Source organism: Ceratotherium simum, chromosome X (assembly GCF_057802395.1).
Source record: "Ceratotherium simum simum isolate JZ-2026a chromosome X, ASM5780239v1, whole genome shotgun sequence".
NCBI classification, from domain to species: domain Eukaryota; kingdom Metazoa; phylum Chordata; class Mammalia; order Perissodactyla; family Rhinocerotidae; genus Ceratotherium; species Ceratotherium simum.
In genome coordinates, this window is record NC_141940.1 from 64,660,287 (window position 1) to 64,732,375 (window position 72,089).

The window sequence follows — 72,089 nt, forward strand, 5'->3', positions numbered from 1 at the left end:
CCATCCCACTTTTTAATTCATATATTGAGTTGAGCTTTTATCGTAAATAAACTTTTTAAACTATTAAAGGGCCGGCCCTGTGGCTTGGTGGTTAAGTGTGTGCGCTGCGATGCTGGCGGCCCGGGTTCGGATCCCGGATGCGCATCGAGGCACCACTTCTCTGTCCATCCTGAGGCCGAGTTCCGCATACAGCAACTAGAAGGGTGTGCAGCTATGGCATACAACTATCTACTGGGGCTTTGGGGGCAAAAAATAAAATAAATAAAATCTTTAAACTATTAAAAAACTGATAGAGTTTCACGGGTGAGTTAAATAGTAACCAAGAGAGCAAAATTATCCTAGAATCTTTACTTACCACCTGTTTGAATTCTCTCTTTGGCTCAGATCACCATTGATTCATCCTATCACCCAAGACTTTCTGTGTAGCATTTCTCTTGGACTCTCCACAACCTAAAGTGTAAGACATGACCATCATATTATGAAACCCATAGCTCCAGAAGCCTTATACATATGGACATAGATGAGGTGGCAGCAATCCTGCAGTCCTTTCATTATTTTTTTGGAAGAAAACAATTACAGAACTATTGGCTCTGTAATCAAAGGTCTTACTCCTACATAGCAGGGCACCACATCTGCATAATTGTCCAAGCATTTCATACCTTTTAAGAACAGTTTCCTTTATCTGGGCCAGGTTATGAAATTCTTTACATAACTCCATGGACACTCAGGCCTCACACTTCTGAGCAAGGTAGAACAGTTTAGATATCCTGCTGATGGAGGAGATATAGAAATGAGTCATTCTGTATGTTCAAAAAAGTCACTCCCTATGCCAGACTTATGTTGGATTAGTATTAGCATTCTGGATGGTATGTGACTTCCTCCTCATGAGGTGATGCCAATACTTCCAGAGCAGGAGGTTGACACTGTGCAAGAATTTCAGTTGCTGGAAAGGATGTGCTATGGAATGATGTTGTCCTAAACATGACATTCCAGGAAAGGCTTTCCACACTTTTATGTGAACAACTGATTTAGATAGCCAAGGCTGGCAGCCTGGACCTATGCGTATCATTGAAAGGCTACCTGGACATTTAGACCCATCTCCTAGCCATCCTGGTTCACTTTAGCACCATCCATGACTGAGTAAATGCACCAGCATGAAATACCTTATTGCAGAAAAGTCAGCCACTTTATGTATGCGTGCCAGGTCCACCAGCAAGAAATGCTGGAACTATCCAATAATGATAAAAATCAGCCAAGTTCTATTCCTCTAGCTGTATCTTAAGTCTAGGGAATCTTGGCTGCCCAAATAACCTGCCTATAGACCCATATAATGACATATTTCAGAGCATTGGGGAACTCATTCATGGTCCAGGTGCCCAGACTCACTCCAAGCCTCCACCACAATTAGTGGGAACATGTAATGAGCATCTGCTACTGGGAGAGACCTATCATCCATTAGAACTTAATAGGTAGGGAATTACATGGGGCTACTCATACTGATGTTGGTACTTGAGCTCAATTGGTCTAGGCCCATAACTGAATTGTCATCTGGAGCATCCTGGACTATTAGCTTCATCTTTGCCTAGTGACAGTATCAGTGATCACTGGTTTTTCAGGTGTGCCTGCTTTATCAATCACACTGACAGCCAGAGTGCCCAACAAGAAATCGATCTGCTAAGTCATCTTTGAACAAAATGCAGGGGAGATACCCTGTTTATTCACTTACTGAATAAGTAGTTATTGAGGACTTGCTATGAGATAGGCACTTGGGATACAGTGGTGAGCAAAACAGACAAAAATCTTTGCTCTATGAGACTTATGTTCTAGAGTGGAAGACAAAATAATAATAAAAAAAAGTAAATTAAATTAAATAGAAGATTAGAAAGTAATAAGTGCTATGGAGATAAATAAAGCAAGGAGGGCCAGCCCCGTGGCTTAGCGGTTAAGTGCACATGCTCCGCTACTGGCGGCCCGGGGTTCAGATCCTGGGCGTGCACTGACGCATTGCTTCTCCGGCCATGCTGAGGCCATGTCCCACATACAGCAACTAGAAAGATGTGCAACTATGACATACAACTATCTACTGGGGCTTTGGGGGGGGGGAAAGGAGGAGGATTGGCAATAGATGTTAGCTCAGAGCCGGTCCTCCTCAGCAAAAAAAAGAGGAGGATTAGCACGTATGTTAGCTCAGGGCTGATCTTCCTCACAAAAAAATAAAAAATAAAAAAATAAAGCAAGGAAAGGGAATAGGGAGATTAGTGTTAAATGTGATCATCAGAGAAGGTCTCCCTGAGAAAGTAATATTTAACCAAATACTGGAAGAAGCTGAAAGAGCAAACAATGTAGCTATCTGGGAGGAAGAGCTCCAGACAGAGGGACCCAGAACTGGAAATTTTAACTCTGCTTTAAATTTTGAGCTGAGGCCTCAGTCATTGTGATTAAATAACAAGTGAATCAGCATGATGCTAGTTGTTGCTGAGATGTGTTTGTCCTGCTTTACTTCCTGCCATACTCTGGCCTACCTCAATATAGATCACATTCACATAGTACAAATATCCGCTTCCAACACTACATTGGAGGCGAACTTATTGCAGGAGGATACCAGCCATTTAACAACTACCATGATCATTTAATTCCTGAAAAAAGAATGGCATTGTATACTCTTTAGAAGAAGGGTCAACAAATTACAGTCCACAAGTCAAATCTGGTCCGCTCTCTGTTTTTTTAAATGAAAAATTTTTTGAGATAATTATAGATTCCCATGGAGTTGTAAGAAATAATACAGAGAGATCTCATGTGCTCTTTACTCAGTTTCCCCCAGTGACAACATCATTCCAAACTATGTTACAATAACACAACCAAGATAGACATGATACAATCCACTGATCTTATTCATGTGTCCCCATATTTTTGCACACTCATTTGTGTGTATGGATTTGCATGTTTATTAAGTTCTATGCAGTTTTATCACATGTGTAGGTTTATGTAGCCCTGACCAAGTCTAGACACAGAACAGTTCTGTCACCACAAGGATCCTTTGTATTGTGTTTTCATAACCACCCTCTATCTCCTTCCCACCCCTTACTCTGTCCCTAATCTCTAGCAATCACTAATCAGTTCTTTATTTCTAAGATTTTATCTTTTCAAGAATGTTATATAAAAGGATTCATAAAGTATGTAACCTTTTGGGGTTGGCTTCTTTCACTCATATTAATTCCCTGGAGATTCATTCAGGTCGTTGCATATATCAATAGTTCATTCCTTTACATTGCTGTGTAGTATTCCATGGTATGTTGTTCCACAGTTTGTTTAACTATTAATATGTTGAAGGACATCTGAGTTTTCACAGTTTTGACCAGTAGGAATAAAGCTGCTATGAGCATTCCTGTGCAGGTTTATGTGTTAACGTGTTTTAAATTTGGGGGGGGAAATGTCCTAGAGAGCAACTGCTGAGTTGTAGCTTAATTGCATATTTACTTTTATAATAAATAGCCAAATTGTATTCCAGAGGGGCTGCACCATTTTACATTCCCACCAGCAATGTATAAGCAATCCAGTTTCTCCACATTCTCACCAAAATTTGCTGGTGTCACTACTATTTTTTATTGATGTTTTAATAGTTTATAACATTGTGAAATTTTGGGTTGCACATTTTTGTTTGTCCATCACCATATATATGTCTCCCTTCACCCTTCGTGCCCACCCCCTACCCCCATTGCCCCTGGTAACCACAATACAGTTTTCTCTGTCCATGTGTTGGTTTATATTCCACATATGAGTGAGATCATACAGTGTTTGTCTTGCTCTTTCTGGCTTATTTCGCTTAACATAATACCCTCCAGGACCATCCATGTTGTTGCAAACGGGATAATTTTGTCTTTGTTTATGGCTGAGTAGTATTCCATTGCATATATATACCACATCTTCTTGATCCAATCATCAGTCGAGGGACACTTAGGTTGCTTCCACTTCTTGGCTATAGTGAATAATGCTGCAATGAACATAGGCGTGCATAAGCCTCTTTGGATTGTTGATTTCAGGTTCGTTGGGTAGATTCCCAGTAAAGAGACAGCTGGATCATAGGGTATTTCTATTTTTAATTCTTTGAGGAATCTCCATACTGTTTTCCATAAAGGCTGGTGTCACTATTTTTTATTTTAGCTTTTCTTATAGGTGTGTAGTGATGTCTCCTTGTGGTTTAATTTGCATTTATCTGATGTCTAATAATATTAAAAATCTTTTGTTGTGCTTATTTGCCATCTGGATATCCTCTTTGATGAAATGACTGTTCATGTCTTTGCCCACTTTCTAATTGTTCTTAATTGTCAAATGGGTTATGGTTTTATTTTTTTGTTAAGTTTTGAGGGTTATTTATATATACCAGATCTTCGTCAGACATGTGATTTGCAAATGTATTTTCCCTGTTTGTAGCAGGTCTTTTCATCCTCCTCACAACATCTTTCACAGAAAAAAATTTTGTAATTTTGATGAGGCATAATTTATAAAATTTTTGTTATGGATCATGCTTTTGGTGTCAAATATAAGAATTTTTTGTCTAATCCTAGATCTTGAAGATATTCTTCTATTTTTTTTCCTAATAATTTTATAGTTTTATATTTTACATTTAAATCCATGATCCATTGCAAGTTAAGTTTTTAAATAAGGTGTGAGACTAAGATCAAGGTTCATTTTATAGCCTATGGATATTCAGTTGTTCCAGTACCATTTGTAAAAAGACTATCCTTCCTTTATTGACTTGCTTTTGCACCTTTGTCAAAAATCACTTGTCTGTATCCATTGATCTTTATGTCTATTCCTCTGCCAATACCACATTGTTTTTATTACTGTGACTATATAGTAAGCCTTAAAATTGCAGGAATGACTCTTCTTTTCCAAAATGGTTTTAGCTCCTCTAGGGCCTGTGCATTTCCATTTCAATTTTAGAATAAGCTTGTCTATGTCTACAAAAACCTTGGAATTTTAATAGGAATTGCATTAAATATATAGATCAATTTGGAGAGAATTGACATCTTTACTATAGTGAGTTTTCCATTCCATGAGCATGGTATGTCTCTCCATTTATTTAGGTCATTTTTGATTTCTTTCATCAGCATTTTGTAATTTTAAGTATACAAAACCTGTGCATATTCTGTTAAGTATACACCTAAATATTTCATTTCTTTGCAGTAATTATTAATGGTGTTGTGTTTTTAATTTTGGTTTCCACATGTTCACTGTTAGTATATAGAAATGCAACTGATTTTTGCGTGTTGATCTTGTATCTTCCAATATTGCTGAACTCACCTTTTAGTTTTAGAGATTTTTTGTAGACATCAGTGGATTTTCTATGTAGACAATTATGTCATCTACAAATAGGGTCAGTTTTATTCCTTCCTTTCCGATCTGTGTGCCTTTCATTTCCTTTTCTTGCCTTATTGTGCTGGCCAGAATGTCCTGTAAAATATTGAGAAAGAGTGGTAAAAGCAGACACCCTTCCCAATCTTAGGGAAAAAGCATTCAGTCTTTCACAATTAAAAACAATGTTAGAGCAACTAGAAGGATGTGCAGCTATGACATACAACTATCTACTGGGGCTTTCGGGGGAAAAAATAAATAATAAAACAAAACAAAACAAAACAAAACAATGTTAGTGCAAGGACTTTTATAGATGTTCCTTATTAAGTTGACATAATTTCCCTCTACTGCTAACTGGCTGGGAGTTTTTATCAACAATAAGTGCTGAATTTTGACAAATGGGCCTTCTGGGTATATCGATATGACCATATGATTTTTCTTTTTTAGCCTGTTGATATGGTGGATCACTTGGATTTTCAAATGTTGAACTAGCCTTGCATACATGGAATAAAGCACACTTGGTCATGGTATGTAATTCCTTTTATACCTTATTGGATTCAGTTTGTTGATATCTTATTAAGAATTTTTACACTTAAGTTCATGAGAGATATTTGTCTGTAGTTTTCTTATTTTATACTGTCTTTATCTGTTTGGGGTAGCAACATAATACTGGCCTCAGAAGTTAGCTGGGAAGTGATCCTTCGAATTTTTGGAAGAAATTGCATAGAATTGATGTTAATTATTTTTTAAATGCTTGGTAGAAAAGACTGTTTCATCTTGGTTGAGGCTTTGTAGTTTGTGGTTTTTAAGGAACTGGTCCATTTTTTCTAACTTGTGCAATTTATGAAAATAAAGTTGTTAATTGTCTTCCCTTACTATTCTTTCAATAGCTGAAGGATTTGTAGTGATATCCCCTGTTTTATTCCTGATATTGTTGATTTGTGTCCTTTCCATTACTATTTTTGACAGTCTTGCTAGAGCTTTGTCAATTTTATTGATTTTTTTAGAGAATCAGTTTTTTATTTCATTGATTTTTCTCTAATGCTTTCATATTTTAAATTTAATTGTTTTATCACATTATCTTTATTATTTCCTTCCTTTTACATGCTTTGGATTTATCTTGCTCTTTCTAGTTTCTTGAAGAACTTAGATTATTGATTTGAGACCTCTTGTCTTGTTTATTATAAGCATTTAGTGCTATGAATTCCTCTCAGTACTTCTTTAACTGCATGCTCTATGTTTTGATATGTTTATTTTTATTTTCACCTAGTTCTATGTATTTTTTCCTATTTCCCTAGAGAGTTTCTCTTTGACTAATAGATTATGTAGAAATGTGTTTTTTAACTTTCAGGTAGTTGAAAATATCCCTGTTGTCTTTCTGTTATTGACTTCTAATTTGATTTCATTATGGTCAGAGAACATATCTGCATCATTTCAATTTTTTTACATTCGTTGAGGTTTGTCTTATGGCCCTGGATACAGTCTATCTTGGTGAATGTTCAATGGTGCTTGGAAAAGTGTGTTTTCTACTGCTGTTGGGCATAGTGTTCAATATATATTACATCCTGTTGATTGTATTGTTCAGATCTACATCCTTGATGATTTTCTGTCTAGCAGTTCTATCAGCAGCTAAGAGGGGCATGTTGAAATCCCCAACTATACTTGTGGGTTTGCCTCTTTCTCCCTTCAACTCTATCAGTTTTTGCTTCATGTATTTGTTTTGAGGCTCTATTGTTTGATGCATAGATATTTAAGATCATTATGTCTTCCTTGTGGATTGATCCTTTTATCATTATGTAACATCCCTCTGTCTCTAGTAATTTTCTTTGTTCTGAGGTCTAGTTTATGGGATATTAATGTAGTAACTCTTGCTTTTTAAAATTAATATTTGCATAGTATATCTTTTCTTACCCTCTTACTTTCAACCAACTCATGTCATTGAATTTGAAGTGAGTCTCTTATTCACAGCGTATAGTTGGGTTATGTTTTGTTTTTGCTTTTTACCCACTCTGCCAATATTTGTCTTTTGATAGATATATTTATACCATTTATATTTAATGTTATTGTGGATATGTTAGAGCTTAACTCTGCCGTTTTCCTATTTGTTTTCTGTTTGTTACCTCTGGTTGTCATTCCTCTGTTTCTCTTTTCTTGCCTTCCTGTTTATTACTTGAACATTTTTCAGGATTCTACCTTGAATTATTTACAGTGTTTTTGAGTGTATATCTTTGCATAGTTTTCATAGAGGTTGCTCTAGGTATTGCAATATACATATGTAACTTATTACAGTCTACTGGTTTCAGTATTTTACCACTTTGAAGTGTGCAAACCATACTTCCATGGAGGCCCCTTTACCTTCCCCATTTTTAAAATGTCATTGTCTTGAATATTTGATGGTGTTATAATTTTTGTTCCAATCATAAAATATGATTTATAAAACTCATGAGGATAAGGATAATCTATTGTATATACCCATATTTTTAACAGCTTTATTAAGATATCATTCAGATACCACATAATTCACTCATTCAAAGTGTAAAATTCAATATTTTTTAGTATAACTGGATTGTGCAATAATCATCACAATCAATTTTAGAATAGTTTTGTCCCTCTAGAAAAAAACTCTCTACCCATTAGCAGTCAATCTCCATTCCCCAAAACTCCCCACCCCGGCAAGCCCCCAGACAACCAGCAGTATATTCATTTTCTGTCACTATAGATTTGCCTTTTCTGGACATGTCACATAAATAGAATCATATCATAGATGGTCTTTTTGTTACTGGCTTCTTTCACTTAATATAATGTTTGCAAGTCTCTTCCATGTTGTAGCATGTTTCGCTACTTTTCCTTTCTATTTCTGAGCAATATTCCATTGTATGAATTTATCCATTTATCAGCTGGTGGACATTGGGTTCTACTTCTTGGCTTTAATGAATAATGCTATTATGAACATTAGTGTACAAATTTTTGTGTGGATGTATGTTTTATTTCCCTTAGATATATATCTAGGAGTGGAATTACCAAGTCACATCAAATCTTTTACCCACTTTTAGGGCCGGCCCCGTGGCTTAGCGGTTAAGTGCGCGCGCTCTGATGCTGGCGGCCCGGGTTCGGATCCCGGGAGCGCCCCGAGGCACCACTTCTCCGTCCAACGCGAGGCCGAGTCCCACGTACAGCAACTAGAAGGATGTGAACCTATGACGTACAACTATCTACTGGGGCTTTGGGGGGAAAAAACTGAATAAATAAAATCTTTAAAAAAAAAAAAAAAAATCTTTTACCCACTTTTAAATTGGTTTATTTATCTTTTTATTATTGATTTGTAAGAGTCTTTTACATATTCTGAATAAAAGTCTTTTATTAGATATATCATTTGCAAATATTTTCTCTCATTGTGTGGGTTGTCTATTCACTTTTTTGATGATATTATTTGCAGCACAAAATATTTTAATTTTTATTAAGTCTAATTTATCTGTTTTTCTTTTGTGCTTGTTCTTTTGGTGTCATATCTAAGAAACATTGCTTAACCCAAGGTCACGAATATTTACTCCTACGTTTTCTTTTAAGAGTATTATTGTTTTATCACTTACTTTTATATATTTGATCCATTTTGAGTTAATTTTTGTGTATGGTGTGAAGAAGGAGTTCAGTTTCACTTGTTTGCATGTTAGTATCCACTCTTCCCAGTGCCATTTTTTGAAAAGACTTTTTTTCCTATTGAATCTTTTTTGCACCCTTGTCAAAAATCAGTTAATTACATATGTAATGATTACTTTCTGTATTCTCAATTTGAGTCCATTGATCTATTTATCCTTATGCCACTGTCTTAATTAATGTTGTCTTGTAATAAGTTTTGAAATTGGGAACTGTGAGTCCTTCAACTTTAGTCTTCTTTTCTAAGATTACTTTGGCTATTCTGGGTCCCTTTAATTTTCACATGAATTTACGGATTGTGTTAAATGTGCAGATCAATTGAGGTGGAGTTAGGGGAGAGTGGAGTGTCACTGATAATGGGTACAGGTGTTCTTTGTGGGGTGACTTAAATATTCTAAAATTGTGGTGATGGTTTTACAACTCTGTGAATATACAAAATACATTGAATTGTACACTTTAAATGAGTGAATTTTATAGTATGGGAATTATATCTTAAGGCTGCTTACTGAAAGGAAAAATAAATCTAATGACAAAATTTGGAGTCTGGTCATAACAAATTTAAAATATTAAAGAAGCCAAATATTAAATCCAAATTCATTGCAATATTCAAGTTCAATATGAAATCAAATGATAGTGTTCAAACTCATTGTGAAGGTCCTAAACTGGTTATAATCGGTGCTTGTAACCAAAGAGCACAATAACACAATTGAGAAATGGCATTACAGCACATAGCATCATTTCTAACAGGCTAAAGTTCAATATTTAGTCAGCTGCTATGTTTATATTAGACAAGTTTTGTAATATGCATAAACACTGTGTATTTTTAGTGTCACTCTTGTTTGCCAGATGTAAATCTACTCATAGATTCATAATCAATAGATTCATTCATTTTTTGGTACTCATTGAAAACAAACTTAGGTATTTTCATGCACATTATAAGAAAACCATTTTAATAGAAATCGAATTTACTAAAATCACAACCATTTGTATATTTAAAATTCTAATTAAAATATTGAAGTAAATTGGTAACCAAAAAACACAGGATTATTAAGTTAAAAAGATAATGGCTTTAATTGTTCATATGTCAGTGACATTATATGGTATACATGTAATGGTATACATGCCACGTGTTTGTCTGTCTTATCTAGTCTACATATTATACAAAGAGCCTGAATTATTCCACAAATCAGCTGGCTGATCCACACCTGCCCCTGCTTGCCTAAAATAGTAGCTGGTCAAGACCATATTTTCTATTTTGACCGGACACTTATATAGTCCTCTCCTCCTCAATTCCAGCACAGTTCATTTGAATGGGTTTACCTGGTTGTACTCAAGGCACGGTCCCACTTCTCTCTAATCAAGCCAGAAAAAAGAAATGTTACCCATTCAGCACTGCTTGAGAAATACATAACCCAAATGGTCATCGAATTATCCAGTTATATAAAAAAACCCAGGCAGCTGCACTGAGCCCTGGGAACAATGCCAATGCCTCTGACGAATGCTTTTCAAAGTGTGGACACACTACCATAAGTGTTCCACAAGATAATTTGGGGGGATACATTAGCAAGTATTCTAATAGTTATGTATTTATTTTTATATATATTATGAAAAATAAATAATTAACATGACTCTGTATTTTAACAAATTTTACCTCGTTAGGATGAGTAAAAAATATAGAATTATTAGTAATTCTTTACTTGGAATGCCCATCTCTCTTCTTTTGTCTTTACCTTCTCAGTAAAGCCTTCCCTGACCTCCCCACTTTCAGACAGTGTTAGTTGCTTCTTACTCTGATTCTCATACTATTTGCACATATCTCAATTATATCACATTTCAGATTACATTATAATTTTTGTAGGCACAGCTATCTCTGTACTAGATTGTCAGTTCCTCAAGAGTCAGAGTCAAATCTTTGTAACCTCAGTGCCTAATGCAGTGGCTAGGCCCTGGGAAGTACTCAATGAATATTTGTGGAATGAATGAATGTGAATTACAGCTGTGGTCAGAATAATTGCATGCTACAAGCATTGATATAGTAGCCATTTCACAGTTGGAGGCAAGATGGTACTGTGTCCAAGAGGGAACTGAAAATTTAAAACTGCAAGACAGGAAACCAAACATAATTAATTCTCTAACTAATTACATTATCAAAATTTTTTATGATGAGTTTTTTTTATAATGATGGATTTCCGAACTAAGATTCAAAAGCAGAACTACTGGATAAAATAAATGTTGAAAGAACTGAAATATAATTAAAAGAACAGTCTCTAGAGTCAAACTCATCTGAGTTTGAATTCTACCTCAGCAATCACTAGCTGTATCATCTGTAAATTGAGGACTAGAGATAATTCATGTGAAGTCTTTTAAATAGTACCTGACACATAGTAGGCTTTTAATAAATGGTAGCTGTTATTATTAATTTAATCTGGAGAAAATCATGAAATATCTTACTAATAATCTCCAAGTAGTGACTTTGTGAAGGTCTAATCAAAGAGAAAAATATAAAGAAGTCTAGTTCCCCCTCTTATCTCACTCCCATTCCCACCCGAATCCCTCTCATGATGGCATTGTGATCATTACCTTCCCAATTTATGCCAAAAACTAATCTAAAGCACAGCTGATCTCTCTCCCTGAAGTTCCTGGTATAGATCTTCTCAATACAAGGAAATAAATCATTTTCTAATTCACACTTTCCTGGTGGCAAGCTGATAATTGTTTATAATTAAAAAGTTTTTTCATCCAATTTCTACTGGGTTAGACTAAATCACAATACTGTCAACCCAGGAAAGTACTTAATTAAGCAGAGGAGGTGACAGTGAGTCAGTGTATTTTTCTGGAAAAATTACAGGCCAAGAGTTGAAGTAGGAGACCTGATTTCTATTCTTAACTTTGCTAATAACTTAGAAATCTTAGGTGAGTTACTATTGCTTTAGGCCTCAACTTCCTCAGTTATAGATGATAAGTTCTATACTAAAACAACTGACTCATATTTTGGAAGAAAATAAAGCTGTATCCCCCTTCATTCCTTAAAAAAAATAAAGTCCAGAGGGCTGAACAAATATTTAATTATAAAAAGTGAAGCTATATAATTTCTAGAGAGAAGTGTGAATGGATGTGTTTATAATGTGAGAATGGGGAAGTTCTTCTAAAAGAAAACACAACCAAGAAGTCATAAAGAAAAAGTGGTAAGACTACATAAAAACTTAAATCTTCTGTCTGGAAAAACATACCAGTATAAAAAGCTCAAAAGATGAAAGAGAAAAATTAAATAGAAAAATAAAGGATATGGTCAAATAATTCACAGAAAAAAATACAAATGGCCATCAAACATATAAAAAGATGTTCAACTTCACTCATAATTAAAGACATGCAAATCAAAAGGAGATATTTTAACCTATCCAATTGGTAAAAATTAATATGTTTTAAGATACTAAATACTGGCTAAGGTAAGGGAAGTGGGCACGCTTCTGTTTTGGTGAGAGTGTAAACTGGTGCCGCTCTCCAGAGCTGATTCTTGCTGCCTGTCTCTGAGGCACTTCTGTTCCAATCATTCTTAGAGATACTTCTCTTACAGTATTCCTGCTATCTAATTTGGCATCCTACAGCCATGTTTTAATCTGGGAAACTATGTGCAAATAGGTACACTGGTCCCACTATCTCATCTCCCATCACCTCCTCTACCTTGAGGAAAGGTCAAAGTCTCCTTCAGTATGGCTCTTTTCCTCTCTTCTACTCTTTGGGACTCCTTTCTCTCTTTGATAAACAAGTTCCACAAATTCCAAGAACCTAGCCAGTTTAATTTTCATAGCATAGCCATCAGCAACTGGCTGAGGGGAAGAAACACAAAGATTCGGCTAAGTTCTTGAAATGGAAACAAAATACAAATTAATACTTAAAGAAATTATCCTGCCACAGTTATTTTAAAGATGAAATTAAGATGACTAAATATAGTAAGATACTACTTTTTATGGGCAAAAGTTAGCATAAACTCACAAAATAATGTTTCTGTTTTCAAGAGCTAAACAAATAATATTTTTCACTGAACAAAACACACCTCATGAACGAAAATAGCATGTATTTTATGACTTTTTAAAAATCTCCAGTGTGGGCCTTATCCAGAGGAAATTAAGTGCTGAATGGCAATTAATATCGCAAATTTAGAAGTGAACTAGAGCATAAAAACAAAAGGAAACTGAAGGAGTGATTCTATTTTCTCTTCAATTTGAATCAGCAATAAGTCCATACATGAAATAGACTAAACAACATATAATCCAACAAATAAACTATTTAGTGGGCATATTTTTAAAAGATATTGTCTTATTTGCATTTAGACAACGTAACCCTGAAACCAAAGGAAGAAGTTTCAAAGATATGTTTAGCTTACTGGAAATAATGAAAATATGTAAATGTAGATTCATACTATTGTCATTCAAATGTGTAAGAATTAAGCATGTCCATTTGTTTGAATTGTTACTCACTTCAATATAAAATATAATTTCCCAAGTTTTAATTAAGTGGGAAAGGAACGAAGCATGTCAGCTATTGTTTAACAAATGAATTGAACATAGACTGACTTAATAAAAAGAGGATAGGAACAAACAAACAAAAAGAATGATTCCTTGAAAAAGGAGTAATGGAGGGAACCCTGCAGTAAATGTCTTTCACTACATTCTTAGAATTTAAGAACACAGAGATGTGTATAAGTGATCCCCCAAAAATGACTCTTAAGAGATAATTTCTTAATAATTCTTCTTCAGTGGATCTTTTCTCTCTTCCTCCCTGCACTCTTCCTTTGCTGTACACTCTGAAGCATTTTCAGACTTAACACTTTTGTTGTACAGTTATTTGTTCATTTATCTTTTTGAAGGAATATATAGTTAGTAATAACAATAGCATAGATTGCCAATTTCCCAAAAGAAAATCTACTTGAGTTCTACTACTTCATCAGAACGTTTATATGTACAGTTTGAAGATTGAAGAAAACTAGTTTTAACTGTATGTTATCACACTTTAGATATGGCTAAATTTAAACAAACTTCAGTTGATGGCCCATGTGTTTCAAGTAATTTACAATAAAATAAAACAATTTGGAGGGTTATATGGTGCTTATTATAAAACAATTTAATATGTAAGTCTGAGTGGATGAAGGCCAAAAACAGAAAAAGGAGGAAAAAAAAAAAACCTAGCATGATGAAAAGTTAAGAGAATCATTTTTCTATGGGCATCTTAAAAATCCAGCATTTAACCTTAGCCTCTGGTTAAAATGGTATCAGTTTATTAAATTGAATTTTTTTTTTATTAGTGAGGACATTGGTTTCTGACACACAACCTATTTGATAGGTTGCCACTATTTTCTCAGTGAAGGGTGATTGTTTCTAATAAACCTTCATTGATGGCAGTTGGACTATATTAAATTGATCTGTCTTTTCTTGAAAATAGGCTCAAGTCTTATATGGGCAGCATGGGGCATTTATCAACTTTTTTATTAATTCTTTTTCTATAAATTCTTTTTATAAGAGTAACCAGAATTAGTGAGCTTTCTAAGGAGGTAGAAGAAGCCTGGAGCATTAAGGCAAATTAAAATATAAAAAACTAAAATATAATTGCTTTAAACTGAAGACGCCATTGTCTTAGAGTACCATAACATTCACACAACTTGTAGAAGTGTCCCAATCTACATCTTAGTAGTTTATAAGCTATGGGCTAATATTTATGCTTCTATAAGGTAAGGCTGATGGTAAAATATTAGAAAAAATTTAAGATTTTAAAAGGCTTATAGTTCCTGGAAAAACATGAATATTAACCAAAAACACAAATTTAGCTCAATGGATAGAATTTAGTAAATTTAAGGGAACCAGAAATCTTTATAGCTAAAGTGAGAAACTTTGAAACTCTTTCAAGTAAGTGAGGACACCTACTGGAAGTTGGAAATCTTCAAATAACTTTTAGCCAATGAGAAAGCTCATCTGCAATTTTATTTGAAAACTTCTCGGCTGGCAAAAGAAAGAGGAAAACATGGGCAAGTATTTGTCAAATTCTAGGTTGAAAACCCATATTCACTGGAATTACCTTAGACCAAAAAGAAGAAAAAAACAAAAGGAAAAGGTGAAAGAATATCTCTCCTATGAGTTTTCTGCTTTCTTTAGGTAGTTGAAACCTGACTAGAGAATTCAAGTTTAAGATCATAGATGAATGGAGGATCCAGTGAATAAGCATAAAAAATATCTGAAGCAGGCTGATGGCCACAGTTTCTTCTTGAGTTTTGAAGTCCCTGGAATTGAATAGAGTCTGTATTTACCAAATATGCCATGTAGTCACTAACATTTTTGCATAAGTGGTATAATTGCTAATATCACAGCCATAGGTAAACATTTTAGTACAAAAATGAAAAAAAAAACTGCTCCACATTTAATAGATGATCTTGTGCAAGTCATTTAAACTCTCTGGGCTTGAGTTATTCATCTGTATTTCAAGGGTACTGAACTAGAAAATCTCTAATAGTCTCCTCAAAGCTTTAACGTCTGACAGCCTAAAAATAGGATTGTTTCAAATTATTAACTTTAAAAGTAGGTAGAAACTTTGCAACTAAAAACATAAAATTGTATTATGTTCCTTTTTCCCCTAGAAAGCAGCTCCATTTATTTTTACCATTGGAAACATACTTTCCAGATCCTTCATATCAGAGATCACTTATTAATTCAGCATTTTATTAGTCTCAGGCCTGCTGTGAATAAACATAGGATATGGGAAGCTTCAGGGCCTCAGGATTATAGACTTTCCAGAGTCTCAGCTAAGTGCTGGCATCAATCTAAGCAAATTCCTCGGATCAATCTTAAACAAGGGTCAAAAATAAATGCATTGGTGTATTTTATTCACTGTAGACTTACTATTTATTTTGCCCTCTGAAAATACCAACCAACAATATATTTAAAACACAGTATTTTAATTATATACTAGAAGTCTTGCAGCATTAATTGATAAGAATAGTAGGTAGTTTTCTGATGTTTTTCATTGTTTTGAAATATAATGGGAATAATAATGGTAATGGAAGAAATCACAATTAAAGACAATTTAATAGGGAAAAGAAAGTATATACTACTAATCAATCAATATTTTTGAGATGCCATTGAGATACATGCAAAGCAGTATATACAGAAATACTTTTAATTATGTATCATCTATATCATTTTAAACTATGAATATACAGAACATTTGAAGACTTCTTTTTTTTTTTTATGATTTTATTTATTTATTTTTTCCCCCAAAGCCCCAGTAGATAGTTGTATGTCATAGCTGCACATCCTTCTATTTGCTGTATGTGGGACACGGCCTCAGTATAGCCAGAGAAGCGGTGCGTCAGTGCGCGCCCGGGATCCGAACTCAGGCCGCCAGCAGCAGAGTGCGCACACTTAACCGCTAAGCCACGGGGCCGGCCCTGAAGACTTCTTTTATCCTAACTGCCTAGCATCCCTTTTCTCATAAAGGCATAATCTTAATATTTTCTTTTCGATTCTCTGTCTCAAACATTTAATGTTGGTGTTTTTCCTCTATAATTTTTCATATCTTCCTGTGTCATTTCCCAATGGTTACTAAATGGACATGCTACAGCTCCTGTAAGTTTTGAAAGTGGTAGTAGGTATACTTAATACCCAGGAAAAATTAGAGAGTCCTGTGGAGAATTGTCTGGCAATCAACCTTCATAGTCATTAATAAATAATTTAAAAAGAGAAATAAGCCAATGTAATTTTAGAGAAAAATGTGCCAATAAAAAGCCTCACTTTGACAATTATACAAAAATAAAAACTTTACTTAAGGAATAATTTATAAATTTTAGAAAAATAGTTTTTAAAATTAGTGAATTCTATGGGAGGTATGTAGAGTGTGATATGCTGAGAAAATATTTAGGCAAGGAGAAATAAGTATATAAAATTTTAAATCAGTGTGAAATTGTAGGGCTGAGTGGTTGGGGAGAAAGTGGAAAATATCAGGCTTGCTTGTGTCATATGGGTGGTACAATCTAAATTCTATAGTATAACAAGAAGGTAGGATCTTTTAGGGCTGAAATGATTGGAGAAGGCTTTTGATATTTGACTTGGGTCTCGACAGTTTGTTAGACATTTGATAGGCAAAGAAATAAGAGAATGGGGCTGCAGTCAGAAGTAATACTATAGCAAAGGCAAAGAGCCTAGGGCAGTTTGCTTTGTACAAAAGACCACCCTGGTTAATGGCTGGAAAGAAGAACATGGAGGGGTGGGGGTCACGAACTAGACAAATGTTTCACACTTACAAAAATTTTTATGCATGCACAACTATTTTTCCAATCTAATAAGACATAAATAACAATTGCAATAGGTCAGACTGCAAAGAAGAAAAACTGACCGAAAAAGAATATTGCTGACAAACTTAAGAGGATTCTTAGAGCCCACTGACCTGCATGTTTTTGCTTTGCCTCCAAACTAAGCCTCACCTGCCAAAGCTCCTCATGATCATTTGTATCAATCCACTTGGACTAGGCATTCTGTTCCCTGAAATAGTACAAACTTTTCCTGCCTCTGCATTTGCTATAATATAACAGTTTACCCAACAGCTCAGAGCCAAGTCAAATACTACCTCCTCAACAAAAGCCTTCTCCAACGATCTCAGTCGTAAACAACAGTTCCCTTCTGTTTTATTATTGAACTTAAATTGCACCACTCATATGATATAAGCAACCTTGATTTACAAATATGTATGCATCTGTTTGCTCTATCCTACAAAATTATAAAAATCCTTAAGGGCAGAAACAGTGTAATGCAACTTTGCATGTCACAGGATTTTGCATTTTCATAGGCTAGTTTACAGAAACAAAATCCAACTCACACACACACAAAAACGTTAAATACGAATTTGTTTAATGAATGTGTTCCAGTGCTGATAGAGTTTTCATTCCCTTCATGTGTTTCCTTATCTTTATGAGGCAGTCCTTATATTGAACTCAATTTTTATACAAGTCTTGGAAAATAAAATGATTGAAACATATCTAGGTTCACTCAATAATGCTCTCATCATATGGGTAAAAAGAGGCATCTAGAGCATCTAGGGATGATCCCAATAACTGTGGGCAAAGAAAGGAATTTAAATGTCTTTCTGATTTACCTACTTGAATCAGAATGCAATATGAGGTTGGAGGAGGGAAACTGAGTTGCAGTAAAACAGTCTTATACCACCTGATCTGTTTAATTCCACACTGTAGGTGCTGGGAAAGAATGGGCAAAAATAAAAATAATGAGTTCTTCTGTTAGGCTGTATTTTAGTTTGAAGGGATGGTTTGGTATTCTATAGCAGCTATGAATATTTATTTTTTAAACTGACAATTCCAATTTTTTAATTCACATAAACACAAACGCAATTCTTCCTTTAAGTAACTGTTCAAAAGGTTCATTTTCTTTTTGATTAACCTTTCAGAATAGGGATTTGGGCTGTTGGAGCACTTTTAAACCCAATTAACTGTTAAAACAACCAAAGCAAGGCACTCAGAAAAAGGGTTTTGGGGACCTGGATCCTCTGTTTTACCCATAATTATCCTCAAGTACCTTATTTGCTAATACTCACCCCTACTCCCACAACCTTTATGTCTCAGGAACTAACTTTGGAAAGCAGATAGAAGCCTCTTTTAGAGTAGAAAGCCACCTAAAGATGGCTAGGACTAGGGTGAGGCTAGGGAGGCACTCTCCTTAGGCACAAAATATAAGGGGGCACCCTAAAACTCAGTAATGAACATAAATATTTAATGCACTATTTTAAAGAGCTAAATTAATGCAAAAAAGTCCACGATGGACAAAATATCAAAATTTTAAATAAAGACAGGATCTTACCTTGCACTTGTGTGACTCGCCTCAATCGCCTCACCCTAATCTCCTGAGGTTTTGGCATATCCTTAAATTTTGCGCCAGAGCTGAGTGCCTTAATCGCTTTATCCTAGTCCAGGCTTTGAGTCCCAAACATTTTCACGTATGCCACCTTTCCGAGTCCCTTCACTAAAGGCCACTTTTGGATTCAAACTCCATTGTACCAGCACTTTTCCTCTGGATAGACCTCCGTTATTACAAACTTCACGCGGGGTCGCATTGAATTCTTGCTGGACTCCCACCAAGTGGGATAACGGTATTTATCTAGTGTCCCTGCCTTCAGGCGCCTCCGGCACTTCCAGCTTCCCAGTTTTGTTGCTACTCTCCACTTGCGGGAGACACGCCATTTTGGCACCCTCGTGCTAAAACCACAATTCTGCTTTGGTGTGAAGTTCCCATAACCAGAGAAAAAGCTCCATTCTTTCCTACTCTCTGAATGAGTGCTCCCCTCAGTTCATTTCCATCCTCCTGTCAAAGGCAGAATGGAAAGGCTGGAGCCTAGACTCAACCCGGTCTCAAAAACACTTTTCCCCCTGGGAAGAAGTAAAAGTGGGGCCTTTGGAGACTGTAGAGAAAGCAACTGCAGTGACTTTCGCCTGTCATTACAACATAAAAGGAAAAAAACGATTAAGACAACTCCGGCTTTCCCGCCGGTTTTATGCTTGAGCACTTTGCGTCTACTAAATCCGCGTGCTCCTCCACTCCACCAGCGGTCGGAGCGCGCGGCATACGAGGGTTTCGGGCAAGTCCACGGGCCACGCCCCCTGGGCCGGTCACCTCCCCTTATTGGCCTGACAGCCTGTCATTCCAATCTGGCTCCCACTCCTGCTAACCATTCGCGTAGTTTGGTTGCGTCTTGGCGTGTTTAATGTTGCCAATAACGAGGGATTTTTTTTTTTTTGGAAGCGAGTACAGGTCGTACTGGAATTAGTTCATTGAAAACTCAGTTGCTCTCCGAGCAGTCGGGCAGAGACTGCTTTCGGCTTTTTTTTCTGCTGACTGTTAAGATCTCCTATCGAGAGCTGCAACAATGCCCAAAAGAAAGGTAAGTGAAATGGGAAGATAGAAGGGGGATTCGCGACTGAAATACATATTTCCTAATCAGCAGAGATTTTTTAAAAAGCACTTTGGCTTCTAGTTCGATTTTGTGATGTACTGAATGGAAGGGGAGGTAAAGGCAAAGAACGGTCGGTGTAAGGTTTAGGATGGTCTCGCGTGCAACTAGTAGTTAGTTCACTTTTGGCTTGTTTTGTTTAAGGGAAAGAATCGCTTGAGAGGTGTCTCCATGCTGAATTACAAACAGCCATAGCGCTGTGCTGTCGCTTCCTACCCCACCCCCCTCCCTCTGCTTACCCTATTGGAGTAACTCTTCTCCTCCCAACCACACTTCCAGGCACCCGTTTCCTCCTAAGCTTTTCTCAGGGAACCGTCCTGTTTGGAGAAACGAAAGCCATGGCTTTCTCCTGTATTTGCCTTTGTTCTTCTCGTTTTCTTTTTCCTTTTTTTTTTTTTTCCCCTTCCCTCCTCCACTTCTTGTCATGCCAGATGGCTATGCAGTGGTAATCCTGTGCCATTAGGCGGCGCAGACTTCAAACTGTCCTAGAGAAGAGAGAGATTCACCGCTGTAATTAGCAACTTTAGGGCTGAGAGATCTGGGGCTCTCCAAGTTCTCTATCTAAAGGTGGAAAGATGATAAGAGAACGGCGTCAGATAAACTATTGCTGATGTTGGGTAGCATGGATTTATTCACTATTTAGACATGCAGAATTGATCTGAGCTATTCAAGGGCTACAGGTCTGCAAACCTTCACTTCAAAATTCGTGGCTCCGCTCTTAGACGAGAAATAAATTCACGCGAGGCGTTTGTGTGTGTTTTTGGGGGGTGGGGGGGGTGCGTCCCTTAGAAGTGAAATCGAACGCTGTTTCATTGCTTGATAAAATTGTAAAACACTGTGCTAATGTAAGGCATTATGATTGTTTTGATATTATTCTTATTTATCCGTCCGCCTTCCCTATTTTTAGAACATAGGAATAAGAACGAAATTCCCTGGTGCTCTGGGGCTGCAAGAATCGTGCAGTAGATTGAAAATTCCTAGGCTAAAGGGCTGCTCAGATACGGAAAGCAATAGTTTCTAATCACCATCCCCCTTCCTGAGCTTCCCGCCGCTGCGCTTTTCTAGGCTTGTGCAATGGGTCTTGCTGTTTTGCAGAGCTGACAGCAACCTTGTAGCAGGTAGTGGCGGGAAGTTTTAAAATCCGCGGCTGGCTCCTCAGAAAAACGCATTGACGTTGTAACAAAGAGGTCCCCCCAAGGCATTGTGGGTGTTGTAGTTCTTCTATGCAGAACTTGGAGGGGAGAATAGTCCAGAGTCAGTAGAGAGGGTCAGATAAGTATAATTGTATATCAAACATAAGGCCAAACAGACAGGGAAATTGCATAAAGCTCCGCCTTCATTTCGCCCGCCTCCACACTTTTTTAGCTTTAACACTGGCTACAGCAGGTGGATTTTAAATTAAAAAGGTTTGTTTTTAGGAGATGCAATTTACACAAAAGCATGAAATTAACTATCAGTTGTGTAAACTTATGTCTTGAGAATGTATTTACATCCTAGTGCATGTTTGCACCTTGGTAGATGTATGTAGCATGCTACTAGGAAATAACACGTGGCTACTTGAGTGGGAATCCAGGAAAAATGTCGTAAGCAATTATATTGCAACCGTAATGCATAAGCAATATTTTCTGATCTATATGTTTATATCAATGATCTCATTTCTGTGTGGTTTTCTCCTCTGTATAGGCTGCAGGTCGAGGTGATATGAAGCAGGAGGTGAGTTTCTTTAGTTTTAGAATCTGTCCGAAAAAATCCACTCGTTTTATAAACTTGAGACACATAAGCAGCTGAAAAGTAGATGCTGGTTAATATGTTTATACCATGTAAGTACCAATATAGCATGCCAGTGAGCTCTCAGAAATATAGTAGGCATTGAAAACTCCAAACTTCTTGGAATTTAGGACCTTATTGTGCTTGTTAAGATCTGGAGAGAACTTCTTCCTTTAAGCAAAAGAATTGCTTTGTCAGTTTGCAAGAAGGGGCTATATTTTCATTTCTCAATATGCTCCTTGTTACTAGCCATTGTGTTCATTTAGCCTAGCAATTGAAGTTTAATTTGAGATTTTTTTCCCCTTAAGCTGTATGAAAGGTCCAGAGGAGAGAAAAATCAAAACTTATATTTCTACCCTGATATTTTCTAATCAAGTTCACAATTGCTTCTTTAATGACAATATTTATGTAGAGTTACACTAAATATTTTCACCACAATATAAATAATCCAATTTTGTGTATCCATAGTTTTCTTAACTGATCATTTTTTTTCACTTATAGCCTAAGAGAAGATCAGCCAGACTGTCTGCTGTAAGTAGTCTTTTTAAAAAGCTGCCCATGTATTGTAAATTGTAATTTTAAAATTCACAGAATCATAGGCAATACTAATTATTTAATACAAGATTTATTTTTGACGTTTAAAGAAAAAAATTTCACACCAAGGAAATGTTTTTTTGCTCATGCTGAATTTGAACTATACCTACTTATTTTAAGAGGTTGGATTTCATTCTCAGTGATCTTTCTGCAATTATGATTTCTTCCTTTTTTTCCCGCATGACTTGTGTTTTTTTATTTTATTTTTACTTCAGTTATTTCATTGAGGTCCTATTGGTTTATAACATTGTGTAATTTCAAGTGTACATTATTATATATCAGTTTCTGTATAGACTGCATTGTGGTCACCACCAATAGTCTAGTTTTTATCCATCACCATACATATGTGCCCCTTTACCCCTTTTGCCCACCTCCCCCACCCTCTTCCCCTCTGGTAACCGCTAATCTGTTCTATTTATCTCTGTTTATCTTCCACTTATGAGTGAAATCATATGTTGTTTTTCTTTCCCTGCCATGACTTGTGTTTTTTGATGCAGATGCCTATGCCTACTACTCCGGAGTTGAAGCCCAAAAGAACATCAACTCCAAGGGTAAATATTCAACACTCAAGGCTGAAAGAAAATTGCTTTTCTTCAGAAATAATTTTTTGGGAAAGGGTACAGCTTATCAGTTTGCTTTCTTTATTTTCTGTTCAGTTAGTAATATATTACATTATACCATATGGTACATATAAGCCTTTTGAGTAGGGAATATTTGTTCATGTTCTGTGATTGTCCACTGTGTTTTGATATTTTCATTAGGAAGAGACAAAACAAATTTTAGTTGGATAAACCCGTAAAATGTACATTACATGCCTTTGACATCATATAGTCACAATACTGATATTCCTGGGAAAACAAAAGGTGTAAACTGTAGTAAGCGAAGTAATGTGTTGTAATAATTGTAGTAACTAATATTTGACGATACTTTAACGTTTGCAAAGTGCTTTCACATACAGTACTTTTAATGGATATAATTGATTTCATATAGGCTTCTATGCTCTGTTGTGGCTAAAGACATTAGAAATAGAAATAGCCTCAATATTAAGTTCACTTTTTTCCCGTATATTTATATTTATTTATTTATGTGTAAATATGCGTGAACATAGTACAATTTTATTTCTTTTTTAAACTGCTTTATTGAGCTATGATTGATGTTTTAAAGATTGATTGAATTCTTAAAATCATAAAAGCTTAAAACTAGGAGGAACATTAAAGATCATCTAATCCCATCATTTTGTGGTTGAAGAAACTGTAAATTATAGTCATATTCATAAAATGCTTTGAAATCCTTGATTAAAATGTGTTGCTAAAACTAGGGCAAGTGAAGTTTTAGTAATAATGGTAAATAATAATAGTAAGTGACAACAGAAGAGGAAGTTTCTTTTTATTTTCTATTTCACATTTCAAGGTCACTATTCTATAAAATTAGGTACTTAATGTATAGGTTATGAAAATAGTAAAGACTATTTATTTCCTTTAAAAATAGAAGATAGTGCTAGAATAAGACAGATAATCATGGACTTTACTTAATTCTCCTTGGCTCTCGGTTTCTCATATGTTAAAAGAGTAATAACATATCTATATTGCATTTTACAATTTCTAAAGCAATTTCACATATATTTTATCATTTGCTCTTTATAATATCCCTATGAGGTAGATGGTATTATTCTCCTTTACATATGAGAAAACAAGCTTAAAGAGATTTATGCTTCTGCTCAAGATCACATCAAGTAAGTAGCAGATCCAGAATTGAAACACAGGTTTTCTGCCTCCCTTACCCAGTGCTCTTTCTACTACATACACACTTAAGCAAAGTACTTTCTTGGTAAAGCAATCATGATTCAAGTCATTCCAAAACTTGTAGATGTAAAAACTGAATCACCTATGTCCCCAGGTGATCTCTTTCAAATATAACTAAATTGATGCTCTCGCCAACATAGTATTTCTCTTAATTATTGCCAATCAAGGCTTTGCAATCAACAAAACCCTGTTGCTAATTATTAGACATGAGAGAGATAAACTGACTCCCTCTAGTCAAAGAAAGTTAATTTATCAAAGTCTAAGACAATGCTGGCAATTGGACCTGAGTGGCCACTGATCAGCATTCCAACTTGTTGCTTCTCATCCAAAAGAAAATTTCTTTGATTTATATCAGAGGAACATTATTCATTTTAATGCCACTTCAAGTTTATGGTGAAACTAAAAGTGTCAAGTGATAATTTTGTTGATTTTAAGTTTATATGGGTATTTGACAGCCTTTCCATAAATTAGTACACAGCTGGTAAAATAACAGACCATTTAATCAACACACCAGTTAAATTTTATATTTATTTTTATTATTTTGTGTTGCTGGACAGAAAATGAAGACAAAAAATATGATGGGAAAAAAGACAGATACAAGTGCCAAAGCAATAGCTGAAACCAAGAAAGAAGAAGTTGTTAAAGAAGAATACAACAATGAAAATACTGAAAATGGAGAAGCCAAAATTATAGAGGTATCTTACAATATTAACAGATTTTGTCCATTTGAAAGTTTAACAATTGGTGCAACTGAAAGAAATCTTGTCTTGTAGTTTAAAAGTTGAGAAACATTAAACAAGTAGTGGTTCTATAGTATCTTAGTCCATTCTGGCTGCTATAACAAAATCCCACAAACTGGTGTCTTATAAAGAACAGAAATTTATTTCTCACATTTCTGGAGGCTGGGAAGTCCAAGATCAAGCACCAGCATCTTTGGTGTCTGGTGAGGACCTGCTTCCTGATTTATAGATGGCAGTCTTCTTGCTGTGTCCTGACATGGTGGAAGGGGCCAGAGAGCTCTCTGGAGCCTCCTTTATAAGGACGCTAATCCCATTCATGAGGGCTCTACTCTTATGACCTAATCACCTCCCATAAACCCCAGGTCCAAATACTGTCACATTGGGGCTTAGCAGGATACGAATTATAGGAAATACAAACATTCAGTTTATAGCATATAGTATAACGGTATCTAAGGGGAAAAAAAAGAAAAGAAATTTAAAATATGAGAATTTACAGGTATGGGTAGTGGGAGTAGTGGGTTAGCATTGCTGTTAATAGAACAATGCTGGTGATAATGACTTAGTAGTAATATAATGACTCTCTCATTAAATACAGACCAATCCTCTATTCCTTTTGTCAGCACATGGCTATTTGTAAATCCCTTTCCCAGATCATATAATTCTTTTTTTCCGCTGTAGGTTGCAAAACAAATAATCATGTAAATATTAATAGGTCTTGTTTTGCATATTTAATGCATACTACATTTTTAGGTATTAACACTGAAAATGGGATATAGTGCCAAATCTACAAACCAAACCTCTGCATATAGGAAAAATCTTTTGTAAGTGATCCTATGATATCTGGTAAAAACACTTTTCAGGTAACTTTTTACAAAGAAAACCTAAATCTCACCATTATAGAAAAAAATTTATTTATTTGTTTTATTTTATTTTGTGAGGAAGATCAGCCCTGAGCTAACATCCAAGCTAATCCTCCTCTTTTTACTGAGGAAGACTGGCCCTGGGCTAACATCTGTGCCCATCTTCCTCCACTTTATATGGGACGCCGCCACAGCATGGCCTGACAAGCAGTGCCTCGGTGCGCGCCCGGGATCCGAACCTGGGCCACCAGCAGCAGAGTGCATGCACTTAACCACTACGCCACAGGGCCAGCCCCTGGAAAAAATTTATTCTTTTGTTTTTTTTATTTTATTGAGGTCATAATGGTTTATCACATTGTGGAATTTCAGGTATATAATATTATTTATCAGTATTCTGTATAGACTGCATTGTGCTCACCACCAATAGTCTAATTTTTATCCATCGCCATATATATGTGCCCCTTTACTCCTTTCTCCCACCCCTCAACCCTCTTCCCCTCTGGAAAGTACTAACCTGTTCTCGTTATCCATGTGTTTATTTATCTTCCACGTATGAGTGAAGTCATACAGTGTTTGTCTTTGTCTGTTTGGCTTATTTCACTTAACATAATACCCTCAAGGTCCATCCACGTTGTTGCAAATGGGACGATTTTGTCCTTTATTATGGCTGAGTAGTATTCCATTATATTTATGTACCATATCTTCTTTATCCATTCGTCTGTCAATGGGCACTTGGGTTGCTTCCATGTCTTGGCTATTGTAAATAACACTGCAATGAACATGGGGGTGCATGAATCTGTTTGAATTGGTGATTTCAAGTTCTTTGGATGAATACCCAGTACAGTAGTGGGATAGCTGGGTCATATGATATTTCTATTTTTAATTTTTTGAGAAATCTTCATACTGCTTTCCATAGTGGCTATACCAGTTTGCATTCCCACTGGCAGTGTATGAGGGTGCCCTTTTCTCCACATCCTCTCCAGCATTTGTTATTTTTTATCTTGGTAATTATAGCCATTCTGACGGGTATGAGGTGATATCTCATTGTAGTTTTGATTTGCATTTCCCTAATGATTAGTGATGTTGAACATGTTTTCATGTGCCTGTTGGCCATCTGTATATCTTCTTTGGTAAAATGCCTGATCATATTCTCTGTCCGTTTTCTGATTGGGTTGTTTGTTTTTTGTTGTTGTTGAGTTGTCTGAGTTCTTTATATATTCTGGAGAGCAACACTTTGTTGGATACATGATTTGCAAATATTTCCTCCTAGTTAGTGGGTTGTCTTTTCGTTTTGTTCATAGTTTCCTTTGCAGTAGCTCTTTAGTCTGATGTAGTCCCATTTGTTTATTTTTTCTTTTGTTTCCCATGCCTGAGTAGATGTGGTATTTGAAAAGATGCTAGTAAGACTGATGTCAAAGAGTTTACTGCCTGTATTTGCTTCTAGGAGTTTTATGGCTTCAGGTCTTACATTCAAGTCCTTAACCCATTTTGAGTTAATTTTTGTGTATGGCGAAAGATAAATGTCTACTTTCATTCTTTTGCATGTGGCTTTCCAGTTTTCCCAAGATCGTTTATTGAAGAGACTTTCCTTTCTCCATTGTATGTTCTTGGCTCCTCTGTTGAGATTAGCTGTCCATAGAGGTGTGGTTTTATTTTGGGGCTTTCAATTCTGTTCCATTGATCTGTGTGTCTGTTTTTGTGCCAGTATTATGATATTTTGATTACTATAGCTTTGTAATATATCTTGAAGTCAGGGATTGTGATGCCTCCAGCTTTGTTCTTTTTTCTCAGGATTGCCTTTGCTATTCAGGGTCTTATGTTGTTCCATATAAATTTTAGGATTCTTTGTTCTACTTCTGTGAAGAATGTCATTGGGATTCTGATTGGAATTGCAATGAATCTGTAGATTGATTTAGGTAATATGCACATATTTCGTTGGGATTCTGATTGGAATTGCAATGAATCTGTAGATTGATTTAGGTAATATGCACATATTAACTATATTTATTCTTCCAATCCATGTGCAAGGACTATTTTTCCATTTCTTTATGTCATCTTCAAGTTCTTTCAATAATGTCTTATAGTTTTCAGTGTATAGGTCTTTCACCTCCTTGGTTAAATTTATTCCTAGATATTTTATTCTTTTTGTTGTGATTGTAAATGGGATGGATTGTATTCGCGAGTCGTCTTTCTGCTAGTTCGTTATTAGAGTATAGAAGGGCAACTGATTTTGACCCTGCAACTTCACTGTAGTTGTTGACTATTTCTAATAGTTTTCTGGTATATATCGTGTCATCTGCCAACAGCGAGAGTTTCACTTCTTCCTTTCCAATTTGGATAACTTTTATTTCTTTTTCTTGCACAATTGCTCTGGCCAAAACCTCCAGTACTATGTTGAATAAAAGTGGTGAGAGTGGGCACCCGTGTCTTGTTCCTGTTCTCAGAGGGATGGCTTTCTGTTATTCACCATTGAGTATGATGTTGGCTGTGGGTTTGTCATATATGGCCTTTACTATGTTGAGGTACTTTCCTTCTATACTCATTTTATTGAGAGTTTATATCATAAACGTATGTTGGATCTTGTCAAATATTTTCTCTGCATCTATTGAGATGATAATGTGATTTTTATTCCTCATTTTGTTAATGTGGTGTATCACAGTGATTGATCTGCAGATGTTGAACCATCCCTGTGTCCCTGGTATAAATCCCACTTGATCATGGTGTATGATCCTTTTTTAATGTATTGCTGTATTCAGTTTGCCAATATCTTGTTGAGGACTTTTGCATCTATGTTCGTCAGCGATATTGGCCTATAATTTTCCTTCTTTGTGTTGTCCTTGTCTGGTTTTGGTATCAGGGTGATGTTAGCCTCATAGAATGAGTTAGGAAGCGTTCCGTCGTCTTCAATTTTTTGGAAGAGTTTGAAAATGATAGGTACTAAATCTTCTTTGAATGTTTGGTAGAATCCTCCATAGAAGCCATGTGGTCCTGCACTTTGTTTTTTGGGAGCTTTTTGATTACTTTTTCAATCTCTTTACTTGAGAATTATCTATTCAGATGCTCTGTTTGTTCTTTTTTAAAATTTTTCTTGTACTTTTTTTTATTTCTTTAATATTTTGAATTCTTTTTTTTGAATTGAGGTAACATTGGTTTATAACGTTATATAAATTTCAGGTGTACATCATTATATTTCGATTTTTGTGTAGATTACATCATGTTCACCACCCAAAGACTAATTACCATCCATCACTATACACATATGCAAATCATGCCTTTTGTCATGCTCCCTCCCTCCTTCCCCTCTGGTAACCACCAATCCAATCTCTGTCTCTATGTGTTTGTTTGTTGTTGTTTTAATCTTCTATTTATGAGTGAGGTCATACATTATTTGACTTTCTCCCTCTGACTTATTTCGCTTAGCATAATACCTTCAATGTCCATCCATGTTGTCACAAATGGCAAGATTTCATTTTTCTTATGGCTGAGTAGTATTCCATTGTGTATATACACCACATCTTCTTTATCCATTAGTCCCTTGATGGGCACCTAGGTTGCTTCCAAGTCTTGGCTATTGTGAATAATGCTGCAGTGAACATAGAGGTGCATATATCATTATGCATTCATGTTTTCATATTCTTTGGATGAACATCCAGCCGTTGAATAGCTGGATCAATTGGCAGTTCTATTCTGAATTTTTTGAGGAATCTCCATACTGTTTTCCATAGTGGCCGCACCAGTTTGCACTCCCAACAGCAGTGTATGAGAGTTCCCTTCTCTCCACATCCTCTCCAACACTTGTTATTTCTTGTCTTGTTAATTATAGACATTCTGATGAGTTTAAGGTGATATCTCATTGTAGTTTTGATTTGCATTTCCCTAATAATTAGTGATGTTGAACACCTTTTCATGTGCCCATTAGCCATCTGTATATCTTCTTTGGGAAAATGTCTGTTCAGATCTTCTGCCCATTTTTAAATTGGGTTGGGTGTTTGCTTGTTATTGAGATGTATGAGTTCTGTATATATTTTGGATATTAACCCCTTATCAGATATATGGCTTGCAAATATCTTCTCCCAATTGTTAGGTTGTCTTTTCATTTTGTTGATGGTTTCCTTTGCTGTGCAGAAGCTTTTAGGTTTATGTAGTTCCATTTGTTTATCTTCTCTATTGTTTCCCTTGCCCAGTCTGACATGGTACTTGAAAACATGCTGCTAAGACCAATATCAAAGAGCATACTGCCTATGTTTTCTTCTAGAATTTTTATGGTTGCAAGTCTTACATTCAGGTCTTTAATCCATTCTGAGTTAATTTTTCTGTATGGTGAAAGATAACGGTCTACTTTCATTCTTTTGCACGTGGTTGTCCAATTTCACAACACCATTTATTGAAGAGACTTTCCTTTCTCCATTGTACGTTCTTGGCTTCCTTGTTGAAAATTAGCTGTCCATAGATGTGTGGATTTATTTCTGAGCACTTGATTCTGCTCCATTGATCTGTGTGTCTGTTTTTGTGCCAGTACCATGCTGTTTTGATTACTATAACTTTGTAGTATATTTTGAAATCAAGGAATGTGATACCTCCAGCTTTTTTCCTTTTTCTCAGGATTCCTTTTGCTACTCGGGGTCTTTTGTTATTCCACATAAATTTTAGGATTCTTTATTCTATTTCTGTGAAAAATGTTGTTTGAAATTTGATAGGGATTGCATTGAACCTGTAGATTGCTTTAGGAAGTATGGACATTAACTATGTTAATTCTTCCAATCCAAGAGCATGGAATATCTTTTCATTTCTGTATGTCTTTTTCAATTTCTTTCAACAATGTTTTATAGTTTTCAGTGTACAAGTCTTTCATCTCTTTAGTTAAGTTTATTCCTAGTTATTTTATTCTTTTTGTTGAAATTGTAAATGGGATTCTATTCTTAATTTCTCTTTCTGCTATTTCATTGTTAGTGTATAGAAAAGCAACTGATTTTTGTAAGTTTATTTTATATCCTGCAACTTTACCGTATTCCTTTATCATTTCTGAAAGTTTTTTTGTGGTTTCTTTAAGGTTTTCTATGTATAAAATCATGTCATCTGCAAATAGTGACAGTTTCACGTCTTCGTTTCCAACCTGGATCCATTTTAATTCTTTATTTGCCTGATTGCTCTGGTTATGACTTCCAATATTATGTTAAATAAGAGTGATGAAAGTGGGCGTCCTTGTCTGGTTCCTGTTCTTAGAGGGATAACTTTAAGTTTTTCTCCTTTGAGAATGATTAGCTGTGGATTTGTCACATATGGCCTTTATTATTTTGAGGTACTTTCCTTCTATTCTCATTTTATTCAGGGTTTTGTCATAAATGGATGTTGGATCTTGTCAAATGCTTTCTCTGCATCTAATGAGATGATCGTGTGATTTTTATTCTTCATTTTGTTAATGTGGTGTACCAGATTGATTGATTTGCCAGTGGTGAACCATCCCTGCATCCCTGGAATAAATCCCACTTGATCATCATGTATGATCTTTTTTTTTTTTCTTTTTTTTTGTGAGGAGATCCGCCCTGTGCTAACATCTGCCAATCCTCCTCTTTTTTTGCTGAGGAAGACTGGCCCTGGGCTAACATCCATGCCCATCTTCCACCACTTTATATGGGACACTGCCACAGCACGGCTTGCCAAGCAGTGCATCGGTGCGTGCCCGGGATCTGAACCGGCGAACCCTGGGCCACCGCAGCGGAGTGTGCACACTTAACCACTTGCGCCACTGGGCCGGCCCCATGTATGATCTTTTTAATGTATCATTGTATTCGATTTGCTAGTATTTTGTTGAGGATTTTTGCATAGATGGTCATCAGTGATATTGGCCTATAATTTCCTTTTTTTGTGTGGTCCTTGTCTTGTTTTAGTATCAGGGTAAGTTTGGCTTCATAAAATGAGTTAGGAAGCTTTCTTTCCTCTTCAATTTTTTTGAAGACTTTAAGAAGGATAGGTATTAAGTCTTCTTTCAATGTTTGGTGGAGTTCACTAGAGAAGCCATCTGTTGCTGTACTTTTATTTTTTGGGAGGTTTTTGATTACTGTTTCGATCTCCTTACAGGTGATTGGTCTATTCAGATTCTCTACTTCTTGATTCAGTTTTGGAAGGTTGTATGATTCTAAGAAATTTATCGTTTTTCTTCTAGATTAACCAATTTGTTGGTGTATAGCTTCTTGTACTATTCTCATAATCTTTTCTATTTCTGAAGTGTCTGCTGTAATTTCTCCTCTTTCATTTCTAATATTATTTATTTGAGCTTTCTTTTTTTTTCTTGGTGAGTCTACCTAAAGGTTTGTCAATTTTGTTTATGTGTTCAAAGAACCAACTCTTCATTTCATTGATTTTTTCTATCATTTTTTTAGTCTCTATTTCATTATTTTCTGCTCTGATTTTTATTATTTCCTTCCTTCTACTGATTTTAGCTTTGTTTGTTCTTCTTTTTCCAGTTCCGTTAGGTGCACTGTTAGATTGTTTGAGACTTTTCTTGTTTGTTGAGGTAGGCCTGTATTGCTATCAACTTCCCTCATAGAACCGCTTTTGCTGTATCCCATAAATTTTGGCATGTCATATTTTCATTTTCATTTGTCTCTAAGTGATTTTTGATTTCTCATTTGATTTCTCATAGACCCAATAGCTGTCAGTAACATTTTGTTTAATCTCTACATGTTTGTTGCTTTCCCAGTTTTCTTCTTGTAGTTGATTTCTAGTTTCATACTCCTGTACTCAGGAAACATGCTTGGTATTAATTCAATCTTCTTAAATTTATTGAGACCTGTTTTGTGGCCTAAAATGTGATCTATCCTGGAGAATGTTCCATGTGCATTTGAAAAGAATGTGTATTCTGTGGTTTTTCGACGGCATGTTCCGTATATATCTATTAAGTCCATCTGGTCTAGTGTGTCTTTTAAGGCCAATGTTTTCTTGTTGATCTTCTGTTGGATGATCTATCCATTTGTGTAAATGGACTATTAAAGTCCCCTACTATTATTGTGTTACTATTTCCCCTTTTATGTCTGTTAATAATTGCTTTATATGTTTAAGTGCTCCTATGTTGGGTGCATAGGTATTTAGAAGTGTTATATCTTCTTGCTGGATTGTTCCCTTTATCATTATGTAGTGCCCTTCTTTGTCTCTTATTACAGTTTTTGTTTTAAAATGTATTTTGTCTGATATAAGTATTGGTACCCCAGCTTTCTTTTAATTTCCATTTGCATGGAGTGTCTTTTTCCATCCCTTTACTTTCAGTTTGTGAGTGTCTTTAGGTCTGAAGTGTGTCTTTTCTATGAAGCATCTATATGAGTCTTGTTTTTTAATCCAATCAGCCACCCTGTGCCTTTTGTTTGGAGCATTCAGTCCATTGACATTTAAAGTAGGTACTAATAAGTATGTACTTATTGCTATTTGGTTACTTTTTTTCTCGGTGTTTTAGTAGTTCTTCTCTGTTCCTTTCTTCTTCTCTTGCTCTCTTACCTTGTGGTTTGATGGCTTTCTTTAGTGTTATGTTTGGTTTCCATTCTCTTAATTTTTTGTGTATTTATTATAGGTTTCTGGTTTCTGATTACCATGAGGTTCATATACAGTAACCTAGGTATATAGCAATCTATATTAAGTTGATGGTCTCTTTAGTTTGACCTCTTTCTAAAAGCTCTACTCTTTTACTCCCCTCCTCCAAGAATTTATGTTTTTAATATCATATCTAACTTTTTTGTGTGTGTGTGTGTGTATCCGTTACCCTCTTATCATGAAGATACGTAATTTTGGTACTCTTTTGACCTTCATGTTACCTTCACAGGTGGTTGATCTGCTACCTTTACTGTATTTTTGCCTTTACTAGTGATATTATTGTTTTGTTTTGTTTTTTATAATTTTCTTATTCCTATTTGTAGTCTTCTCTTTCCCACTTAAATAAGCCTCTTTAGCATTTTTTGTAAAGCTGGCTTTTTGGTGATAAACTGCTTTGGTTTTTTTTGTTTTTTTTTTTTGTGAGGAAGATCAGCCATGAGCTAACATCCATGCCAATCCTCCTACTTTTGCTGAGGAAGACTGGCCCTGAGCTAATATCAGTGCCAGTCTTCCTCCACTTTATGTGGGACACTGCCACAGCATGGCCTGACAAGCAGTTCATTGGTGTGCACCCGGGATCCGAACCTGGGCCACCAGCAGTAGAGTGCGCACTTAACCGCTACACCATGGAGCTGGCCCCTGAACAGTTTTAGTTTTTGCTTGTCTGGGGAACTGTTTATCTCCCTTTCCATTCTGAATGATAACCTTGCCAGGTAGAGTGTTCTCGGCTGTGGGTTTTTACCTTTCATCACTTTAAATATATTGTGCCACTCTCTTCTAGCCTCTAAGGTTTTTCCTGAGATGTCAGCTGATAGCCTTATGGGGTTTCCTTTGTATGTAACTTGTTGCCTTTCTCTTGTGGCTTTTAGGATTCTCTCTTTATCCTTAATTCTTGACATTTTGATTATGATGTATCTTGGTGTGGGCCTCTTTGGGTTTATCTTGTTTGGGGCTCTCTGTGCTTCCTGTGCCTGGATGTCTGTTTGCTTCCTTAGGTTAGGGAAGTTCAGCTATAATTTCTTCAAATAGATTCTCTGCCCCTTTATCTCTCTCGTCTCCTTCTGGGACACCTATAATATGGATGTCAGGGCTCTTGATGTTGTCCCAGAGGTCTTTTAGACTGTCCTTGTTCTTTTTAATTCTTTTTGTTTTATCTGTTCAGCTTGGGCGATTTCCTCTAGTCTTTCATCCAGCTCAGTGACAGTTCTTCTGCATCATCTACTCTGCTATTGAGTCCTTCTTGTGAATTTTTCATTTCCAGTATTGTATTCTTCATTTCTGATTGGTTCTTTTTTATATCTTCCAATTCTTTGTTGACATTCTCACTGAATTCATCCATTCTTCTCCCAAGATCAGTGAGCATCCTTTTGACTTTGTTTTAACTCTTTGTCAGGTAGATCGTTTCTTTTGGTTTCATTTAGTTCTTTTTCTGGGCTTCTGTCCTGTTCTCTTGCTTGGAATGTATTCCTTTGTCTCCTCATTTTGCCTCTTTCTCTGTGCTTATAGCTACGTATTAGGAAGATCAGCTACACCTCCCGATCTTAGAGAGGTCACCTTATGTGAGAGATGGCTTATAAGGCCCAGCAGTGTGCTTCCCTCTCATCACCAGTTCCAAATGTTCCAGGAGTGACCCCTGCGTGGGCTACATGTGTCCTTCTGTTGTGGCGTGCTTGCTCTTGCTTCAAGTGCCCATGGAGGGTAGTTTGCCCCCCTGGGCGGCTACTTGTAATGCTCAGCTGCCTGTGGCTGCTATGGATCCTTCAGTCATTTTACTGGGCATGGGGAGCCCCAGCACAGTTGGCTGCAAGGTCTAATAGCACATTCCTGTTGTAGTTTTTTTGTAAAGTGTGTAGCCCCCCAGCATGGCTGGTTTCTAGTCTCAGGGGCTTACAATTGCTTTTGGCCTCTGGCCTGCAATGCTGTTGTCAGCTCTCTCAGGGTTGCAGCTGAGTTGGGCCAGCCCCAGGCATGGGAGCACACAATAGTTTCAGGCTTTGGAACGTGTGGCCTATCCCTGACGTGGCTTTTTGAGAAGCACAAGACTGCTGCAGCTGACAAGCCCCACTGCCCACAGGGCAACACACACATCAACGCAGTCCTGCCCCATGTGTGTGCCCCAACCCACTGAAGTGGACCCAGTCACCCCACTGCAGAGGCCCCACACATGCCACCAATGCAGGCCTGCGCCTCACACTTGCCCTGCCCCACAGAGGTGGACCCCCTCGCCTGGCTGCAGAGGTTCTAGCCACACCACCTGTGCGGGCACACAAATTGCCTGAGGGCTTGCTGTTGGGTGGGGCCAGTCCCTAGGGTGGGCTGATTGCCCTGGCTGAGCTGAATTAAATTGATGCTCTAGGGCAGATCCTGGGCTAAGAGGCCAAAGGAAGAACTCCAATGGTGTCTGCCAGCATCTGTGTCAGCAATAGGTCACAATAATGGCTTCTGCCAATGTCTCAGTCCCTGGAGAGGTCTCACCTCTCACCAGGATGCACCCAGAGCCTATCAGGCGAGTCTCCTTCCAAAGGACTGTGCACCTTTCTTTCTGGTGATTTTAGGTTGCTTTCTGAAATGGGTGAATTTATGCATGGGCCTTTAAGAGCAGGATTTTTCCCTTATGTCTGATAGCTTTTCTGGGGGTATTCTCTGTTGTTGTTAGTAGCCAGCAAAGGCATATATTATGGCACTTGTCTTGGTTGTGCTGAGTCCAAAAGCTGCTTATAGCAGTGATGCTCCTCCACTTAGATACCCCACTCCTCCCAGGAAGGCTTCATACCTGAGGATTGCTCCCAGCCAGCCATGAAGTGCTGCGGATTGTGAAGGTGGCTTGTTTTCTCTCCACAAAGAATTTCTGCCTCTTCCAACTCAGTCAGCAGTGTCCCTTGTTGCGGGGTTCTTTTTATCCAATTTTCAGTTCTCTCTCAGGGGTAATTCTTCCAAGAGTAGTTGTAAATTTGTTGTGTCCATGGGAGGAGGTGAGTTCAGAGTCTGCCTATGCCACCATCTTGACACCATTCTTCAGAGCTGTGATTTTCTGATTTTGTCTGTCTATCTCCCTGCTCAAGGCTTTTTGTAAACCTTTTCCTTTTTGTTTCAGGTATGAGGGCATTCTTGATCATCTCTTGTAGAGGGGGGGTCTTGTGGTGATGAACTCTCTCAGCTTTTATCTGGGAAAGTTTTTATTTCTCCGTCATATCTGAAGGATGTTTTCGCTGGATAGAGTGTTCTTGGCTGAAATTTTTTGTCTTTCAATATTTTGAATATGTCATTCCGCTCTCTCCTGGCCTGTAAGTTTTCTGCTAAGTCTGTTTTAAGCCTGATAGGGGTTCCTTTGTAGGTTATTCTCTTCTGCCTTGCTGCCCTTAATATTTTTTTTTTTTTGTCATTCACTTTTGCCAGTTTTAGTAATATATGCTTTGTAGAAGATCTTTTTTCATTGATGTAATTAGGAGTTCTATTGGCTTCATTTACTTGTAATTCCAGATCCTTCCTCAGGTTTGGGAAGTTCTCAGCCATTATTTCTTTGAATAAGCTCGCTGCTCCTTTCTCCCACTCTTCTCCCTCTGGAATACCTATAATCCTTATGTTGCATTTTCTAATTGAGTCAGATATTTCTCAGACAATTTCTTCATTTTTTTTTCAGTCTTAGTTCTCTCTTCTCCTCCACCTGAAGCATTTCTATATTTCTGTCCTCTATATTACTAATTCTGTCCTCCATAATGTCATTCTGTTTTTAAGGCTTCTAGATTGCTTTTTATCTCATTCATTGTGTTCTTCATCTCCAGGATTTCAGCTAGTTTGTTTTTTGAGTTTCATTCTCTTTTGTGAGGAACTCCTTCTGTTTATTAATTTATTCCTGAGTTTATTGAGCTGTCTTTCTGAGTTTTCTTGTATCTCATTGAGTTTCTTTATGATAAGTATTTTGAATTCTCTGTCATTTAGGTTGTAAATTTCTGTGTCTTCAGGATTGGTTTCTGTCTTGTCATTTTCCTTCTTATCTGCAGTGTTAATATATTTCTTCATGGTATTTGATGAGTTGGTGTATAGTGGTATTGTCTGGTCACAGATTCCAGCTGGCACCACTGTGGGGGGTAGGAGCTGTGTTTTCTGAACCCATCACGTCCAGTGGAAGTTGTGCCCATCTGCTGGAAGTTGTGCCGGTAGGGCTCGTCTACATTTGCTGGCTGCCACTGCTTGGCGTGTCCCACATGCAGGTACAGGTGCTCTGGTGTGGATCTGCTGCCCTGACCTACTGGCCGAGCTGGTGCACCAGGCAGGAGGTGAGGGGAGAGACGCTATGTTTTGTGTGCATGTTCCCACTCTGCAATCACCAGCAGCCTGCCTTCGCCACTGGGCTTGGTGGGAACGCCTCCGCAGTGGCTGAGCTGCCTCAGTGTGCAGCATTCCTGTGGGCTGGGATGCAACTCCAAAAGCCAAAGTGTTCCCGCGGAGGCCTACCTGCTCCCCCATCTCCTGCCAGAGTCACACAGTGGCCACTGTGTGAGGTCCCTCACCTCAGATTGCTGCCACTGGGGAGGGGGAGGAGATCCACTTACCTCCTTCCACTGCTTCCTGGGGATCCAGCACCCCCATCTTCAGATATATGGCTGCATGGATCTCTCAGACGTCCTATTGTGCTGTGTGGGTGTCCTCTGTTGGCTATTGAATGTCCTGTTGGTTGTGTCTTAGCGGGGAGAGGCTATGGGAACAGCTCACTCTGCCCTGATGCTTATGTCACTTCTCTATTATTTCTTCAAGGAATATATTTTGTTTATATGCATGCTACTCATTGAGAATTACTGATATAGAATATATGGCATTATTTCCTATATTTACTCTATTTCCTCATATTTTTAGGAAAAATTATTTATATGAGTAAATTTTCCTGAATTTATTGTTCCAAACATCTATTCGTGCATGTTTGTATGAAGATATTTTAATTAATCCTATTTCTTAGAATGTTTTCCTTATAATGTGATATTTAGGAGGCATTTTCCACAAAAAACTACTTTCTTGTAAATGAAGTATTATTTCCATAAAATAGATATAATCCTGTCTAAATATTTAGGAGAAACAGTTCTAAATTTATGAATATTATGTTGTTTTTTTCTCTATACATATAGGCACCAGCTCCTGAAAAAGAACTTGAGGAAATAAAAGAACTAAAAATTGAAGATGTCAAAGAAGAGGGAGAAGAAAAAAAAGAAGCAATGGCACCAGAAGGAAAAAAAGATGAAAAAGATCAGAAAGGAGATGGAGAAGAGGAAAACAAGGAAGAAAAAAAAGAAGAAGATAGGAAAAAGGCCAAAGATGGAAAAGGGAAAGAAGGTGGAACAGAGGATGAAGAGGAACAAGAGAAAGAAGATGGAAAAGAGGGCAAAGATCAAAAAGAGAAAGGAGGTGAAAAAGAGGGTGAAGATGGAAAAGGGGAAGGAGAAAATGGCAAAGAGGAAAAAGATGAAAAAGAGGAAGGAGATAAAAAGAGGATGAAGATGGAAAGGGGAAAGGAGAAGATGGCAAAGAATCTGAAGATGGAAAAGATAAAGGAGAAGATGAAAAACAAGGAGAAGACAGAAAAGAGAAAGGAGATGGAAAAGGGGATGAAGATGGAAAAGAAGATGAAGATGGAAATGAGGAGGAAGATGGAAAAGAGAAAGGAGAAGATGGAAAAGAGGAGAAAGATGGAAAAGAGGAAGATGGAAAAGAAGAAAATGGAAAAGGAGATGGGAAAGATGGAAAAGATGGAAAGGAAGATGAAAACAAGGCTGATATTGGAAAAAAAGTAGCTGAAATAGAAGAGGTCAAAAAAGAAGATGGAAAAAAAGAAGAGTCTCAGAGTATTGTTTAAAGCTGCCCTATATAATTTCATAATTTGGTAATATGTACCTCCATGTTGTAATGTTAATAGAGATGAATATTTTTATCAAATATTTTATAGACACAGCTTTTCTTTAGCTCAATTTAATTTCAGAACATCTTCCTACTGAATATTAGCCACAAAATTCCTAACATGAAACGTTTATCTATAAATTTTGTGATAATAATAGTGGAATATATAGAAAAAAATATGCTTTCAACTTTGTCATTGAATTCCTTTTTGCGTAAGTTATGTGTTAAATCTTTTAATGTTAATTTTACTCTTATATGTGATAATTTCACAAAGTGGAGAGATCCCAAAAGAAAGTTTCCTCCAACATTCTTGTGGTTTTCTAGGTTGCTTTTATAAAGAAAGTGAACTATTTTCATGTGATGCTAAGAGTTAGAATTATCTTTTCCAAAAAGAACTTTATTATTAGCTTGGGAAAAAAATTGTAATTCCATTTCTAAAAGAAAGAGAAATGTTTATTTCAGAAGGGCAGTTCTGATTATATGTGTGTCTACAAAATTTTTCTGAATTTATCTTAATAAAAATTATCTTCAAAGATGATTGTATTTTGTTTCATCTCCAAAAATGTAGTTAGTGAAATAATGCTTGATTTTTTTCTATTGTGATGTTCACGAAAGCATTTTTAAAATTGTTTGCACTGAGATGAAATTAACATAACACAAAATTCACAATGTTAACCATTTCAAAGTGTAAAAGTCAGTGGTTTTTAGTATATTCACAGTGTTGTGTAACCATCATCACTATCTCATTCCAAAACGTTTTCATCATCCAAATAAGAAACAAAGTACTTATTAGCAGTCTCTCTCCATTTCCCCCACCCTCCACCCCCTGCACTGGTCCCTGGCAACCACTAATTTACTTTCTGTCTCTATGGATTTGCCTATTTTGGATATTTCATATAAATGGAATCAGACAATATGTGGCATTTTGTGTCTGGATTCTTTGACTTAGCAAAATGTTTTCAGGTTCATCCATGTATCATTACTTCATTCCTTTTTATGGCTGAATAATATATTGCATTGATATACTATATTGTTTGCTGATGGACATTTGAGTTGTTTCCATGTTTCATCAATTATGAATAATGCTGCTAGGAACATTCATGTACAAGTTTTTGTGTGCATGTATTTTTTTTCCTCCTGGGTATATATCTAGGAGTGGAGTCACTAGATCACATATTAATTCCATGTTTAACCTTTTAAAGAAATTCCAGACCGTTTTCCAAAGTGGCTTCAGCATTTTATATTCTTACTAGCAATGTATGAGGGTTCTAATTTCTCCACACCCTTGAAAACACTTGTTATTGTCTTATCTTTTTATTATAGTCATCCTAGTGGGGTGATTTGGTGGTGATCGAAATCATGGTGATTTTTATTTGCATTTCCCTAATAATGTTGACCATCTCCTCATGGCTTATTGGCCATTTGCATATCTTCTTTGGAGAAATGTCTAGCAAATCCTTTGCCCATTGTTTACTTGGGTTGTCTTTTTTAGTATTGAGTTGTAAGATTTGTATATATTTTAGACACAAGTCCCATATTCAGATATAATGTTTGCAAATTTTTCTCCCATTGTATGGGTTGTCTTTTCACTTTCTTGAGTGTTCTTTGATGCACAAAAGGTTTTAATTTTGATGATGTCCAATTTATTTACTTTTTTTTGTTGCTTCTGTTTTTGGCGGCATGCCTAATCGGGTACTAAACTCGAGGTCACAAAGGTGTACCCCCATGTATCTTAAGAGTTTTATCTCTTACATTTAGGTCTTTGATTCATTTTGTGTTAAATTTTGTGTATGGTGTGAAGTAGGGGTCCAACTTTATTCATTTACATGTGGCTTCCATTTGTCCAAGCACCATTTCTTGAAAAGACTATTTCCCCATTGGATGGTCTTGGCATTCTTCAAAAATCAATGGACCTTAGACGTTATGAGTTTATTTCTGAACTCTCAATTCTATACCATTGAGCTATATGTCTATCTTTATGTCAGTACCACACTTTTGATTACTGTAGCATCGTAGTAGGTTTTGACATCAGAAAGTATTTGTCCTCCAACTTTGTTCTTGGTTGTTCAGGGTCCCTTACAATTCCATATGAATTTTAGGATCAGTTTGTCCATTTTTGCAAAAAAAAAAAAAAGGCAGTTGGAGTTTTGATAGGGATCACAATAAATATGCACGTAAATTTGGGGAGAATTGCCATATTAACAAAATTGCCTTCCAATCCATGAACACGAGATGTCTTTCCATTTATTTAGGAAAGACGTCTTTAGTATCTTTCAGCAATATTTTGTAGTTCTTAGTGTACAAGTCTTGCATATCTTGGTTAAATTTATTTCTAAGTATTTTATTCTTTTTGATGCTGTAAATGGAATTGTTTTCTTGACTTCCATTTTGGATTGTTCTTTGCTAGTGTATAGAAATACAACTAATTTTTGAATATTGATCTTGTATCCTACAATTTTGCTGAACTTGTTTATTAGTTTTAATAGGTATTTTGTGGATTCTTCAGAGTTTTCTATTGATAAGATCATGTCATCTGTAAATAGAGATCATTTTACTTCTTTCTTTCCAATTTGGATGCCTTTATTTCTTTTTTCTTGCCTAATTTCCCTGGCTTTAAAAAGGCTTCACAAATATTAAGAATAAAAAAAGGAAATAACACAAATTCAGGAATTCAGTTTCAGAGCATAGACCTCTGACTCTACCTTTTTACCAGGGCTAGCAGGCCCTGCATCATTTCATATCCTGTCTCAAAACTTACTACAGTGCTATAGTAATAAAAATCAACCTAAAAGAGCTGGTTAAACTTCTTGCCTCAATCCTTCACTTCCTAGCCATATTCTGTAACCACAGAAAATTTGCTGTCATAACTTCCAGCATAGAAACTGGTCTTTTAAGCACCGTAATCCCCTTCATTGTCAAGGCTAAAATAAAATAACAACCTTGGTTTCCTCTTTAAAAACACATTCCAGGTGATGGGCGGAACCACGGCAGTGAGTAACCTTAACATTTCTTGTGAAATTCTACCCTCTACATAAAGAAGGCAGCCACCTTCACTTTTTTGACGTTATTTTAACTATATAATAAAGCATTCATATAGCAAGAATGCCATGGTATACTACAGGAGGATCATTCCTTCACACTATGATACTAAAGTAAACTCTTTCCCAGCTCTCATGTTATTTTATTTCTTGATGTTTTAATTGAATCGTACTTTCCCTTTACCATCAAAACTTTGCTTCATACAATTTCCCTTCTGAAAGGCTCAACAATAGTAAGATGTGAAGGGAGGATTGGAGTAGGAGAGTGCTAACTGGAAGAGACAGCACACCGGGCCGGCCCCGTGGCTTAGCGGTTAAGTGCGCGCGCTCTGATGCTGGCGGCCCGGGTTCGGATCCCGGGAGCGCCCCGAGGCACCACTTCTCCATCCAACGCGAGGCCGAGTCCCACGTACAGCAACTAGAAGGATGTGAACCTATGACGTACAACTATCTACTGGGGCTTTGGGGGGAAAAACTGAATAAATAAAATCTTTAAAAAAAAAAAAAAAAAAAAGAGACAGCACACCATCACTGTAAGTAAAAGTGAATATAAATTATAAATCTACTATAGCAGAACAATCCTTACTAAAAATGTGGAGAAATAGACAAAGCTATAAAAAAAATCTTCAGGAAACCCCACAGAGAAAAGTTGTTGAAGTGCACTTGGAGTTTCTTTACTAATACGAAGCATCTTTCATTAATTATCTCATTGGCAACACAAGTTTTGGTAATATATAATACTGATTCATCACAATAATTGTTTTCTGATTATACAGTACTGAAATTTTAATCTAAAATTTTCTGTTGTGACTTTAAAGGGTTTGCCCCATTCATAAGCATGATTTTGGCTAGAGAAGGCTTGTCTCAGAATAAAAATTTTTTAGTGGAAATAACTTTTGAAATCATATTGTAATTCGATTGGAAAATATAATTTACTTTATTGCTGTACTTTGAAAAAAGAGAATAATTATACACAATTCTTCAGGGCATATCTACCGCATATAGCAAGTTCTGCCATTAATGTTTTTCCCTAATAATATTTAAAATTTTTCATGTTGAACATTATTAATCATTATAAAAATTGATGTTTAGCTTGGTATGAGCGAAGGGAGACCTAAAGCAAGTGCATGTCAGAGCTGGAGTCTAATCTCATAAACCATAATATAATAGGTATTAATGACCTACTAAGATCACATGGATAACTCTTGACAACATCTTTAAAAATCAGGTTTTGAAAATCCTCGAACAGTAATGTTTTGGTTCTAAAAGAATTATTTTTCTTCAAGATACCACTGCAGCAATTTTCAAAAATTAAGAAAAAACTGTTGGAACAAGTTGGTTAACATACAAGGAATGGAGAAAAAGCCCATCAAATCAGCTGCAGTTTAGAGTCTCCTGTGCTAAAATTAAATCAAGAGAAATCTAAACCATGACAGTAGGTAAGTGATGTGTGAAGGTACTTTTCTAGAATATAGAAAAGGCTTTTTTTTTTTTAATTTTTTGTTTATTGCAGTAACATTGGTTTACAACATTGTAAACATTTAAGGTGTACATCACTACATCTCCACTTCTGCACAGATTACATCTAATGTGATATTTACACAACAGATATGATTGTTTTTTATCTTAAAATACAGATTTAAGACTATTACCTGTCATTAATAATGACTAATTTGCTTCTTATGAATACAATAGTCTTTCAGATTATGTTGACTACATTAAGTAGGAAAATAGTAAGTAGGCAAAAGTCCAATTTTATATGGAGTAGTAATCATTTTCTCTCACATATTATCTCTGTAACTAGAGTTGTTCATTCTGATTTTTTATTACAGATTTTTAAAATCTCTCTTTTTGCTTTTTTTGTTTTTCCGTGAATATTGTCTTTACATTTTTATATCAAATATCACATAATAGCGTAGATCAAAATGGTTTCCCTTTCTTTAAAAAAGTTAAACATTAAATCCAGAAAAAATAAATATTCCTTAAGAACTAAAACTATGATTTAGTATATGTTACTTCACAACATATGCTTTTAATCTCTTAGCAACTGTATTATGCAGTCCAGGCTTGGTGGAATTTACTAAATAATATAAATGAACTCCAATGTTTATAGATATTGAGTTCCAGATCATATAATCGGGAATGGTGTATATGTGTTTTCTAGAGGAGAGAGAAAGGAGAAATCACAAAGTGAGATTGATGAATTTGAAATATTTTAGTATTAGTGATTTAAAAGGCAATTTTTTTCATATAAATTAGGAATTCTGACCAAGAGTTAAATAACTTCTTCAAATATTTAACACATATATAAACACATATGAAAAGCATATTTACATATAACAATGCTATGAGGCAGATACTATTATTATTCCCATTTTATAGATGAGGAAACTAAAGCACAAAGGCCAATCAGTTTAGCTTAGTTGTGGCAAATCCATGGTTTCCAGGATTTAAACTAGGTTATGCTGTCTCTCAAAGAGGCTTAACCCACAAGCCACTTCTGCTCAATAGGATTTTTTGTTTTGTTTTGTAAAAATAATCTTAGAAATCCAATGAAAAATGGCAAGCCACCCACCATTGTTACAATTTAGATTCTTTAATTCATTTAGTCAATAAATATTTATTGAGTACCTACTATGTGTCAATTAGGTACTGGGGTTACATCTGTAAAGAAAATAGGGATCTTCTTTGCCCTCACAGATCTTATAGTCCAGCAATATATTTTTTAATCACATAAATAATTGTATATTTCCAACTTTTGGTAATGCTATAGAAGAATAGTAGGGTGGCTAAAAAGCAGTATAACGGAGACCTGAGAGAAGCTAGGACTTGTGGGTGGTTGGAGGTTAGCAATTTTCTTGTAATGGGGTGTCAAATCCACTCACCCAGACATATGGGTTGATTGAACTCAGCTGGGAGGTTCTCACTCAAGGTTCCCATGCAGTTATAGGCATGTTATAGCTGGGGCTGAAGCCAACCGACAGCTCAACTGAGCAGACATTTAAGGTGGCTTCTTCAATCACCTGTCTAGCACTTCAGCTTAGTCAGTTTTCCATATGGCTAGCTTGTTTTTTTTAACAGCATGGGTGGTCTCAGGGTAGTCCAAATTCTTACAATGTGGCTAGTAGCTGGTCTCTGCTAGAATGTGTGTTCCAAGAGATCCAGGCACAAGTTGTAAGGCTTTTAATGACCTAGCCTGGGAAACCACATATTACTTCTGCCACATATTTAGGCAAAAAGAAATTTGAAAGGTTGGCCCAAATTCAAAGGGAGAAAAATAAGACATTAATACAGGGAGGCATCATTCATTGCAGAGCCGTTTTTGGAGATTAGCTACGATAATTCTCCATTTCCTTATTCTCTGTTTCCAGAATTTCTACTACATGGCTGTTGGATCTTCTGAATTGATCCCCTACTTTTAAAAATCTTTTTTCTCCTATTTTGCATCTCTCTCTTTTTCTTCTTTCTGGGATATGTCCTTCTACTTTCATTAAGATGTCTATTGAAGTTTATATTTCTTTTTTTATTTTTAATTTCCACAAGCTCTTTCTTGCTCTATGCTTTTCCTTTCTTCATATCATGCTGCTCTTGTTTCTTGATGTAACATTTTCTTTCCTCTGTCCTCTGGTATCAATTTTACAAAAATTTGCTCCTGTTTTTTGTTTTGTTTAAGTTTTCTTCTATTCCCTGGATTGCTATACTTCCTTCAAGGTCCTCCTCTCTCCACCCCACCCCCATTTTGGCTTGTTTTGGTATCTGCCATTAATATTAGAGTCTTTCCTCAAATGCTTGGTGATTTAAGACATTTAACACTTATATTTAAGAATGAGACATTAAAAACACTAGTTGAGTGGAGCTTGTCAACTAACAGCACCATTTGTAGGAATCTGGCCATTTCTTGTGTAAGATCTACCAATTTCATTCTCTATGAGCATTTTCTCTTCAGCTAGTGAGTTTCTCTAGAGAGGAATCATGCAAATTCCTGTCTGGATGTATAAGCTTGACTACAGATATTCTTAAAACCCAAGAAAAAAGAGGCACTGGAGGTCTCTCTCTGAGTCAGGGTTCTCCAGAGAAATAGAACCAATAGAAGATAGATAAATAGACAGATTAGATAAATAGATAGATAGATAGATAGATAGATAGATAGATAGATAGATAGATAGATTTATTATAAGGAATTGACTCACACAATTATTGAAACTGGCAAGTCTAAATCTGTAGTATGGGCTGGCAGGTTCAAGATCTGGGAGAGTCAACATTGCAGTTCCAGTCTGAAGGCCAGCAGCCTGGAGACCCAGGAAAGCCAATGGTGCAGATGAAGGCAGTCAGAAAATTCCTTCTTTTTCAGGGAGGCTGGTCTTTTTGTTCTCTTCAGGCCTTCAGCTGATTGGATTAGCCCCACCCACATTATGGAGGGCAATCTGCTTACTCAAAGTTCGTGGGTTTAAATGTTAAACTCATCCAAAAATATCCTCCAAGTTGACACATAAAATTAACCATTACAGTCTCATTGATTAGTATGTACACTTTCAAATAATTCACCATGATGTTTTCAAAAAGCACCTTACCTCTGTCCTTAGTTGTACCTCATATCACTTAGTCCAGAGCCCTTTTTTTCAAAGACTAGTGACTAAACATCTAGCCTATGGCTGCTTTGACCAATAGAATTTGGCAGAGCTGATGCTGTGCCAGTTCTGGGCCTAAACCTTAAAACAGAGTTTCTTAAATTCAACACTATTGACATTTGAGGTTGAATAATTCTTTGCTGTATGAAACTACCCTGTACATTATAGAATGTTTAGTAGCATCCCTGGACTCCGCTAACTAGATGCCAGTTGCACCCTCCTTTCACTTGTGAGAACTAAAAATGTCTTCAGACATAGCCAAATATCTCCTGGGGTAGGGGCTAAATAACCCCCAGTTGAGAACCACTGATTTAAAAGATTAGTGGCTGGGCCGCCCCATGGCTTACTGGTTGGGTGAGCTCGCTCCACTACTGGCGGCCCGGGTTCAGATCCCAGTCACACACCGACTGCACCACCTCTCCGGCCATGCTGAGGCCGTGTCCCACATACAGCAACTAGAAGGATGTGCAACTATGACATACAACTATCTACTGGGGCTTTGGGGAGGAAAAAGGAGGAAGATTGGCAATAGATGTTAGCTCAGAGACAGTCTTCCTCAGCAAAAAGAGGAGGATTAGCATGGATGTTAGCTCAGGGCTGATCTTCCTCACAAAAAAAAAAAAGATTAGTGGCTTCTGCTTTCTAATTCTTGGAACACTCACTTTTGGAATGTGTGCTCTTGGGAAATCTAGCCTCCATGTGAGAAGTCTGACTGCCCTGAGATAACCATGCTATGAGGAAGCCCGCATATGGAGAGAAATGACCAGCTGACCCTAGCTGTTTTATCCATCTCAGCTGAGGTGCCAGACACATAGATGAAGAAGCAATCTTGCACAGTCAGCCAGTAAAGTTTTCAGATGACTCCAGCCCCTGCTGCCATTTAACTATAACCACATGAGGTACTCCAAATGAGAACCACTCAGCTGATCCCTGTAAACTCACAGGCTCTTGAGAGATAATAATAAACTTTTATTCTAAGCCATTAAATTTTGGGATAGTTTGTTACAAAATAATTAGTAAATGGAACATAAATTATCAAAGAAATAATGCAAGAACATTTTTAGGACTAAAGTACTTGAAATTCTGGATTAAAAAGATCTATCAAGTGCCCATCACAATGAATTAAAAAGGAAACATGTCAAGGGACATTATGTGGAAGCTTTAGAACATTATGAACTAAAAGAAAAGCCTAAAAGCATACAATTTTCATTCTCTGTTCCCCTCTCCCTCTCTCCCTTCCTCCCTCTTTCTCTCTGTAGTGTGCCAATGTGTGCATGCATACATGCGCACAAACACACACAGATACTCCCCATATTAATCAGTTCACATACAAAGGAGAAGGAATAAGAATGCCAAAGGACTTCTCAACAACAACACTGGAAATTTGAAGACAATGAATCATGACTTCAAAATTATTAAAGTAAGTTACAACCTAGAATTCTATATCTAGGCAATTTATCAATCAAGTATGGGAGTAAAATAAGACAGTTTTATACATGAAAAGCCTCAAAAATTTTATCTCCTATGCACTCTCTCAGGAAGATCATGTAGGGAAATTCTTTAATTATGTGAAGTTTGGAGAATTCATTTTTTTCCAAAAAAATATATGGAGTGTTACTTTCTATCTATAGGAATTATTTTATATTACCACTTTCTTAGATGGAATTAGGATGAGTTTCAGGTCAAATGAAACATATAGTGGAAGGTTCTATGATGAGAGTCAAAGAATCTCCTAGGATTGGAATGCCTGAGTTAACCAGATTTCTTAGATTACTTCTATACTCATTTCTTAAGGTAAGAAAAATATACCTCTTGCTGTCAATTTTCATGTCCCATTTTTTTTCCATTTCAAAAATATAAATGGTGAGCTCTCCCCCTACAAGTGGGGAGGAAAGCCAGCCTGAATACACTAGCTAAAAGAATAACAAAGAAGTAGGGGAGCCCACCCGGTGGTGCAAGCGGTTAGGTGCGCATGCTCCGCTGTGGCAGCCCAGGGTTCACCGGTTCGGATCCCGGGCGCGCACTGATGCACCGCTTGGCAAGCCATGCTGTGGTGGCATCCCACATGAGGTGGAGGAAGATGGGAACTGATGTTAGCCCAGGGCCAGTCTTCCTCAGCAAATAAAAGAAGAGGATTGGCAGATGTTAGCACAGGGCTGATCTTCCTCACAGAAAAAAAAAAAAAAAGAAATAGGACTAAAGCCTTTATCAGCGCATACATGGAAGCATTCTTGCAACTTGGACTTCATGCCATGTCAAATTAACACTGATTCCGTGAGGCAGAAGTATGAAAGATATTTTGGAGGATATAAAATATATGTGTTCACAGGTAACTAAAGTTACTTCAGATTCATAAAGAACTCTTATATGAACGCAAAATCTTCAACCACCCAGTCAGTCATGGAAAAGGCCTGGGGACATGAAAAAATGCTAGCTGAGAGGAAATGATAGCCCTAGAACAATTCTAACCACAGCCACCTGACATTGATGATTACAGCAATAATATCTCCCTTGTTAATATCATAGAAAAGATACACCAGCAAATTAATTGTTCCAAAGAGATTAGTCATTCTGATGTAGCCATTTCACTCCCAATACTTGTGTACGCAGGGGATATGTCATGAAAATGAAGGAAGAAGGATTTAAGTGTTCAATGGGAACTTTAAGGTTGTACACCCTCATTGATGAGTGTTTCAGAATCTCAATGAGAAAATATTGGAAGATATTATTTAAAATGGAAGGTAGATTATTTTATATAAAATCCCAAATGGTTAATACTGAAACAAATTCTAGTTTTAATGAATAAATCTAATTGGACATAAATATTGCAAAGAATCACTTGGAAACAAGCATAGTGAATAAGCTCAGTGATCAGATGAGGGATCAATATGTGCAAGCATCAAAAGAAAATGTGAAAATCATAACCTTTCAAATGGTACCTCATGTAAGTAGTTATTAGGGAGTGGAAATTGGCAGCCAGATGACCCAATTTAGCCTGTACTCAAGTTTCTTTTGCTCACATAGTTTGTTTTTGTTTACCTATATTCAAATATAACATACATATAGAAATGTACACGTCATAAGTTAAAATTTGAATAATTTTCCCAAATTAAACACACCCAGATCAAGAAACATAACATTATAAGCCCTTCAGAAGTCTCTCTCAGGCTCCTTTTCAGTCATTACCCACTCCTCTGGCAAGGGCAACTCCAATCCTAACTCTTAACAATATGGATTAATTTTATCTCCTTTTGAATCGTATATAAATGGGATCATAAAGCATGTCTACTTTGGTATCTGGCTCCTTTCACTCATTATTATGTTTGTGAAACTCAATCATATTTATGTGTGAAGTGGTAGTTTGACCAGTACGTAAACATACCAGATTTCGTTGTGTGAACATACTGTAATTTATTAATTTTACTGTCTATAGGCGTTTAAGTAGTTTCCAGTTTGGGACTTTTATGAATAAAGCTGCTACAAATATTCTTGTGCATATCTTTGATGACATGCATTTCTGTTAAGTGTATACCTGGGAGTGGAGTCGTTGGGTCATGGAGTGTGTCTCCATCTTGCCAACCAATTTTCTAAAGAGGTTTCATCAATTTACACTTCCATTAGTGCAGTGTATCTTAGATGGTGTAAAGCTAGAAGCTATATACTAAGCTAATAAATGTAAAAGTCTTGATGAAAGAGACCTTTTTGGAGAAAAATAGAAATTAATGTATGGAAGACACTGCTAAATTAGTAACTTAATATCCATCATCAACTCCTCTCCTCTTTGCCCACTTCTAATATTGAAGGTACAAAAGCTAAATAGGTCCACAGATTCTCTTGCAACTAGGGATAGCTATGTAATAAGTTTTGGCTAATATAATATAATGAGAAGTCTGCTGAGAGCTCCTGGGTGAGCTTTTACCTTCCTGATAATAGAGGCATGAATAGAAAGTACTATCCCTTTTCCTACCTTTTCCTTTCTTGAAGGTGGATGTGATGCCTGACACTATGGCAGCCATATTGCTATCATGAAGAAAAGGACAAGAGAGACACTACTCATGATATTTTGAGCTATTGAACCAATGCCAGCATCTGTCTATCTCCAAATTTATTATTATATGAGAAAAATAAATGCCTATTTGTTTAAGCCATTGTCAGTTGTGATTTCTGTTACAGTTGAATAAATTCCTAAGTGATAAATACTAAAATTCACTCACAAATAGAGAATCTAAATAGTAAGGATGCCAGCTTTAGCAAATAAAAACATAAGAAACTTACCAACAAGTGGAGTTTGAAATTAAAAATACAATACTTGTTTACATTAGCATCCCCCAAAATGAAACACTTACGTATAAGTCTAACAAAATATATGTAAGATCTATTTGAGGAAAACTATGAAAACTGATGAATGAAATAAAAGAAGAACTAAATAAATGAAGAGATATTCCATGTTCATGGAAATGAAGGCTCAATATTGTCAAGAAGTCAGTTCTTCCCAATTCAATCTATGGAATCAATGCAATCCTCATCAAAATCCCAACAAGTTATTTTATGGATATGGACAAACTGATTCTAAAGTTTATATGGTGAGGCAAAAGACCCAGAATAGCCAATACAATATTGAAGGAGAAAAACAAAGTTGGAGAACTGAAGCTACCAAACTTCAAGGCTTACTTTAAAGCTACAGTTATCAAGACAGCGTGGTATTGGTGAAACAATATACAAATAGATCAATGGAACAGAATAGAGAGCCCAGAAATAGACCCACATAAATATAGTCAACTTATCTTTGTCAAAGGAGCAAAGACAATACAATTGAGCAAAGATAGTCTCTTCAACAAATGGTGCTGGAGCAACTGGACATCCATATGCAAAAAATTTAATCTAGACACAGACCTTATACCTTTCATAAAAATTAACTCAAAATAAATCATAGCCCTAAATATAAAACACAAAAATGTAAAACTCTGAGAAGATACACTGGAGAAAACTTAGATGACTTTGGATATGATGATGCCTTTTCAGATACAAACAAAAACATAATTCATGAAATAAATAATTGATAAGATGGAATTCATTAAAATTAAAATCCTCTGCTCTGTGAAAGACATTTTGAAGAGAATTAGAAAACAAGCCACAGACTGAAAGAAAATATTTTCAAAAGACACATCTGATAAAGTACTCTTACCCAAGATATACAAAAAATTGTTAAATATCTACAATAAGAAAACAAACAACCCAACTAAAAAGTGGGCTAAGGATTAACAAACACCTCACCAAGGAAGATATACAGATTGCAAATAAGCATATGGATAGGCCCTGCATCATATGTCATCAGGGAAATGTAAATTAAAACAATAATGAGATACCACTGCACACCTATTAGAATGGGGAACGTCTGGAACACTGACAACACTGGGTGCTGGGGAGGACGTTCAACAACAGGAACTCTCATACATTTCTGGTGGGAATGTAAAATGGTACAACCACTTTGGAAGACAGTTTGAAGGTTTCTTTTTTTTTTTTTTTGTGAGGAAGATCAACCCTGAGTTAACATCCATGCTAATCCTCCTCTTTTTGCTGAGGAAGACCGGCTCTGAGCTAACATCTATTGCCAATCCTCCTCCTTTTTTTCCCCCCAAAGCCCCAGTAGATAGTTGTATGTCATAGTTGGACATCCTTCTAGTTGCTGTATGTGGGACGCAGCCTCAGCATGGCCGGAGAAGCGGTGTCTAGGTGTGCGCCCAGGATCCGAAGCCGGGCCTCCAGTAGCGGAGCACGCGCACTTAACCGCTAAGCCATGGGGCCGGCCCTGAAGGTTTCTCATAAAATTAAACATACTTTTACCATACAATCCAGCAATTGCACTCCTTGGTATTTACTCAAACGAGTTGAAAACTTATGTCCACACAAAAACCTGCACATAGATGTTTACAGCAGCTTCATTCATAATTGCCAAAACTTGGAAGCAATTAAGATGCCCTTCAATAGGTGAATGAATTAATAAACTGTGTTATATCCAGACAATGGAATATCATTGAGTACTAAAAAGAAATGAGTTATGGAGCAATGAAAAGACATAGAGGAAACTTAAATGCATTACTAAGTGAAAGAAGCCAATCTGAGAAGGATACATACTGTATAATTCCAACTACATAACGTTCTAGAAAAGGTAAAACTTTGGAGAGGATAAAAAGATCAGTGGTTGCCAGGAGTTGGGGTGGGGAGAGGTGAATAGGCAAGGAACAGAGGATTTTGCTTTTTAATTGTGCTAACATTGGTTAATAACATTATATAAGTTTCATGTGTACAGCATTATCATTCGACTCCTGTATACACTACAGCATGCTCACCACCAAAATCTAGTTTCCATCCGTCACCATACAAGTGACTCCCTTTACCCATTTTGCCCCCCCAACCCCATTCCCCTCTGATAACCACTGATCTGTTCCGTAGAGGATTTTTAGATCAGTGAAAATACTCTGCCTGATGTTATAATGATGGATATATGTCATTATACATTTGTCCAAACACATTGATTGTACAACACCAAGAGTAAATCCTTAGGTAAACTATGCACGTTGGGTGACCATGATGTGTTAATGTAGGTTCATTCTTGGCAAAAATTGTGCCATTCTGGTGAGTGTTGTTGATAATGGGGGAGGTTACGCATGTGTGGGGGCAAGGGATGTGTGAGAAATCTATGCACATTTCTCCCAATTTTACTGTAAATCTAAAACTCTTCTAAAAATGTCTTTAATTAAAAAAAAAAGGAAACCCAGTTAAATTTGAATTTCAAATAAACATCAAATTTTTTTTTAGTATAAGTATGTCCCATGCAATAGTTCATTTTGCAACTCTGTTTAATAGATTAATAGGCATGGAATAAATTGAAAGCAGTTATTGAAGAACTACCATGGACAAAGTCTCTAGAGATAATTAATTTTTCCAGAGCGTTCTTTCAAAATTTTGAAGAAAAAGATAATACCTATATTAATATAAACTATTCTAGAGCATTAGAAGGAAGAGAAGTTGCATAATTCATTTTATAAAACTAAGATAGTCAAAACTAATCATAAGAAAGATAACACAGTAACGAAAAAATGTTAGCTCAATCTTAATAAACTATGTGCAAAAAGTCCAAATAAAATGTTAAGAAATTAAAAATTGAGTACATTAAAATAATGCATACTGACAAAGCAGGGTTTACTACAATAATATAAGGATAATGTAATATTAGGGAATATATTACTAGAATATGTTTATAGTTTGAAGCAGAAAAAGCACATTATCATGTAAATAAAATTAATAAAAAGAACTTGCATTTAATGAGTGCTTAATCTGTGCAGACTGTGAATATCAAGAGTCCAAAAGGGCATTTCAAAAACTAAACACCCATTCCAAATTTTTAAAAAAGTCTTACTACACTAAAAATAGAATACTGTATCCTTAGTATGATCTAAACTATGCTTTAAAAGCATGCAGATAAATCATCTCAAAGAAGACATAGAACTATTAATAATAGTTTTCTCTGGGGAAAGAAATAAAAATTGGAAGTGAAGGTGGGCTAAAAGAAGAAGTAATTTCACTTTTTATTCTGCAGGCTTTGGTATTATTTGACTTTTTAAGGATGAAAATATATTTGTGCGTTATTTGTGTAATAATTTTTAAAATGTGTACAAATTAAAAATGACAAAGTACATCAAATACTGGTATTACACTATGATCTAGAAAACACAAGATGCTTGTTATCGACGATATTATTTTACACTGTCCTACATATTGTAAACAATGCAAAATAAACTATAAAGAGGAAAAAGGAATCAAGTTTTGAAGGAGACAAAAATCATCATTATTTGTTGATGATATGGTTGTATACCTAGAAAACCCAAGAGAATCAAATGAAAAACTCCTGTAACTAATGAAAGAGTTCCATACAGAGGTGAGTTACATAGTGAATAAATAATTTTCTGCATATTATAAATAATCATCTTAAAAATACAGTAGAAAAAAAGATGCCATTCTTCATAGCAATAGAGAACACAAAAGACTTAGGAAGAAAGCTAAATAATAAATATATACAACTTAAAAGAATAAAACTACAAAACTTCACTAAGAGGAGTGAAAAGGGCACATTTCTATAGATTTATCTCTAAATTCCTTCCGAATTATCCTACAGATTTAATGCAATTTCAAAAACACTCCCAGCAGAATTTGCTTAGAAATAACAAAGCGATTCTAAAGTGTATTTGTAAGAATAAATAGGAAAGAACAGTCCAAAAAATTTAAAAAAGAATAATAAGGGACAACTTTCCCTAACAGATATTAAAACATATTACAAGGCCACAATAATTAAATAGTGTGGAACTGATGCACAAACTGAGAAATTAATAAAAGAGAATAAAAACTACAAAACTTACCCAAGTATATAAGAATATAATAAATAACAAAGCTTGCATCTTATAGCAGTGGGGAAAAGATGCATTGTTTAATAAATGACACTGAAACCATTGATTGATTATATGGGACAGGGTGTGGGAAAGCAGATCCTTACCTCATGACATTCTCCAAAAATAAAACCAATCTAGATGGGTTAGTTAAATACAAATATAGTAAAATTAGAAGAAAATATGGGTAAGTTTTTTATTTTAATACATGGAAAGAATTTTAACTATAAAATAAATAGAAGAGAAACATGAAAAGACAGATATGTCTACATGAATTTGAAAAAATCTGTACAAAAACAATGAACACATGTAAAAGACAAATGACAAACTGAGAAATACAGTGTCACATATTGGATGTCAAAGAGTTACTATTCTTAATATATAATTAGCTCTCACAAATCATTAAAAACATAGGAATAGCCCAATAAAATGGACAATGAACATGAACAGAAAATTCACAAGAGAAGTAAATTGCCAAGAAATATTAGAAAACATTAATCCACAAGCAATCAAAGAAATATCAAACAATGAGATAGGAGGAAATCCTTGTTATCCAAGTACTTATTTTCTAAACATTTGAGGTTACAAGAATGCATAGGGAACCTAAGGTTATCATAACACAAAATATTCCCTAATGAAATGACTACTTATAAAATTAGTCCTTACTCAAAGTTTTTTCCCCACTTTACACTAATGCCAATTCTTAGGTATTTTGACAACATCTTTATGAATTGATCACTACATGTAATATCACCACACTAATGAAAATATAATGCAAATTGACTGCAAATTAAAATTGTAAAAGATGCAGAAGTTTTATGAAATAAATGAAAGAAATGATGGGCAACAGCTTGAATAACATACTAAGATACTGATAAATGAAGATGTCAGATTTAGATCAGTTCACAATTGAAGATGAAAAATTTACCATAATGATAATGTAACTACAAAGAAGAAACCTTGACTATCAAAGGACTAAGAGAGGCACATGGGAAACTTGATGAAGCCCACAATTACTTTGTGTAAAGTGACTCTCTTTATGCTCATGCTATGGAAGTCAAATATGAAATGGTAGATATCATACCACATGTCATCATTTGTTGGAAAAATTACACTATCCTGCCCCCATATTAGCACTTGATTCATTGTACAAATACATGTTTAAATGTAATTATGCCCTACTTTTATTAAATATAAGATGAAATAAATTTATTTTTATAATTTATTTCATTTTTCAAGATAAAATCCCAATCTGACAATTTTCTTTACTATTTACTCTGACATTTTAAGTGGGCTTTCTTTCTGACACCAATAATCCTTAAATTATGAGAAATCTTGTGTTACTTTTCACCTATTAGATTAGGCAAAAGTTTTAAAAAAAATGATAACAGTCTCTGTTAATAAAAGTAGATAAGGAAGCAAGTAGCTTCATATACCTGTGATGGGAGGGTAAAACAGTAAATATTTACTGAGGACAGCATAACAATATATATGAAAAGCTTTATAATTTTATACTGTTTGAATCAGTGATTCCACTTCTAAGAACTTAATCTTTAGAAATAGAGAGATGAGTAAAGATATTTGCACAAGGATGCTCATCATGCTATTTATAATAGATAACAGAAGTCAACAACATCAATCTTCAACACACTACTCTAAGTTTTTTATATGAATTATCTCATTTACTCTTCAAAACAAATCTAGATATTACTATTAACTCCATCTTTCTTTCAACCCTGGCGATCAATGGGGTGACAGATGTTGCAGCAAGATGGCCTTCACATCCTCCATTTTTTTTTCAGATGAGAAATCAGATGTACAAAACATTTAACACATTATAATAAGTCATATATATGCATGTCTTTTTCTGTCAGCTATCTTAATTCATTTTTTGGAATGAATGAACTATAATACAAATAAAATATTTAAAAATTATAAATAAATATATATATAAAATTGGACTAGATCAAGTGTTCTCAAACTGGGGTCCAATGATCTCTGTGTGTCCCAGGACATATATATTCCCACGCATCTTTGAGTACTTAAAATTTCTAAAACATTTTTGGCTTTAAGCAGTTTTTGGTTTTCATTTCAAAGATATTCTAACAGTTTTCTCGATTACCTGGATATCTGCCATGAGATTTTAGTGCCCAGGTTATTATTTATGTTTATGATCATATTAGTGCCCCATGATCACATAAAGTAAAACTGTTTAATATTCCTTAAGCATGTATGGCTACGTTAGGTTGGTATATCCTGATGTCAAAATGCTGAGTCCTGCAACTGCAGAACTCACAATAAATTCTTTTATCTTCATTGTACTTGTCAGTATTTGAAATTTTAATTTTTATTTACTTGGTTGCTTGTATATTGTCTGTCTCCCAGCACTAGAATGGAAGCTCTAGGAAGACAGGAATCTTGTATGTCTTGTTTGTGGCTGCATCCCAGAGCCTAGAATAGTGCTTGGCATATAATAAGTGCTCAATATATTGTAAATTGAATGAACAAATGAGAAACAGATTCTGATTTACCACTGGACTCTGATGAAGACTGAATGCTAAATATTGTTCTTCAGCTGATCATATGATTTGAACTGCCTATCATGAATCATATACAATCAGATCCATGTATCCATAAAGTAGTCCATCATCAAGTGGAATTATTACATAGGACACTCATCCTAAGCCCACCTTGAAGGCCCAAATAAGTAACACTGGCAGTTTGCTTACACTCTGTGGAATACCTTCTTCTGTCACACTGTTGTATCTCTCTTGATTTGCACGTATGTACTCATGATGTGTTGACCTAAGATGGGATTGATTTTAGATATATGGCTCTTCATGATAATACTTGCCCAAAGTGGACAGATGTAGCATCATAGCCCCACTCAGGAGAAATAGGAAGACCAACAGAGAAAAGAAAGACCCACTGAGGGCAGACCTTTATTCAAGATATATTCCTGTCTACTTTGCCTAGAAGAAAGGATAGCCTAAGGTCAGAGTATACACTGAATCATAAGCAGTGACTAATGCTCTAGTGAGAAAGTCAGGGATTTGAAAGAAATGCAATTGATTAGGATAGTTGAGGAAGGGACAGAGGATGAACTTCTCCAAATAGACCCCAAATCATAGCATACTCGAGTCCCATATAAACGCTCATCTGAAAGTTATCATTGCAGCAAAAAAAAAAATTAACAATCAGGTGGACAAGATGGCCTTTTCAATAGCCCAGTGCTTGTTCAAGTGAGGTACCACTTTCTCAGACATGGTAGACATAGTGAGGAAGGTATCAGAGAGTTTGAGAAGTTCGGGATTCTTCAAGTCCTCTAAAATCAAGTATACATTGCCAATCCTTTTGTCAGGATACCAATGTTTTCCAAGTATTTCTCTCACTTGTATATAAGAAATCAAGCAGGGCTAAGAATTCAACCAGCATTTTAATTTAACTAGCACAATCCATCTTGGAGTTTTATTGTCAGCTATCCCATTCCTACAGTTTCAGACAGGCACGAAAACACTGAATTTCATTCTGTTCCTTGAGTTAAGAATTTCAGGACTCACACTTTTAGCTCTCTTGCTTTAAATTATCCATGCCATCAGAAATAGTCACAGTATTTTGGGATCTCAGTGTTTCTCATTTCCTTTACATTGTTCCATGGCAAAGTCCCCCAGATATTTGTCCTCAGTGGGTCCTTGGTCTTAGGCCACCACATGTTATAAACTAATTAGTAGTTTTATCACTGCATACTATGAAGTGGAATGTGAATCAAAGTTTCACAACTTTATTCCCCATCTTAGCTAGATATCCAATTCCAAATAACCTGTGGTTCCTTGAGATTCTCTTTCTTACAAGCCACTTGTTAGAACCATTTTATATATAAGCTTGTGTTATTTGGTTACAAATAAAACAAATTAACTCTGGCTAACTTGAGAAAAAGAAGAATTTATTGGAAGGATGATGGGTCTCTCACAGAATCAAATGAAAAGCTGAACAACAAAACTTCAGAGAGTGCAGGTACAAGGGAAGCTCCCAAGATCTAAACAGTAGAATTTCTATTGCACTTTGCTATGGAACAATATAACAATGTAGACTCAAATCTAACTGACTTAATCCTTGTATCCCTCTACTTCAGAGTCAAATTCTCAGAAAGGCAAGAGTCATTGGCCTAGCTTATGTCATGTGCCCATCGTATGACCAGCAGCTCTGAGACACTAAGATTGACAGTCCCATTCAGAACACATAAAAATATGGAGGGGCATTCCTCAAATTAAAAGCAATATGCTGTTACAAAAAAAAAAAAAAAAAAAGGAGAGACCAGGGAAAGGAAAACAACAAATATACACCATAACACCAATGTCTCAAAATCAATGCACAAAATCAGAAGAGTGAATATGACAGGTAAACGACAAAAAACACACATACATATTTCTAAGTTCATTATTAGCAATCTAGTTTTAACCAAATAATATCATCTATCATAATAAATTGTTCTTTAATTTGATTTTCATTGGTTTTGCTATTTTTATTTCATTTTTAAATTTGATTTGGTTTTATAAGACCTATACAGATAAGAAATTTAGAGAGTTCTGGTTCAAGATGGCAACACAGGAAGCTCCTGAACTCACCTCCTCCCATGAACACACAGAATCTACAGCTACATATGGAGACATTTCCTCCTAAAAAACCTAAAGTCTGGCTGAGTGACAACTACACACTGGGCAAATGAGAAGAAAACCAAATCAAAGTGAGTAAGAGAGGCTGGGAAATGATCTTGCCATAAACCCCACCCCCATTGTGGCAATTCACAACTGTGAGGGAACTCAAAACCCAGAGCTTCTCCCTGAAGAGTGAAGGGTTCAAACCCCAAATCAGGCAGCCCAACTTTAAGACTTGAGAAATGAGCCCCCAAAACATCCAATTTTAAAACCAACGGGGCTCACATCCTGAGACCCACAAGATGATAGCAATCTGAGAAATACCTCTTAAAGAGCTCATGCACTCAGGCCCACCTGCCCCAGCGCAGAGGCAGTTAATTGTACTCAGACTTAAAATGAAGGAGGCTCACTTGGTTATACTAAAACCTTGGCCTTAGGAACAGGCATCTAATTTAACACACACACATCTAGGAGCCTTATGGAACATTCTCAGGGCTGGAGACTGATAGGTGCCATCTTTGTGCTCTCTCTTTGCTATGCTCCAAAGCACCAATATCTCCCAGAAGGGAGCCTTCACACACATATGGTGCCCTGATTTTTGCAGCTGTCACCCAGGGAATGTCTCTTGATATCCTGGCTCTAGAGACCAGAGGAGCTTGTATTCCTGGTCACATGGGACTGTAATAATTACTGTCACCCAGAGAGGAGCTCATACCCCTGTCTGGAGCCCCAATTTTTGTGACTGCTGCCAGGGGAGACCTCTACATCACCTGGCTCTGGTGGCCAGTAAGGTTTATGCCCATGGGTCCCACAGGGCTATAACCAATGGAGAAAGAGTTCTTAAACAGCTGCCACCTCCAAGGCGCAGTAAGACACAACAGACCCAGAAGCTTGGTCTTTCTGTGAAGGAGGCCTATTAGCACCATGAATGTGGCCTGAGGGGCAGGCTTCTAATTAAATACGCATCTTGGGACTGACTGTTAGCCTTTCCAGAGACCTCAGAGGGCAGGTGCTATCTTTTCACTCACCATCTGCCACTCTCCAGAGTGCCAGTGTCTCCTGGAGTGGAGCTTTACATCTGTCTAGTTCTCAGTTTTTATGGCTAATACCCTGGGGACTCTCTTTGATTTTTTGGCTCTGGTGGCCAGAAGGGCTTGTGTTCCTGGGTCCCATGGGACTGTGGCAATTGGAGGGAAAGTTCTTGGCAGGCTACCACCCCCCAGGGCATTACACAGACAGCAGAAAAGAATGGGTACATCCCCCATTCTTTCTGTGATGGAGGCCACTTTGTTTGTCCTGGGGCTTGGGCCTGAGGGGTAAGCTTCAGGTTTGGCACACATCTAGTGGCCTATGGAGCTTCTCTCAAGGAATGTAGGCTCTGGGTGTCGTCTTAGTGCTCTTCCTCTACCTTGTTCCAGCGTGCCAGTATCTCCCATAAAGAAGGTTATACACTCATCTAGAGCCCCAATTTTTGCAATTGCCACCCATGGGTCACCTCCAGATCACCTGGCTCTGGTGTTCAGCAGGCCTTACACTTGTGGCCCCTCAGGACTCTATATATTTGCATCCTTTTAAAAGCCACTGCTGGAAGATCTGGCTTCCAGTCACCCTGAATCTGCATGCTGAGATCCTCCCCTTTGGGACTCTGACAGGTCATGGCACATCCTAAACTACTGGGAGCTATTAAAATATAGTAGACTACTTGGACAAGAACAGAAGTTTGAGAGATGACAAAGAGTTGGGACAGGGATGAAGAAAAAGTTTCATCTTCTACACAAGGGCACTCTTTCAAGACTGGGAGAGGTGGTTGTTTCATCTACTGTGTAGAAACTAACACAGAGGGTCAAGAAAAATAAAGGAATATGTTTCAAATGAAAGAATAAGATAAAACTTCAGAAAATCACCTTAATAAAATGAGATGTGTAATTTATCTGATAAAGAGTTCAAAGCAATTGTCATAAAAATGCTCATCAAATTCAGGAAAAGAATGGATGAACACAGTGAGAACTTCAACAAACATATGAAAAATCTGAGAAAGTACCAAATAGAAGTCATAGAGGTGAAGAATACAATAACTGAACTGAAAAATACCCTACAAGGGTTTAACAGAAGACTACATGAAGCAGAAGAAAGGATCAGTCAACTCAAAGACAAGGCAGTGTAACTCACCAAATCAGAGCAACAAAAAGAAAAGAGAATGAAAAAAAAATGAAGAGAGCTTAAAGGACTTATGGGACAACATCAGACAGACTAATATTTGCATTATAGGACACCCAGAATGAGAAAAGAGAGAGAAATGGGCAGAAATGTTATTTGAAGAAATAATAGCTAAAAACTTCCCTAACTTGTGGAAGGAAACAAACATCCAGATCCAGGAAACCCAGAAAGTTGCAAATAGGATCAACCCAAAGAGACCCACAACAAGACACATTACAATTAAAATGTTAAAATTTAAAGGGAAGAAGAGAATTTTAAAAGCAACAAAAGAAAAGCAACTTGTTATGCACAAGGGAACCCCTGTAAAACTATTAGCAGATTTTTCAGAACAAACTTTGCAGGCCAGAAGGGAATGGCATGATATATTCAAAGCGCTAAAAGAAAAAAACTTCAAACCAAGAATACTCTACACAGCAAAGTTATCACTCGGAATTGAAGGAGAGATAAAAGAGTTTTCCAGACAAGCAAAAGCTAAGGAAATTCATCACCACTAAACTGGCCTTACAAGAAATGTTAAAGGGGGGCTGGCCTGGTGGCGCAAGTGGTTAAGTGTGTGCGCTCCACTGCGGCAGTCCGAGGTATACCAGTTCAGATCCCAGGCACGCACCAATGCACTGCTTGGCAAGCCATGCTGTGGCGGCGTCCCATATAAAGTGGGGGAAGATGGGCACATATGTTAGCCCAGGGCCAGTCTTCCTCAGCAAAAAAGAGGAGGATTGGCAGATGTTAGCACAGGGCTGATCTTCCTCACACACAAAAAAATGAAATGTTAAAGTGACTTCTTTAAGCTGAAAAGAAAGGGTGAGAATTAGTAAAAAGGACACATATGAAAGAATAAATCACACTAAAAAAGTAAACATATGATAAAGGTAGTGGATTAATTATTTATAAAGCTAGTATGAAGGTTAAAGAAAAAAGTAGTAAAAATAACTGTGATTACAATAATTAGTTAAGGGATACATAAGATAAAAAGATGTAAAATGTGATGTCAAAGATACAAAACGTAGGGAGGAGCGTAAAAATGGTGACCTTTAGAATGGGATTAAACTTAAGTTGTTATCAACTTAAAATAGATTGTTATTGATATAAATTGTAACATTTAAGCCTCATGGTAACCACAAAACAAAAGCCTGTAGGAAATATACAAAAGATGAAAATAAGGAATGTAAGCAAACCACTAAAGAAAATCATCAAATCACAAAAGAAGAGATAAAGAGAAGAAGAAAGGAACAGAGAGGAACTACGAAAACAGCTAGAAAACAATTAACAAAATGGCAATAAGCACATACCTATCAATAATTACTTTAAATGTAATTTGACTAAATTCCCCAATCAAAAGATAAAAAAATCGAGACTCATCTATATGCTGCCTACAAGAGACACACTTTAGAGACTAAAAGTGAAGGGATGGAAAAATATATTCCATGCAAGTGGAAACCAGAAGAAAGCTGGTATAACTATACTTATATACAGGTAAAATAGACTTTAAAACAAAGACTGTGATAAGAAACAAAGAAGGACATTACATAATTAAAAAGGAGGTCAATCCAACAAGAGGATAGAACATTTGTCAATATTTATGCACCCAATATAGGAACATCTAAATATATAAAGCAAATATTAGCAGAACTAAAGGGAGAAATAGACAACAATACAATAATAGTAGGGGACTCTAATACCCCACTTACATCAATGGATAGCTCATCCAGACAGAAAATCAATGAAACATTGCCCTAAAATGACATGTTAGACCAAATGGACTTAACAGATATTTACAGAAGATTCCATCCAAAAGCAACAGATTACACGTTCTTCTCAAGTACATGTGGAACATTTTCCAAGATAGATCATATGTTAAGCCACAAAAGAAATCTTAATAAATTTAGGAGGATTGACATCATACCAAGCATCTTTTCTGATCACGATGGTATGAAACTAGAAATTAATTACACAAAAAACCTGAAAAATTCACAAGTATTTGGAGATTAAACAACATAATACTAAACAACCAATGCATCAAAGATGAAATCAAAAAATACCTTGAGACAAACAAAAATGGAAATGTAACATACCAAAATTTATGGGAAGCCAGCAAAAGTAGTTCTAAGAGGGAAGTTCATAACAATTAATGCCTACCTCAAGAAGCAAGAAAAGTCTCAAATGAACAACCTAACTTTACATCTCAAGGAACTATAAAAAGAAGAACAATTGAAGCCCAAAGTTAGTAGAAGGAAGGAAATATCAAAGATTAGAGTAGAAATAAATGAAAAGAGACTAAAAAGAACAATAGAAAAGATCAATATAACTAAGAGCTGATTCTTTGAAAAGATAGAAAAAATTGACAAACCTTTAGCTAGACTCACCAGAAAAAAAGAGGACTCAAATAAATAAAATCAGAAATGAAAGAGATGTTACAACTGATATCACAAAAATACAAAGGATCATAAGAGACAGCTATGAACAATTATACACTAACAAATTGAACAACCTAGAAGAAATGGATAAATTCCTACAAAATACTACCTACCAAGAGTGAATGAAATAGAAAATCAAAACAGGCCAATTACTAGCAAGGAGATTGAATTAGTAATCAAAAACCGTCCAACAAACAAAAGTCAAGGAGCAGATGGCCTCACTGGTGAGCTGTATCAAACATTCAAAGCAGAATTAATACCAATCCTTCTTAAACTCTTCCAAAAAATTGAAGATGAGGAAACTTTTTCAAACACATTCTACAAGGTTAACATTTTCCTGATACCAAAAAAGACAAGAATGCTACAGAAGTAGGGAATCTACAAGCCAATATCTCTGATGAACATAGATGCAAAAATCCTCAACAAAATATGAGCATAACAAATTCAACAAAATACATTGAACGGATCATATACTATGAGCAAGTGGATATTATTCCAGGATGCAAGGATGGTTCAACATCCACAAGTGAATGTGATATACCACATTAACAAAATTAGGGATAAAAATTATATGATTATCTCAATAGATGCTGAAAAATTATTTCACAAAATTCAACATCTGTTTACGATAAAAATTCTCAAAAAATTGGGTATAGAGGGAATGTACCACAACATAACAAAAGCCATATATCACAAGCTCACAGCGAACATCATACTCAATGGTGAAAAGTAGAAAGTTTTTCCTCTAAGATCAGGAACAAGACAAGGATGTCCACTTGTTCCACTTTTATTCAACATAGTGTTAGAAGTCTAAGCCACAGCAATTAGGCAAGAAAAATAAATAAAAGGCATTCAAATTGGAAAGTAATGAGTAAAACTGTCACTATTTGTGGATAACACGGTATTATATGTAGAAAACCCTAAAGACTCCATCAAAAAACTTAGAACTAATAAGCAAATTCAGTAAATTTGCAAGATGCAAAACCACTACACAAAAATCTGTTGCATTTCTTTACACTAATAATGAACACTCAGAAAGAGAAATTAAGAAAACAATTCTGTTTATAATCACATGAAACAGAATGAAATATCTAGGAATAAATTTAATCAAGGAGGTGAAAGATGTGTATATTGAAAACTATGAGACATTAATGAAAGAAATTGAAGAAGACACAAATAAATGGAAGGATATTCCATTTTCATCGATTGGAAAACTAATATTGTTAAAATGCCCATAGTACACAAAGCAATCTACAGATTCAATGCAATTGCTATCAAAATTCCAATGGTATCTTTGAGAGAAATACAACAAACAATCTAAATTTATACAGAACCATAAAAGACCCAGACTAGCCAAAGCTACCTTGAGAGAGAAGAACAAAGCTGGAGGCATCACACTCCCTGATTTCAAATTATATTACAGAGCCATAGTAATTAAAACAACATAGTACTGGCGTAAAAAGAGACACATAGATCAATGGAACAGAATAGAGAGCCCAGAAAAAAACCCACGCATATATGGTCAATTAATTTACAACAAAGGAGTCAAGAAGATATAATGGGGAAAGGACAGTCTCTTCAACCAGTGGTATGGGAAAATTGGACAGCCACATGCAAAAGAATGAAACTGGATGACAATCACACAACATACACAAAAATTATCTCAAAATGGATTAAAGATGTGAATGTAAGACTTGAAACCATAAAACTCCTAGAATAAAACATAGATGGTAAGCTCCTTGACATAGGTCTTGATGATAATTCTTCTTTTTGTGAGGAACATCAGCCCTGAGCTAACATCCATGCCAATCCTCCTCTTTTTGCTGAGGAAGACTGGCCCTGGGCTAACATCCGTGCCCATCTTCCTCTACTTTATATGGGACTCCACCACAGCACAGCCTGACAAGTGGTGCATTAGCGCGTGCCCAGGTTCTGAACCAGGGCTGCCAGCAGCAGAGCATGTGCACTTAACCGCTATGCCACAGGGCCAGCCCTGATCATTATTTTTGTATTGTGAAATTTTTGCTGTACATTATTGTTTGTCAGTCATCATATAAATGCATCCCTCCACCCCTTGTGCGCCCACCCGCCACCCCCTTTGCCCCTGGTAACCACCAAACAGTTCTATCTGTCCGTGTGTTGGTTTTTCTTCCACATATGAGTGAAATCATGCAGTGTTTTTCTTTCTCTTTCTGGCTTATTTTGCTTAACATAATACCCTGCAGGTCCATCCACGTTGTTGCAAATGGGATGATGATGATTTTTTTTACTCTGACACCAAAAGCAAAAGCAACAAAAAATAAAATCCACAAGTTGGACTATATCGGACTAAAAAGTTTCTGCACAGCAAAAGAAACTATCAATAAAATGAAAAGGCAATTTACTGAATGGGGTAAAATAATTTCATATCATGTGTTTGGTAAGAGGCTAATATCCAAAATATATAAAGAATTCATATAACTCTATAGAAAAAACAATCTGATTAAAAATGGGCAGAAGATCTGAATAGGCATTTTTTTATTGATGTCATAATAGTTTATAACATTGTGAGATTCCGGTTGTACATTATTATTTGTCAGTCACCATATAAATGTGCCCCTTCACCCCTTGTGCCCACCCCCCAACTCTTTTCCCCCTGGTAACCACCAAACTGTTCTCTCTGTCCATGTGTTAGTTTATATTCCACATATGAGTGAAATCATGTGGTGTTTATCTTTCTCCATCTGGCTTATTTCACTTAACGTAATACCCTCCAGGTCCATCCATGTTGTTGCAAATGGGACGATTTTGTCTTTTTTATGGCTGAGTAGTATTCCATGGTATATATATACCACATCTTCTTTATCCAATCATCTGTTGATGGACACTTGCGTTACTTCCACATCTTAGCTATAGTGATTAATGCTGCAATGAACACAGGGGTGCATAAGCCTCTTTGGATTGTTGATTTCAAGTTCTTTGGATAAATACTCACAAGTGGGATAGCTGGATCATAAAGTATTTCTATTTTTAATTTTTTGAGGAATCGCCATACTGTTTTCCATACAGGCTGCACCAGTTTGCATTCCCAACAGCAGTGAATGAGGGTTCCCTTGTCTCCACATCCTCTCCAACATTTGTTGTTTTTTGTCTTGGTGATTATAGCCATTCTCACGGGTGTAAGGTGATATCTTAGTGGAGTTTTGATTTACATTTCCCTAATGATTAGTGATGTTGAACATCTTTTAATATGCCTATTGGCCATCTGCATATCGTCCTCGGAAAAATGTCTGTTCATATCCTCTGCCCATTTTTTGATCGGGTTATTTGTTTTTTTGTTATTCAGATGTGTGAGTTTTTTATATATTAAGGAGATTAACCCCTTGTTGGATATATCATTTGCAAATATTTTCTCCCAGCTGGTGAGTTGTCTTTTCATTTTGATCCTGGTTTTGTTTGCCTCGCAGAAGCTCTTTAGTCTGATGAAGTCTCACTTATTTGTATTTTCTTTTGTCTCCCTTGCATCTGAGTAGACATGGAATTTGAGAAGATCCCTTTATGACCAATGACGAATAGTGTACTGCCTACATTTTCTTCCAGTTTGATAGTTTCAGGTCTCACCTTCAGGTTTTTGATCCATTTTGAGTTAATTTTTGTGTACTATGAAAGCAGATGATCTACTTGCATTCTTTTGCAAGTGGCTGTCCAGTATTCTCAGCACCATTTATTGAAGAGACTTTCCTTTGTCCTTAGTATGTTCTTTGCTCTTTTGTCGAAGATTAGCTGTCATTAGATGTGATGTTTTATTTATGGGGTTTCAATTCTGTTTTATTGTGCTGTGTGTCTGTTTTTGTCACTATACCATGCTGTTTTGATTACCATCGCTTTGTAGTATATTTTGAAGTCAGGGATTGTGATGCCTCCAGCTTTGTTCTTTTTTCTCAGGATTGCTTTAGCTATTCGGGGTCTTTTGTTGCCCCATGTGAATTTCAGGATTCTTTGTTCTATTTCCGTGAAGAATGTCATTGGGATTCTGATTGGGATTGCATTGAACCTGTAGATTGGTTTAGGTAGTATAGACACTTTAACGATGTTTATTCTTCCATTCCATGTGCATGGGATATCTTTCCATTTCTTTATGTCATCATTGATTTCTTTCAATAATGTCTTATAATTTTCATTGTATAGGTCTTTCACCTCCTTGGTTAAATTTGTTCCTAGATACTTTATTCTTTCTGTTGCAATTGTAAATGGGATTGTGTTCTTGAGTTTTCTTTCTGTCAGTTCGTTGTTGGTATATAGAAATGAAACTGATTTTTGTAAGTTGATTTTGTACCCTGCAAATTTGCTATAGTTGTTGATTATTTCTAATAGTTTTCCGATGGATCCTTTAGGGGTATCTATATATAAAATCATGTCACCTGCAAACACTGACAGTTTCACTTCTTCATTGCCTATTTTGGATTACTTTTATTCCTTTTTCTTGCCTAATTGCTCTAGCCAGAACTTCCAAGACTATGTTGAATAACAGTGGTGAGAGTGGGCAACCTTGTCTTATTCCTGTTCTCAGAGGGTTGGCTTTCAGTTTTTCCCCATTGAGTAAGATGTTGGCTCTGGGTTTGTCATATATGGCCTTTATCATATTGAGGTACTTTCCTTCTATACACATTTTGTTGAGAGTTTTTATCATAAATGGATGTTGGATCCTGTCAAATGCTTTCTCTGCATCTATTGAGGTGATCATGTGGCTTTTATTCCTCATTTGGTTAATGTGGTGTATCACATTGATTGATTTGCAGATGTTTAACGATCCCTGTGTCCCTGGCATAAATCCCACTTGATCATGGTATATGATCTTTCTAATGTATTGCTGTAATCGATTTGCCAATATTTTGTTGAGAATTTTTGCATCTATGTTCATCAGCGATATTGGCCTGTAATTTTCCTTCTTTGTATTGTCCTTGTCTGGCTTTGGTATTAGGGTGATGTTGGCCTGGTAAAATGTGTTAGGAAATGTTCCCTCTTCCTCTATTTTTTTGGAATAGTTTGAGAAGGATAGGTATTAAATATTCTTTGAATGTTTGTTAAAATCATCCAGAAAAGCCATCTGGTCCTGGACTTTTATTTTTTGAGAGGCTTTTGTTTATTGTTTCAATCTCTTTATTTTTATTTATTTGTATTAATATTTTTTCCTGTTGTGTCTGGCTCATTTCATTTTATTTATTTATTTATTCATTTATTTATTTTGTTTTTGTTTATTGCGGTAACATTTGTTTATAACATTGTATAATTTTCAGGTGTACATCATTATACTTCTACTTCTGCATGGATTATGTCATGTTCTCAAGTTCACCACCCAAATACCAATTACAATCCAGCACCACACACGTGTGCCTAATTATCCCTCCCCCCTCCTCTCTTCCCCCCGGTAACCACCAATCCAATCTCTGTCTCTATGTGTTTGTTTATTGTTGTTATTATCTACTACTTAATAAGCAAGATCATACGGTATTTGACCTTCTCCCTCTGACTTATTTCACTTTGCATAATACCTTCAATGTCCATCCATATTGTCACAAATGGCTGGATTTCATCATTTCTTGTGGATGAGTAGTATTCCATTATGTATATGTACCACATCTTCTTCATCCATTTGTCCCTTGATGAGCACTTAGGTTGCTTCCAAGTCTTGGCTATTGTGAATAATGCAACAATGAACACAGGGGTGCATGTATCTTTACGCACTGGTGTTTTCAAGTTCTTTGGATAAATAGCCAGCAGTGGAATAGCTGTATCCTATTGTCGTTCTACCCTTAATTTTTTGAGAAATCTCCATACTGTTTTCCATAGTGGCTGCACCAGTTTGCACTCCCACCAGCAGAGTATGAGAGTTCCCTCCCTTCCACAACCTCTCCAACACTTGTTGTTTCATTTCTTGTTAATTATAGCCATTCTGATGGGCGTGAAGTGATATCTCATTGTAGTTTTGATTTGCATTTCCCTGATAGTTAATGATGTTGAACATCTTTACATGTGCCTGCTGACCATCTGTATATCTTCTTTCGAGAAATGACTGTTCAGGTCCTTTGCCCATTTTTTAATTGGGTTGTTAGTTTTTTTGTTGTTGTTGAAATGCCTGATTTCTTTATATATTTTGGAGATTAACCCCTTATCAGATGTAGGGTTTGCAAATATCTTCTCCCAATTGTTAGGTTGTCTTTTGGTTTTGTTGGTGGTTTCCTTTGCTGTGCAGAAGCTTTTTAGTTTGATGTAGTCCCATTTGTTTATTTTTTCTATTGTTTCTTTTGCCCTGTCAGACATGGTGCTTGAAAATATGTTGCTAAGACCAATGTTGAAGAGCGTACTGCCTATGTTTTCTTCTAGAAGTTTCATGGTTTCAGGTCTTACATTTATGTCTTTAATCCATTTTGAGTTAATTTTTGTGTATGGTGTAAGGTAATGGTCTATTATCATTTTTTTTTTTGCATATGGCTTTCCAGTTTTCCCAACACCATTTGTTGAAGGGACTTACCTTTCTCCCTTGTATGTTCTTGGCTCCTTTGTCAAAGATTAGCTGTCCATAGATGTGTGGGTTTATGTCTGGGCTTTCGATTCTATTCCATTGATCTGTGTGTCTGTTTTTGTGCCAGTACCATGCTGTTTTGTTTACTATAGCTTTGTAGCATATTTTGAAATCAGGGAGTGTGATACCTCTAGCTTTCTTCTTTTTTCACAGGATTCTTTTGGCTATTTGGGATCTTTTGTTGTTCCATATAAATTTTAGGATTCTTTGCTCTATTTCCGTAAAAAATGTTGGTGGAACTTTGATAGGGATTGCATTGAATCTATAGATTGCTCTAGGAAGTTTGGACATCTTAACTATGTTAATTCTTCCAATCCAAGAGCACAGAATATCTTTCCATTTCTTTGTGTCTTCTTCAATTTCTTTCAGCAATGGTTTATAGTTTTCTGTTGTACAGATCTTTCACTTCTTTGGTTAAGTTCATTCCTAGGTATTTTATTCTTTTTGTTGCAATTGTAAATGGGATTGTAGTCTTAATTTCCCTCTCTGCTGCTTCCTTGTTAGTGTATAGAAATGCGACTGATTTTTGTATGTTGATTTTGTATCCTTCACATTTACCTTATTTGTGTATTACTTATAAAACATTTTTGGTGGATTCTTTAGGGTTTTCTATATATAAAATCATGTCATCTGAAAATAGTGACAGTTTCACTTCTTCCTTTCCAATTTGGATCCCATTTATTTCTTTCTCTTGCCTGATTGCTCTGGGTAGGACTTCCAGTACTATGTTAAATAGGAGTGGTGAGAATGGGCATCCTTGTCTCGTTTCTGCTCTTAGAGGGAGAGCTTTCATCTTTTCACCATTGTAGATGATATTAGCTGTGGGTTTGTCATATATGGCCTTCATTATGTTGAGGTACTTTCTTTCTATAAACATTTTATTCAGAGTTT

General features: G+C 36.1%; 1 protein-coding gene across 1 annotated transcript; it reads left to right on the top strand.

Moving 5' to 3' along the window:
• The first annotated feature begins 19,768 nt into the window (after positions 1-19,768).
• On the top strand, positions 19,769-39,776 carry HMGN5 (high mobility group nucleosome binding domain 5). Its single transcript, XM_014796496.2, has 6 exons — positions 19,769-19,941; positions 21,694-21,723; positions 22,279-22,308; positions 22,869-22,922; positions 24,731-24,868; positions 38,475-39,776. Exons 1-6 carry the CDS (start codon positions 19,927-19,929, stop codon positions 39,135-39,137), a joined length of 930 nt encoding a protein of 309 aa, XP_014651982.2. The 5' UTR covers positions 19,769-19,926; the 3' UTR covers positions 39,138-39,776.
• The last annotated feature ends 32,313 nt before the right edge of the window (positions 39,777-72,089 follow it).

Excerpts from the sequence above, each read along its gene's own strand:
- HMGN5 (XM_014796496.2), top strand. Across the intron at positions 22,923-24,730 it reads AAAGAACATCAACTCCAAGG|AAAATGAAGACAAAAAATAT; the intron begins GTAAATATTCAA and ends GTTGCTGGACAG. Across the intron at positions 24,869-38,474 it reads GAGAAGCCAAAATTATAGAG|GCACCAGCTCCTGAAAAAGA; the intron begins GTATCTTACAAT and ends CTATACATATAG.